We start from the raw sequence: 72,089 nt of genomic DNA, 5'->3' as shown, positions 1-72,089 counted from the left end.
GTTAAGGATGTTTCGTTGTGTGTGCGTTTGTGTGTATTTGTTTGATTGTTTGTTTGTGTGTACAGAATGTTGTTTACATTAGTGGAAGTTCCAACTGGCTATCTAATGGATTTTTATGAATTTGCAATGGGGTGGGGAGTTTTATCGCCCTAGGTTCTCAAAAACAATATTAATGGTATAGTCTATTTCAATGTCATTGACTTGCCTCGAAAAATGGGTACCCTCGTTCTGAAAAAAAAGTCACTAAACAGTTTTATAATCCTTAAAAACTGTTGCTTTTCACGCTCACCATAATGAACTATCATCACGCGTCTCTTAGTGCCTCGTAATCAAGGACTTTCCTGAATAAAACATAATAAAAAAGAGCATAAACGATCTCGTTGAGAGAGGTAATGAGGGGGTAAGATACTATCAGACACGGCGTTTACTCTTTCGCGAAATTTTAATGGCTCCTGTTCGAACGTGTTTCATCGGTGTCTCCCCATGAATCATATCAACGAGAAATCTGCAACGTCGACTCAAATCAGTTTACAAATTTCCTTTTCTTCTCTCTCATGAGGATCAAGTTCAGACTACCCCACCCTCTTCACTCCACCCCTCCACCACCAACACTAATGGTTCTCGATTTGTATTCACCGCTATCCATATTAACAGCGAGTCTTTGGGAAACGATTGGGGTTAATACGTCCTACCCGCCAAAATAAACGATATGTTACGAATTTATTGGGGATACTCGTTATTCCGAAGGTTCGTTAATCGAGAAATAAAATAACGTTTGTTAATCCGTACATTAAGGTACGTTGTGATGCTGTTCCGGAGGTTCGTTATTCCGAAGGTTCGTACTCCGAAAATAAACAAGGTTCGTTATTCGAAATTGAAAAAAGGGTACGTACTCCCACGAACCTTCGAAATTACGAACCTTTTTCCACTTTCGAATCATGTAACCGTCGGATTAACATACTACCTCCGGAATTACGAACCTTCGGATGAACCTTAGGAATAATAAACTGTAATCGAATTTATTTGAAGCTAGCCAGTGGTGGGGGAAGGACCGAGGAAATGATGAACTATAAGCGAGCTGTGTCAACCGACTAAAGCCTCTTATAGATGGTTCGCTCCTCGTCAAGACAAGAGGGATTAATCTCAGAATTTTAAAGTTTCATGCATTTCTTTCGATCCCTGATATCGGTCATACATTATGTAGGCCCTATACCCTTATATTTAGAAGAGGGATTTGTTTTAGAATTGAGATAAATTACAGACGAGGACTTTAAAAGGTGAGTATGTTCGCTGAATTACTGACAGATACAGTGATTTTTCTTCTATTTTATGTACAGACCAATCAGAGAGTCTGGTTTGATAATGTGAATTTGAACAAAATCACTGTCTGACGAAAACATCAACAATCCACGATTTGTGATTTTTCAAATCTTTCTCTGTATGCTGTTTGTTTGAATTTACTCTATTATGTAAGGAAATAATATGTTCATTAGGTATATCATTATCATTATTCATTATTAGGTCAAACCTCTTCGCAATGGCAAAACCTCGACCACGGTGCCTGGTCAAAAGGCTAGTAGTCAGCGTGATGTGTCGCCTGCTCGTGTCTTGCGAACAGCCACACGGAAACGCCACAGAGGTGAAAAGTTTGCGATCGCCAGTTTCCCGTAATATCGATTACATCGATTCACGCATTGCACGCGTGGCACACCGTAATCGAAGCAGGGCAGATTTACTGCGCGTACTTGACAAGGAATTATGTGCTCCAATATACTCGTAGTAGTGGGTAAATGGGGTTTCATGATCTGCTGCAGAACTGCAAATTTTCGTGTGTTTTTTTTTTTTTTCGCCAGAGCCGTAGCATACAAGGAGAAAAAGAAATAACAAAACAGATACATTCAAACTGAAGCCTCTGCTTGGCGTAACTTCGACTTTTATAGGTATATAGTGGAATTGCTCACAGAGAATAGATGGTGAATTAAATAACGTGGAAAAATGAGAGGAACCTAATAGGATATACTCACCGAATAAAAGAAGTTCAAATACCAGTAAGCAATCTAATGTTTTACTTTAAGTGAACCTCAAACAGTCGACTGGCCGGGGGAAATACTGTTTTAACAATTGTCGCTACATAACTAAGGGTCAATATCTAATAGAGACCTGTTTAAGTGATGTCATTATCATACAGATTGTAATTCTGTATATGAATTTCATACATATGTGGTGTATTAGTTTTGGTATTAGTGTTAGTATTAGTATTAGTATTAGTATTAGTATTAGTATTAGTATTAGTATTAGTATTAGTATTAGTATTAGTATTAGTATTAGTATTAGTATTAGTATTAGTATTAGTATTAGTATTAGTAGCAGTATTAGTATTAGTATTAAGAGTATTAGTATTAGTATTAGTATTAGTATAAAAAGTAGTAGTAGTAGTAGTAGTAGTAGTGGTAGTAGTATAGAGCAGTAGTAGTAGTAGTAGTAGTAGTCGTCGTCGTCGTAGTAGAAGTAGTATAGTAGTAGTAGTTAGTACTAGTTGTGAGGGAGTTCAGTTTATTGGATTACACTTTTTTCTTGGATTAATTTTTCTTTCTCTTATTTGTCAGTCTGTTTGAGACATGAAAATCTGCGAAGGGAACAAATCTTCCCGTATTTGTTGTATTATCATGATTATTGTTTGTTCGCAGGATCAAATATGTTTATACAAAACTGTGTGAGTCTGTAATGAGTATGCATTAGAAAGAGCAGTTCATAATTCCTCTCTCCGATTCGATTTAATCATTTTGTTTGCAATAAAATGATTCAGTAAAGAAATCCCTGTAAACATCTTTATCTTCATTTGACTAAAGATCATGAGGAATGCGGTATGTTGTTTACTGTTACTTCTAGATTTGCCATTGTCACGTTGTTCATCGTAACCTGTCGTTTTGACCGTGCTCCATTGTTTACTGTGATATTTTTGTTTTGACAATGTTAGAGTTTTCTCTCTTCTCATCTGTTTAATCCAAGATGTGCCTGCGCTGACACACCCGCGGTTGTAGAAGGCGGTTTTGTTTAATCTTCGCGGTGCAGTAGGCATATTATCAAGTGAAAGCATACTGGTAGAAGTGGATTGTCGTCTGCTATTTACCTGCTGCTAACGTGAGTCCGTTACATGTGTATTGTTGTGGTAAATTCGTCTATAATTATCTTTCTATCTCAAAATGACATTCCTCGACATTTAATCTCATTTAGTCCTGGGAGAGAAAAAACAAACTTTTTTATCACTAAAGTGGCAACTCTGGATTTCACTGTATATCGTTTGAATGAGAAAGCTTTCATAGAATTGTAAAATATTAAATGTGCCAAGAACCAGACACATGGCTATAAAAATCTGCCAATTTGAGAGATAACAGGAATTTTAGCCTTTTCAATAATTGTCATGATTGTACTTCTTAATTCCTAAAGGGGTGAACTTTAGCATGTTTAGCCTTTTCCGTTGTCATGACTTCCTTTTTGACATGAAACATTATTCAAACATGACATGATATCATTCTTAGTGCATTTTTTTACATTCCTGTAATGATGACTTCTGGTTACCAATTAAAGAAAGAAATCGATTTCATGCTATGTGTGTGCTCAAACCATTTTGAGATTTGTCATTATCTTGGTGTTTATGATTATGACGAATATCACTACCTCCCCGAAAGTGTGTCTAATCTCCATTATTTCTCTTTCTTTATGAAAATTATTTTGTTTACTTGACCTTATTATTTCCCCATATAGGCACAGTAAGAAAAAGATATAAAGTATACAAAGAAAGTAGAAGATACAAAATAATTGTCACTTCAGTGCCCAAGGCCAACACTGTTCCTTGTAAAATCGCTGTCAGAGCTACTCGACTTTGACAGCTGTCCCAATGATTCGGAAAACAAAACCTCAAAGGGAATTTACCCGTACATTTATATTACTATTCCGTAAATGATGATTAAGAGTAAGGCGAAAGATTGTGCGAAACGAACACTGAACTAGGGCTTTCTATAGCTCAGTCGGTAGAGCACCGGGCTAGCAATCCGGAGATCTCGGGTTCCAGCCCCGATGGAATCCCATTTTCTTTGCTCAATTTTCCACTAAGATGAAGTCTTGTTAAAGTGTTTGTTGCTATGTGCTGGTAAATTGATACTGGCATGCATGTCTTATATCAATATAATATATCTTTTAAAGTTGAAGAGTGACAAACACCTATCGCGAGATACTTCAGAGTTGTCTTCACAAATAGTTTGATTTATTTCAAGTTAAGTTTATATGTTGCCATTTTATATACATATCTATCATCATAATGTTATAATGCTATCTTCTGAAGATGTTGGCTTATCACGTACAACAGGTGATGCATATAGGCCTACTTTAATGTCTTTATTTCAATATATATATTATATATATATATATATATATATATATATATATATATATATATATATATATACACACATATATATATATGCTTGCTCTCATTAAGTGCTGCTTTCATATACCACTTTCTTAAGTGTTCAGTACGCGAGTTGGTATCGCCTTTTCAGTTGCAGGGTATTTAAGAGAAGATCGATCAACCGTGGGTGAATTAAGACTCGAGGATCCAGCCTAAGGGGTACACGTAACACTCCGCCTTCGTCACTCCAACCACGAATCAAACCGCAAGCTAGTCAAGTGAGGTTAAAATTCTCGCCATACTGCCTAGGCTGACGCTGGAATGACTGCGGTGAGAGATTCCAGACCAAAATGAAATGAGTAAGAAAGAAGTGAAATGATGTATAAATGCTACAAAAAAGTTTTTTTCAAATCTGCAAGTACACCGTGGGAGCTCTGGTCATATTGATCTCCGTAAAGGCGATAGATAAGGTCCAACATGATTTATTTCACATTTCATTTTCTTTGATGATGATTCGTAAGAGCTTCGAAACCGGGAGACAGAAAGAAAATAATATATAGATATAATATGACTCTCGTAGATACATTGAATTATCTATTATTATTATCTCACATAATAGCAGTTTATATAATCCATAATTACACATGTATTTATATATCTACGACACACAAACTTCAACTGATCGCTGATAGGATAAATAATTGCCTCAATAAATAAAATGATAAATAATATGCCTGAATAAGCCTCATACACATTGTAAGTGGCATTACAGGTGGATTACTTTTAATTACATACGGATTAGTTCGCCTTTGGGGATGAAAAATAGAAAACGTGTCTGGGTATGAAAAAAGAAAGGTCTACCTAACGGCCCGATGTCAGTATTCTGAAACTGCGTGGTGTATGTTTCCTCGTATCTCTCAGACATCAAGCAGATCGTCGAACAGTGGTTTATCTGGCCGACATACTATATCAGTGGTATCTCAGCTCCAGGGAAGAGTGTATGTATAGTCAAGCATTGCATTAGGTCGCTTCCTCTGTGATGGTGAATGTCTGTCGGCAGTACGTCAGCTACATGAGATAGTTTCCAACATAAACAGAAACCCGTCAGATGGAGCTAACAGGTGCCGGCTTTTATTTGCACACAATACTGCCTACTTATTCTGTTTCTTTTTTCTGTTTCTTTCTTTCTTTCTTTCTTTCTTTCGTTCTTTCTTTCTTTCTTTCTTCTTCTTCTTCTTCTTCTTCTTCTTCTTCTTCTTCTTCTTCGTCTTCTTCTTCTTCGGGTGGGGTGGGGGGGGGGGTTGCTTCTGGATTGCTGGTTGTTGCTGTTGTCTTTTTTATTGCAAACCTATAAAGCGCTATGTCCAAGGGACAACACCAAACATTGCAACACAGTGCGTACTCTTTTTTCTTTTTTTTTCTTTTTTTTTCTTTTTTTTTGCACCTACATTATGTTCAATTTTACCCCCTCTTTTTAGTTATGCACCGACAGGAAATTCCCGACAGTCAGTGACATCACACAAAGATCATTCCCGAGCGCGTTCCCGGTTCTCCATTCGCAGCATGAGGGAAACTCACTCACCCCTCTAGTCGATATTCAGCTTCGCCCAGAGAGCATCGAGATTTGTGCGAGCAAAATAACTGCTGCTGCCCTGTGTGTGTAAAATAATTGTGTCGATGTTTAAGCCGTCTATACAATACCTTCTCGGATTTAGCAGAACAAGAAACAAAACAAAACAAGCCAATCAAACACAGCTAATTGTCATAATATAATGGTTCGAAAGAGCTAGCAGACACTTACAAAAAAATTAATGTGCGTGTCGATGATCCAGATAAAACTTGTTAAAAACGTGACTTATTTTCGGGATAGCCTGTACACGCTACAATGCACAGCGAGTGTAGATATTTTTGGCATATTTTTCTCTTTTCTAGTCCTCTTGTTCTCTATTTTCTCCTTCTACAAAATCTTCGTGAAATGGTGTTCTTTATGGTTTATGGGCATTTGTCTCAAAATCATATGATGGCTTTAGTGAATGTAGTCGCATACTACAGGTAGAACACATAGTGAAGTTTGAAGAAAATGGGAAAATCCGCTCAAAAGCTATGCATTCTCAAACTTTTGGGCCACCATCGCTGGATAAGAAGAATACATAAGTTCATGAACCATGGCAGTGGGACGATTATGATAAAGAAATAGAGAATTCCGCAAAACTTTATTTTTCTAGCACAATGAAAAAGTACTTGACTTTAATATCTCATTCATAATGAAGGCATGTGGAGGAATTCTTACATTACTCTGAACATAAACCAGTGTTAAGTCAACGAAACGTGTTCTTGTCATGAAAACCAAACTTTTGTGGACTTCTCTATATTTTCTTTACACCGTTCAACTCCTGTGACATCGCGAATTGCTGTGGCCTTCTTTTTCAGAGATGACAACACATGGACTTAATCGAAATTTTGCAAATAAATAACTTTTGCTTGGATTGTCTGAATTTCTTGAAACTTCACTGATTTATGATCTTATACTATTTCTGCATTCACTGAATCCACGTTTGCGGGTGACTTTCCCTTTAATTAGGTAAACTCCTGGACATTTCACAACGCGTGTTTTGGGTCTTCGACGTGTCCATTGATATTCGTATCTGTCGGTGAGGTAAAAACTTGTATACCACGACGGTGGGAAAAGTACCCGTCCTCCTGGTATATGTGTGTGCTCTTTAATGAATGAAGTCGGTCATACAATGGCAAATTTAAAAGGTTTTCGTCGGGTACTTAGCACTAGCAGGCTGAAAACGGAAACTCAAGAATTTCTTACAGCGGTTGAAGAGATTAATGTTGTCAATCAAAAGTATTACTCGAGTGTTATGGGACATAAAACGAGTGTCACTCACGTAGTGTAGCTTGTGTGTTGTGAATATGAGATGTTATGTATGTATAAGTTATACCCATATATATCCATATAGTCATGTTAAATATTTCACACCTCAAACCGACTTCTTTCTCTTCCTTTACATAAAGACATGTGCTTATTTTTGTTTATCAAACACACACGCACACACACACACACACACACACACACACATATATATATATATATATATATATATATATATATATATCCATATATATATGGTCATGATACTTCACTTCTGCCCATGATCAGACGTGTTTTCATGTCTGTTTCAGAAACGGGTTTGATTAAGATCTTTTGTCACACCATGGGCACTGATGAAGAGTGTGACCTTGCCTTTCAGTATTTGAGAGCTATGCTCCGTTTTTAAGATCTTCATGATCTAGGATTTATTATTATTTTTTACGGCGTTCTTTTTCTACTGATTCGTTTACTTATATATATATATATACATATATATATATACACTGTATATATATATATATATATATATATATATATATGCACATACACACACACACACACACATACACACACACACACTGCACTGATATGGTTACTCAATGATACTAGCATGACAAACCAGGGTAGAGACGTTTGTATTATGTACATACTATTTCATTATGCAAATGTCATTTTTATTTAACTATAGTTACATAAACAAGGGTTGACAAACGCCTTACATTATTTTCTTCTTCTTCTTCTTTTTTTTCTTTTCTATCGTTTCACTCACATGAGCTGGGGCTCAGTTTCTGAGTTCCCAGCGTGTTGTATAGTTGTCACACGTTACGACACAGTTAGTCACTACAAGGCACCAATGGACAATGCAATAAGAATGAAAAAACTGGGGAACCATGTCTACACTATGTACTCAACACCTCCCTGGGTCAGGGGTCACGTGCCAAGGGTCCTTGGGTCAAGGGTCATGATACTTCACTGCAGCATTACATTGACTGAAGCTTGCAACTACTGGATACATGGTGCAGTGTACATCACAAGCCTACCTGCAGAGTAAAACATGGTAGTGATAATCTATTTACTTGTCTTTACGGGGTTGTCTAACTTTTGCTAAACAGGCATCCTCCGGTGCTTTTTCATTCACTCTTATCCCTGAGGTGCCTCAAATACACAGTTTAATTAACGCAGAACATTTTAATAGATTCTCCTTTCCCATGTTCTTTTTTTTTTTCTAATATGATACATTGTAGTACCCCCTGCCTTGCAGCTCCCAAAGCACTATACAGAATGTATCATCATACAGGTGAATGGAATCAAACTCATACATGCAGTGTTCTTACTCCTCTACGTGGAGAGCATTCCAGCCAGGCATTCATAATACAGTATTCAGCTTCCCATCCCATTTGGCCCAGTACTCTTCCACACTGCAGAGTTGAGAGGTACGTGGATACAGCATGTCACTCAAGAACATAAATTGCTGTAAATGTGCTTGAACCCTGAACCTCCTCATGCAAATATGCCTACGTGCAATCCACTAGACGGAAGGGCTGAAAAGGAGTATGATGTAGGATCTCTACCGAGTGAAACAGAACAAGCTTTGCGAATACAACCAGCAGGAAAGAAGCCTCCTCTATTGTTTGTGTCATCTCTCTCTGGAGTCTCATGCTACTCCCAGATTGACGATCTTTACCTCAGCACTAGCTGAATGGCTATATGTGAATCCACTATATTGAGTGAGTGAAATAACCATTGGCATAACTTGCATTTACAAGGGGTATAGTACAGAAACAAAATAGAACAAAACACAATGTGTGCAATAACATTTCAGACAACTCCTGACCGTACCTTACACAGTTTGACAGTTCATAATGGGATATGGTGCAAGCAAAAGAAAAACAATGAAAATCTGCATACCACTTACTTTGACCTATACACACTTCTGATATAGCACGTCATGAAAGCATTGAAATATGCATGTACATGTCTTGTTTACGTATAATGTTCCCTGCATCGTATGTAGCATCTCTAGTTTACATAGAGTCTACCTATGTGTAATAACTTCACATGCACAATTTAATGCAGCCTTTATGTTTGCACGGGGACATTTCACGCCCTTTCAAAACAAAACAGCCTTTGTAACACAGAAGCAAGCAAGCGTGTAAATCTATGATTGCATCCCAGCTAAAGTAGGTCACAAGAGTAACCTAAGGCAGGGGTGGGCAATGATGCCTGATGGGACATATTATGACCTTTAAACACACAAGTATAGACCTTAGTTTGATTTCATTATGGAGCTACATCATACAAGGAACAACGCAACCAAGGTGGCCTAATGTCAACACTGCCCTCTAGTGCCTGCAGCCATCTTATTTCAGCTAAAGTGACTACCCAGGAAAGTGTGTAGCATAAGTGTCATTGTTCTTGCAGCAGAGTTACAGCTGAATTACCAGCCTTATGATCCACATTGAAGACATCTTCAACAAGCATGCTAAGTGGCCTACAATACCCTCATGTCAGAGATAATGGATCACTTCTTGCATGAAATGTCTCTTGCATTCCACGGTGACAAGGATACAAAAGTCTATCAACACTTGGGTTCAACAACATCTAGATTTACATATGAAAAGACAGGCACAAAAGTGCATACATGCAACACAAAAATGTGCAAGAGTGTACAATGAAAATGTAGCAAAGTTTAATGAAAAGTGAGATATGCATGCATACTGGATCTAGTTACTTTCATGGGCACTCTGGAACAATTCTCATCACCAAGTTTGAGCTCAAAACTTTATGAAATGTTCTAGCTGGACTTGCATTGTACAGTGGTAAATCTGTCTTGACTTTGAAATATTTTACACACAGTAATGAAGCAAACATAGGTTAACACAAAAATATCCAAGTCCTGTTACTGTACAAGTAAACGGGAATGCACTGAGATCTTAGAGAGGCAGATACTAAGTGGGTCTGTACTTGTAGGCCTAATAATCAACACAGTTATCAATGCCACATCCCAATGTGTACCATTTCACACGAGTTACAATTTATCTTTATTTTAATACTATTTTGGTCTTTTCTACATTTATTCATTCTTTTCCCATTCTCAAGTTTCATGTCATGTGATACCATCACCTGACAGTTTGGTGTGCTCAAAGTAACCTAATCAGCATAGAGACATTGTGAGCATTTTACACAAGAATAATTCATCTCATCTGCAGGGACAACTGGCAGCTGGTGGGCATGACTGCACTAACATACAAAGAAAGATTGCATTTCAAAAACAAACACCTACAGGTGTACACTTAAAAAGGTAAAACTATTAGACAAGTACCTTGTAAATCTAATGTAAACTTCAGTATAGTGGCATGAACCAAACACTGAGTAACATCAAGTTTCCATCACTGTATGTCCAACCCGTAAGCATTCCATACAAGCTAAACAAGCACATCACAAAATGCTGTATAAAGCAGGTACAACATGAAAATACCTCACAAATTAATACTGTCTCCAGTTTTTGACCCCCCCCCCCCCCCTGCATGGGGTAGTGTCTCACAATAATCATGACCATGATATAATTGGTCACAGGTATTTTTGGTGCTATGGGATGGGTAAGATCTAATCTCAACCCAAACATTGGGTTTGTGGACCAACCCCATAAGTAAAAAAAAAAAGAGAGAAAAAAAAAACAAACTCTCAAACAGATCACAAACCGAGAAACATATCTTTCAATGTAGTTCTGATACTTTATGACAGATCGATTCAGTCAGCCACTATTTCAATCAAATTTCATTTCCTTTAATCTATTCATTTGATTCTTTCCAACCGCATCATGAGAAAACAGTTGGACTGCAATGTACAGTATAAAACGATCATCAAAGGCCATATAATATATCACTCAATAGTAGTGGTAACATATTTCAACAAGAGGAAAATACAGGATTCTCATGCACATTACAATGATTCTGACAATATTTCATGTAAAATATAATCTTAAACCATTTGTTCATAAATACTGATGCAAATTGTATCCTGTCACAAATACAGAGCAGCCAAAACAAAATAAAAAGCCAAATATTTTCTGTAGCAAGTAGATAATCAAGACATCTTGATAATTTCATTGGAAATATACAAACACAACAGCAATCAGCATGCATAGGTTTGTAATGTGTGGACTGCACCCTCCACTGATACGAATATTCAGGCCTAGAACATGAACTCCTACAGCCCCCTCCCTTTTGTTTTAAGAAATACATATGTCTCTCTCAATCAATTGCAGACTATTGTATTAAGTGATGAATAGGAGAAAAAACTATTATTTATTAAAATGATTTTGTTTTTGTTTTGTTTTTTTCATTGGGCAGCACAGTATAATATGGTTGTAAGCACATTATGACACTGAACTTCTGTGTATGCCAGGTGTTAGAGATTTGGCATGCTTGGTATACCTTAAACTGCTGCAGTAAGAATATACACACCAGGAGGGTAAAACATTTCAGAGAAATAAGCATGTATTCAAATAGAGCAGCAACAGCAATGAGCAGAGTAACGATGAACCATCTCTGAACAAGATTTTTTAAAAAGAGGAAGAGAACAAAAATATGATGAATACTATCCACAATACCTTCAAGATATATCTATGCAGATGATGAGCAAAGGTGTCCCTTTTGAGCTATGACATTGTTTTAAGTGAACAAAACATACACCTACAATGCTTCAAGGCAGTAGTTATACTCACAGTGATTTACAAACATAATGCTACATAGCTGGTGCTACAGAGCAGTCAACATTCACTGGATGTTTACTACTAACAGCTTGAGTCATATGTTATGCTGACCCTACCACCTGGGATGAATAATAAAACACTATGCATAGCTCCCTGGGAATTTGATATGAATGTCACAACAAAAACAAAAAGCAAAATAACAACAAAACCCACCCTGAATTTGAGAGACAATCCCTCCTCAAAAGTAGCTGTCCAAAATTTGAATTTTTAATAAAAATTGGTTACTCCACAAAACAGAATTGTCCACATCATCACCCAAGCCCCATTAATAATAATAATGAGAAGATTATATCACAATGTTGGATTATCTTCCTGACAGTCATCTATCTACAGTCTGGAGCTCTGTTGCTTACTCTGTACTTGGGATGCTTTTAACTGAAAACATTTTCACCTGATACACAGCTGAGCAGACAGGCTTTCCCCCAATGACCATGTATTCTCAATCTGAGCTGTACGAGGCATGATGCAACAGCCAGCCAAGGAGAGGAGTGGGAGTTGTTTTGGCACATCTTCAGACACTGAAACAAGACATACTATTTTTTCCACATACAACCGATGAGTAAGGAATGAGTCAGGTAAGGTTAGAGCTGCACCAAGAAAATAAAAATAAAGGAGGGAGGAGGGGTTACTGTTTATTTTTTCATGCCAAGGACATATGAAGTCATATACTGATAACATCTTCACACATGAAAACTGGAGACCACGTGTAGATAAGAGATATACTTATACAGGTGTTGTGACTAATGTTTCAACTTAAAATGTAACTGGAATAAGGTTGCATTGCATTGGCAAACGATGGAGCGTAACATTCCAAACTCGTGACATCTGACAAGTTTCTTGGTGATTAGCAGGGCAAGCTCATCCTTCACTACTTCTCTAAGTTACTAATACATCAGTCTAAGCGAGTCTTGGTCTCGGACATCACAATGTTGTATTACACAATCAGCTCTTTCTCAATATCACATCTTGGTGCAGGCTGGTTGCGATTGTTGGAGCATAGAGTTATAATACAAGTGAGAATCAATGTAACATCCCACAGATTTTTAAACCTCTCACTCCTTGAGAATAAAGAGCAATGACCAGTGGATGTGGAGGCTCACTTTCAGCTATTAAACACTCTTTAAGGTTGCTTGAATGAAGGTACCATTGCTGTCAACTGTGCCTGCCTGTGTAATCGACAGCGTTAAACTCACTTTAACTATCTTTCTGCTGCTTAAATCACATTCTAGCCTCTTTGAATCAGATGAATTACTGTCATACATACTGACATAGGCTGGCTCAAGCACAATGACATTCCTTCCCTTGACGGGGCCTTTCTACCATAGTAAGGATGCCATATTCACATAAACTTTACAGATCAATCCTAGCATTTAAAGGGTAGTAGCCATAAAACGAGGGGCTCCTTGAATCGGAACAAGGAACTCAGCAGCAACACTGGTAGCCCCTGTAACCAACTCTAGCCAATTTGAAGAAATATGCGTTGTCCATTTTGGTGTTTGATTCACAAAACACACACACACACATACACACACATTTCTCTGGTTTCTATACAAGATGTCCTAGCTATCCAAGGAGCTCCCTCATTTTCGCAGGTCGAGAACAAACACCTGTGAGGAAAAAACAAAACAAAAACAGAGAGCATAAGGTTGCAGTAAGAGATGTGAACATCATGGTGTACTCAAAATAGTAATAATTCTGAATTCGTATAAAATGTACACTAATAATATGGTGTTTAACACCCAGGTGCACATAAACCCAAACAAATGGAAATACAGTTCTATGCTAGCGAAGCGATACCATCCAGGGCAGTGAGATTGCAAAGGTCTGTTTTGGACTTTTAAAGCATATACAAAAGAAGCATTTCAAAGCAAATACTGTTGTGTTTACAATACAGGACTACATAGTTCTGAAATGCACATTGGATGTCACATGTAACAACAGTGACCTCTTGGGTAGAAATAAAACAAATGATGAGCACTTGTATGTCATATTTCCCCCTCAGCTTTCTAAAGATCTGCACTGAATGTTAGAACACTGAAGAAGTCTCGGGATTACATGCCTCATGATTCCTATATTTTGAATATGATGTCATTTAACCACAGAATGATATCATGAGCAATAAGCAAACAGAGCTTTAAAACTAATATAGACTACTGCAAAAATACTACAGTCCATGTTTGAGGATATTTTCACAGACTCTACAGAGTAACCCTGGTATGAAATGTATAACTGGCTGAAAAACTCACTGATCCATCTGATGCGCTAGCTCCAACCTTGTCTCCCGTGTGATTCCAGCACACTTCAAAGATGCCGCCTGTACCTCGATAACTGTGCACAAGACTCCCAGTCTGAAGTGGAAGGTATGACAATATAATGATGACTATAATTGCAAGATATTATTGATAACATTTGGGATGGCCAACCTCTGCACAAACAAAAACAAAACACCATAAGGATGCACACTTAACATATTCTGATGACAACAATAAATACCAGGCACATATTTTGTCTCAAATATCATGGGAAAACTGAACTGAATACATGCACCTTATCAAATTTCATATATACAAAAGACATACTTTTCATTCCAATATCATGTTTTCTTATTTTGGAAGAAGTAGAACAGAGCCTGATATGTTCATTATATTTCTTGCCTATACCTATGACTTTTTCTGTCATGCTAACAAAAAGATCTAATCAATTCCTTAAAAAAAAACAAGGACACAGAAGAGAGGAGCAAATTTGTAGAAAATGAAAATCATTTTACTCAACTGAACATGAAAACAAGCATTAGCGCCATCCATCTTAATAAAGTGCACTGTAAACAACACGAGGATCAGTCTCATTTCACCTGTCCCTGTAATTCAATCAATTCAAGCTCGTAGAAACCTCCAAATGAAGTGCTGTGTATAGCTTACTTTTCAATACCAGTAATGACTATCATCACATGGACTCACCTGCGTCGACCATATATGGACACATTTGTCGAAGGAGCCACTGGCAAGGTACTTTCCTGAGGGGCTGAAGGCCACGCTGTAGACCGGCTCTTGGTGCTTTGTCAGCGTGTGGATACAGATGCCTCTCTCAACATCCCAGAGGCGCACCGTTGAGTCAAAAGATGCACTGAGGGGGGAGAGGGATTTTAAAAGGAAGGGGAGTAGAGAGATAGAATTAGGATCAGCCCTCACTATTATCAAACTGCTATAGGAAACTGTTGCATGTACATGTAAACAAAATAAAGCTTAGGAGTGGAGAGTGAGGAATTTTCTGTTTGAGGCAAAGTTTAAAAGTAAAGAAATTTGGGGCAAGGAAAAACTTATCTTTCATATAAGCTTAAATGTTGAATACTGCCACTACGCTGACATTTGAATATGATCACTGAAATGACACTTGTCAAAACTGTCCGCTCATAATCTATGTTATCTATGAATGAAATATCTGTGAATAAACCCAAATGATGTCTTCAGCTTTTAAGAAAATCTTTACTAAGATATTCATGCCAAGAGACATTATCCCATGCAATTTTTATTGCTGCTTATTTCTTCAACTAAAAACCTGACCATTCTCAATATATCTTGCACTTTTGGGACAAGTATCTTTGTATCATTTGACTTTATGCAAAGAAGGAAGTAACTCTTGAAAAGAATCTCAAACAATCCACAAAAGTTTGGGAGGGATAGTGAGATAAACTTCACTGATGCACACTGAGAGTTGGAAGGTTGGACCATTATTCTCTCTCCTTACCTTGCCAGCATGAGGGGTGTGTTGACATTCTTTGGACTCCACTTGATGGTGTAAATCTCTTTGCTATGGGCTTGGAGGTCATGCACACACGTGTCTTGCTTCATGGACCAGATCTACAAGAAAACAAGTCATGTGATGTGATTTAACAATCTCTGGACAACACAAGCAACCCTGCTGTTGCTGGCACTAAGGAGGGCAGCAGGACACCATTCAGTCCATGCAACAACGACAACATCCACTTACACCAGTAGCTGCAGCAACATTTATACTCATGCCTAAAAATGCACACAATATTTGTCAAGACAAGATGACTGGATATTAAACCCGTATTCAGTTCAGCTGCACCTCAACTTTTGACTTTCACTCCTATCATTCTACGACCATTTCATGCATATCATTGTCTATTTATTTCTACTATTCTCACCATCTGACTTGAGGTATGTCAAGTTCCCTGAAAACTGTCATACAAAAGCCTTTCAAAATCAATTCTATGAGAAAATGAAAATGAGTTGCTAAATTATGTACCATTTGTATCTTACTCCTTATACAGAAGCTCTATCACACAAAGCTATTGATACCAAGAAATAAGAAAAGAAACAGGTGATGGGTGGAATCAGAGGGGCCTGTAATACTAACCTTGAGGGTCATATCATCTGAACATGAGGCAAGCATCTCCCCTGATGGGTCCCACTTGATGGCATTCACCTCATTCTGGTAAGAAAGGCAAGGGACAATGACTCTGACATGATATGTGACACCCATGGCAGTTTATGATCACCAAACTCTCTGCTTTATTCACACAGAATTCTGCAGTTTCCATACAGGCAGCTCTGGCTTTCAAACTTTGAAACATGCTACGACTCAGCATTATATTCATCACATTCCCCTAGCCTTTATCTCTACAATAGGGCTGGTGACCTCTGAAAATCTTGAAATATTCTGATGCACAGCAAAAAACATAATGCTAATTATATGATCATTTGGTTCAAAAGTGGGGGAAAAAAACTGCCAATTACAGTGTACTCCCGATAGGTATAGAAGTCTTCGGGACTGGTGGTTTTCTATCGTTATATCAAAATTTGTAGTAACCTAACAGTCAAGTGTATAAAGATATATAGATGATAATTTTGGGACCTGGGCCCCGTTTCATAAAAAGTTGATATGATAGCAACTCTTGCTAGAATGGCAATTGTCATGGTAACGATGAGTATCCAGCTTCCTGATTGGCTGTAGCTATTGGAAGTTGCCATTCCAGCAAGAGTTGCCATCCTAACATCTTTTATGAAACGGGGCCCTGAAGTTTGATTTCTTTGTAATGAGAATTTCAGTATATAAGTATGTTCCTTAGAACAGGAGTGCACTGTACTATACATGCTAAATCAAATTTCACAAAATAGAAATCAATTAAAAGAATTACATTTTCTTGCAATAAATGATGAAGAAACAATTTACTATTTTTAACATTTTAAAAGCATAGTAGCGGACAACACTCCTTGTCATGTCCTTGAAACCATCTCTCACTGCTTCTTGCATAGACACATCACAAGAGCACATCAGGCAGTCATTCATCATCATACTACATCTCACACGATTGGAAGGTATATTGGTTTTACATGTCCAGCTTCTTCAGTCAGCCAAACACACATAGGCCCTATGATTTCATATCAACACCAACAGAATAGCATGCACATTATTCTAAACATGCATGCATATCAGCTTAAGTGCCTCTTGTCATACAAAACAAAAACCAAAAAAAAATGTGTAGGATCTTAAAAATAATAACGACTTCAGAGAGGTCAACAAAATTGTGTTCGACAATCGTACTAACCTTCTCCCCCACCCAGATTTACAAACCCCCTCCCTATCCAGCCTTACCAACCGCAACCCAGCTTTACCCTTCCCCACTCTGCCTTACAAACCCCCTTCCCACCAAGCCTTAGAAACACAAACACACACTCGCTGTATTACGGGTTATTACCCTGAACTCATCTCACAATCATGCCTCACACAGAAATATGACTGGCTTGCATGAATTAAGTGGCTTATAATCTAAAGACAATAAGTGGCTTACCGAGTGTCCTTGGAATGTCTTGATGGGCTTGTCACTGCCAAGCTTGCTTACATGTATACTCTGGTCTGTTGAACACGAAGCAAATGTAGTGTTCGTTTGCCAGTCAACGTCTAGTGCTGGGGCTGGGGTAAAAAAGGCAAAACAAAACAAATCCAACGTTCACTCATGGCTAATGAAACGAGCAAATACATTAAGAATTAAAAGTACGGTCATAGTTCAAACAGACTATATGGTGCTGCCAACTGAGGCACCAACTGACCAAGGTTAACCTAAGCACATCATTATAAGCACCTCAAGTGGTCAATCAGAAGAAAAGACCCATGGAGAAAGTCAAATGGCTTAAAAAGAGATCAGGGAATAAGCTTTTATCTTCCCCAATTTCAATTACCACAGGCTTTCATTATTTGCATTCAACCAGAACTACTGGGAATGAGAGAAGGGAGTTAGATTTCATTAAAGATATTTCTGATTTTCATGACAGATTACAGTCAAATGACCTTTCTCTGCATTCACACTTGTCTCAGAAGAGGAAGTCAGCAGCTAGGTGTGTTTTGTTTTCTTTGTTGTTAATGGCTGATTGTTCCAACCATTGCAAAACAGAACTGTATTGAAGGCATGAACTATACCAATATTACTTCACTAATTCAGACTTGTTCATCTCTCCCAACAAAGTATGGTGGGACAGTTCAGGCTGAAAGAGGAGATCAACAGGTCATCATGGGGTGATTGATTCAATATAAAACAATGGGCTGGGGAGAAGTGAACTTCCCTCCATATTGTATGCATGCACATACAGTATGTGATGTTTATCAGCATAACCATACAGGCACGTAGCTATGCCCTCAAAGCCATCAGAAAAAACATATCTTGGGGGGAGGCTTTCGTTTCAAGCACTAAAAAACAACAACAACAAAAAACAAGATATTGGAGGACATACGTAATCATTGCAATGTTTTTTCCTACACTCAGAGACAAGCGTGAACTAGGGGATATTTCCCTTACTACTCAGATAGCACAGTATACTACCACTAGCTAGAGAAGGGTATGGTCAACTTACCAACATGGAAGGGAAATTGCTGCTTGCATTCGCCTGTCTGTGCATCCCAGATGATGGTGGTCTTGTCTACCCCTGCACTAAGAATGTAGTTGCCGTCTTTGTTCCACTTGAGCGCAAAGATGGGACCCTTGTGCTGGCCTAGTGTGCTGACAAGTCGACCATCTGTTGACCATATCCTTGCATAGCCATCGTAGGAGCCAGTAGCTAAGAGACTTCCACCACACTACATAACACAAGTAACATCAGATAAATTTCATAGCTTCCAATGAATATGTGGTATTCAGTCACTGAGGCATATTCATTAAAGTGGATTTATACATCTCATAGTTATCTTATCCTGGGCAGTACTAGTGAGAAAGACAATTATGATCACCGTCACATTTTATGAAAAGGTTTAAAATGATAGTAGTAGTAGGAAAAGTATTTCAAGTAGTTAGTTGTAGTAGCAGAAGTGACAATTTGTTATTGTTGTTGTAAGTAGTAGTAGATGTACATCCATGCCTTTAATGACTTCATGATTATGAAGCGAATTTACCCCTCTACGCAATAAGCTGCAATATGTGTCAACAGTATGGGCAGGGTAATAAGAAAACTTGATGAACCATTCTACACCATGTTCACATTAGCTTAAATAGAGTCATGAGTATGGTAGCGGTTTCACTCAGATTTGGACCTAAAATAAGAAGTTACATATTACTATGTTTGCATAAAACAGTGATATTAGTAGAAAGTGACCACATGAATTAGAGGTGACAATGTCATGTTCTCATGAGTCTCTCATTGATCTACACATGAATCTTCATTAAATCTCCCATTGCGGAAGGCTTTTTATTGTGTTTAGTTCTTGTTTTTACTTTAATTTTTTTTTTTTTTGGGGGGGGGGAGGGGGAGGTTAAATGAAGTGACAAAGAAAAGTTCTCTTCAAACTCTCTTCAAACTCTTCAAAAATTTTCCCTTCAAATTTTTTTTTCAAACCTTTTTCACAAAATTTTGGGAATGACTTGGCCATGATAGCTAATATAACTGCATCTACCAAAGTAAACCCTAACATGGAGTGGAAATGCACTTTTGTATTGGATTTTGCTTTTCAGGATTTCACAAGGAAAATATGGCCAACTCAATATCCTGGCACTCACATTCCAATCTAGCGATGTGACATCCTTGTTGCTAGGGACATCTTGGCCACCTTCCCTGATACAATGTCTGAGGATAAGTTGATTCTGTGATGATGTCTGCTGCTCTCCAAGATTCCATATCCTAGCTGTAGAATCACCTGACCTGTAAGGAGGCCATAGTTGGCAAGCAAAGTACACTCAGTATTACAATTAGTGCTCAGAGGGATATGCCATTCTGAAAACTGAGAAGCAGCTTCAATTCACTAATTTGGGTTCACAGCTGATGTACTTAGAATAGACAAGTTTACTGAAACAATTCGATTTTATACCACCTACACAATAAATGTTGTTTATAAAAAAAACAAAAAAACAAAAAACAGAAGCTTGTCAAAGGTTTGCTTGATATTCCAAAAGCTAATGCAGGGTAAATTAAGTTAATGACAAGTACTGCCAGGTGTTGAGTACTGTTGTAGCAGCAAGTGACATGAGCAGCTTTATAGGTCTTCGGCAGGAAAAAAACTAGAAATGTCGCTACAGCGACTGGTTATACCCCCGCCAAACAACATTTCATAAGCTTTGGTCAAAACAACATTTCATAAGCTTTGGTCAAAAAACTGAGGAAGTAGTTAAATCCGCAAGATCTTTCCTTGATCTTCTGCCATTAATATGCCGTTACCATGGCAACGTACTTTCGGGTACTGTCGAAAAATGCGTCTTGCACATCTACAACCAAAGGCACACATCTGTACCAAGTTTCATGGAAATTGGGCAAAAACTGAGAAAGTAGTTTGCAACACAAAATTTTCCATCATTTTGGCTCATAATATGTGAGCTGTTACCATGGCAACATACTTTTTGTCACTGTCAAGAAATGTGTCATGCTGACCTATATCCTAAGACAAACATTCATTAGAATTCCATGAGAATTGGAAGAACACTGATGAAGCAGTTTTGCCATGAAGCATTTTGCCCTATATTTTACCAATAACATGCCGTTACCATGGCAACGCACTTTTTGCCACTGCGGAAATATGTGTCTTACACATTAACATATTCAGATGAACATCTGTACCTAATTTCATAAAAATTGATCAAAAACTGTGGGAGGAGTTCGCGACGCAAGATTTGTACCCATTTTTGCCCATAATATGCCGTTACCATGGCAACGTACTTTTGGGTACTGTCAAAAAATACGTCTTGCACATCTACAACCCAAGGCACACATCTGTGCCAAGTTTTATGGGAATCGGTTGAAAACTGAGGAAGTAGTTCGCGACGCAAGATTTGCAACGGACCGACCGCCCGACCGCCCGACCGACCGCCCGACCGCCCGACCGCCCGCTGATTCCTATATACCCCATTCAAGCTTCGTTTGGCGGGGGTATAAAAAAGTAAAAAAGAAAGGAAAGGAGAACCCTAATCTTTGAGCTTTTAACCCTAACTAGGCTGGGGGGGCCCTCCGAGGCCTCCCCCCTCGACGTTTCGCATGATGTATCGCTATCGCGAGGAGCTATCGCCGCGACATTTCATGACTTTTTTCTTTCGAGTTTTCCGCATCTTTTGACACCAAATTTGCAATGCCCGGGCGCGCAATTCCGAAGTTGCGCATAGATATGCACGTACATGTCAGACCAAAAATTGCTCAAAAACATGAATTCGTGTACAATTTCAATGCAAACTGTGTTTACAGGCAAATTTCATAAAAGCATGATTATTTTGGGGTTTTATTGATTAAAATCAATTAATAACATATTTTCTTGTTCGGAACAATGTGGCGGACAAATTTCATCGAAAAAACAATGAAAAACATGAAGTCGAAAAAACAAAGAAATACGTAAGAAATTAAAAAAACAATAAAATACTTACGAAATTTTTTCTGATTGCGCAATTTTTTTTCTCTTACATTTGCCAAGGACACTGAAAAGACTATTTATACAACTAGATATATCGCTACGGCTGCTGATATGCCTCCGCCATAATGCATGGTTCTCCTAATAGGTCTATAGTACAATGTCTTGACAATGTGTGATGACAGTTTCACACAATTGGCAAAATATCAAAATGACAGGTTTGACACAAATGTGCTGAATGTTCACTTTTCCTAGAACTAGGTTCAGTTGGATGAATGATTAAAATGTCAGAGTGCAGGTATTTGGGGAACTGATGATTTTTACTTGACTTTTGACCCTTTTATAAGTTTATGCATTGAGTAATTTTCAAGGTATTGAGAAAAAGTATAATTTCAGTATCAAATGGGAAAATAGCATTATCTAAACCTGGCCTTTGACCTTTGACCTTTGACCTCACAGTTCCAAAGAGAATCACTGTTAGGTTGAACATGCATAAATATGTAAGTTTCATGATGATACCTTGAGTTACTTTCGAGATATGGAGGAAAAAGTGCAATTTAGCACTTTCACTTGACCTTTTACCTTTTGACCTTTGTCCTTTTGGCAAGAAACTTCCCCAAAAATATATATTGGGTAATACATGCCATACATCAAGTTTAAAAAAAAAAAACCTTCAGGCATATATTGCATTTTAAGGAAAGTAGTGATATTTTGAGGAGTTGACCTTGACCTTTGACCCCCTGACCTTTGACCCATGACCCCCAACTTCCCTAGATAATCACTGCCCATCGGTACAAGCATATATACTTAGTTCCATGAAGATACCTCGAACCATTTGTGAGATATGGAGAAAAACATGAAATTTCAAAATTTTTTTCACAAAAATAACCTGTGACCTTTGACCCTGTGACCCTATAATCCACACAAAGTATTATCCCCCAAGGATATACCCTCATACCAAGTTTGATGTAAAACCACCACACGGTTCTTGAGATATCGACAAAAACAAAACGGGACGGACGGACGTACGGACGTACGTACGGACGGACGGACGGACGGACGGACGGACGGACGGACGGACGGACGGACGGACGACCCGAAAACATAATGCCTCCGGCCACTTCGTTGCGGAGGCATAAAAATGTGCCTGTTTTGAGCTTTATTTAGGGATTTATACCAAATTGTTTGATTTCATGTATCATTATGCAAAAATTAGCATAATTTAGTGGAAATGATAATATTTGAAAAAATTAACTTCATGGTACTTTAGATTACATCATAGGCAATGTGTGTGCCAATTTTCGTCGCAGTCGCGCGGACGACGGCCGAGATCTGGAGGGGGGGCCTGGGAGTAGTCTTAAATGACTACTGAGTGCCTACCCTGATGCTAGTAGATCTGATCGGGGATTCCAGGCACAGCTGAAGACTTCAGACTCATGCCCTCGTAGGATGGTTGCCTTGTTTGGAGGGATTTCGATTCCTCCATCAATCTCCATAGACTCAGAATGCATTGCTATTTGGGAAAAACAAAAAATGAAGACTCACTAAAAGTTAATTCTTGCACTGGCTGACATCGCTGCAGTCCATGTGATGAATGTGAATAGACAGCCCTGCACAAAAACAACTGAATCAAAACACTGATTCATTCTACACAGACCTGGAAATTCAAAATTCACTGTAGGATTTCAATTCCAGACACACGATTCATTAAATATGGGTATTGAAACATAGCACAAATTTCACTGGAAAGCAAAAATTCTTATGATGCAACCAAATTCATTCCATTACTTGCATTTTTAAATGTTCCTGAAAGGTATGCATCAATTTTGGCAGCTTTGAGATTTTCAGCTTTAAATATCAGCAGGCCTAGAGATTTTATATGTATCAAATAAAAGTCAACTATATTACCTTTATCATCATATCCTTGACCATTTTGCAGGGAGAAAAGAAAAAAGACAAAAAACACGAAAGTCACAGAACATCTTAACAATCTATGGTAGACTTGATTTTTCTGTCACTTACCACACCCTTCAGAGCATATCACATTACTGTATTTACCTTGAATTAACGTTACTGCAGGATCATCCCCATTACTCCCTTCCACCTTGCCATTGTTCTGTCCGTTGGCTGCTACCTGCCTCAATTCAGATTTCCTTGTGGAAATAACATCAGGCATGACAGCATCAATAAGGGACAGCGAATCCAGCGCCCTGCTATCTACTACTGTGCCATCCTGCAAGTACCGGAAAAAACAGTCACATTAGTGTCATTAGAAGATTAATGGTAGAAAGTACAACACATAAATCAGTCTTTCTTTGTGAGACAGTCAACCTGTCTGGCACATTAACCCCAGACCATTTGCTCTTTTCAGGCTGTGCATCATCAGCAAATTGCAAAACAAAAACAAACAAACAAACAAAAACAAAACATGCATTTACTTTGCTGAGAAGAAAACCAGAAACAAATCAAATAGTTCTTATGAAATATAGATACAGATACAATGAATATCAAATGACTCAATCACTAAGGATGCGTTCGAGCGCTCTCCTAAAGCGAACCGTACCGTACCGTATCCGCGCCAGAGGAGCGCTCGAACGCTCCTAAAGTGTACCGTACTGTACTGAGCCAAAAGAGGGCCACTTCCCGATGTGCTCCAAAAGCGTACCAAAAGTTTGCTGTAAAGCATGCACGTATCATGCACATGTAACATCACAACGCAAAGACATCATTCTCTTCGTTCGGGATGGCTGTAAGTAGTTCAAGTGCCAGGTGAATGATATTCTTGCTACGAAAATGTGTGACCCTTTCTAAAAATAACTTGTGAGGTATGCTTTCTTGACAGAGCGCTCGAACGCTTCAAATCTGGCACAGTTCGGTGAGGTACACTTTGGTTCGCTTTAGAGCACTCGAAGGCACCCTTTAACAGCGCCAACAGTTAATAATCATGCCTACCACACATATGAACCCCAAAACCACGTCCTACAATCTATTAGTATCTCACCTTCAAAGGAGAAACCTTCCAATAACATATATTTGATACATGTTTTGCTAGAATACCAAATAAAGTCATACTATTGTATTCTTTCTGTCTGTCACATTTACAGTTGTCATTATTCACCACAAAACTGAAGTATTTCACCATATCCTTTCACTTGGCATGTTGCTCTTCATTCACCTACTGTAGCATAGGTCACAAAAATGTGTATCTCACCTCCGCAGCAAATTCATTTGGTTTTCTAAGTTTATGTTATATAGCATAGCAACTGTCTGCATTTGACTATTTGCAATCTTTTATGCATGTAGGATAAGCAACATCGACATACCATGACACACTCTTATCAGTTATCAAGACACAAAACAATATACCGGTACATGATTTACATATAACGTACGAAGACATGGCATCATCTGACGGACCCACAGTGATTCCTACCTCATTGATACTGACTTCTGCCTCCACATACTGTAGACCTTTCTGTATGATAGAAATTAGGGCTGCTGGTGGAACTAATGCCCCATTGATGTTAGACTGGCTTATGTGACTCTCAATCCCAAATGTGAATGCTGAATGGGAAAAACCTGCAGGGAAAAAAAAAGGAAGAAATCGATGAATAATAACATCAGTACTTTCTCCTAAAGATATGGGAATCTATCTAAAGTGGAAAAGTCATATGATCATACCATTCTAAATAAGTACATGCACTAAATTGTAGCTCAGAAAATGACTGAACAACAAGAAACCATTGCAACTGATTAATAACAAGTAATCAAATGAGCTACTTGTACATACTCCCTACGGAGAGAAGGTGATGAATGAAAGATGCAAACCTTAGAAGTAAAATACAACAGAAGTGAGTGGATAAAATGTAATCAGCTTTTAAAAATGTATAAATGCAATAAAGTCAAGAACTTTGTTAAACTAGCAAAACTACAATGAGCTACTAAAATCAAAATACCCCAAAATTGTTTTTTGTTTTCCTTCAATTCATACACTATAATTGCACAAATGCTGAGTGTGGAAAACAATTACAAGCTCAATATTTCAGTGTCTCTTTTTTTCATTAAACCAACAACAACAACAACAACAACAAATTTTCAGGCCAGACAAACCCTCTTGTGCAATACCATATCAACTCAACCTGTATTATGAGTAGAATACAATGTGTCAAACCAACTACAGGAACCACTCACAGAGCAAACAACATGCTGTAATGGCAGGAATTAGTGTCTTCCTTTTGTTTTGAAATCAAACACTTATTGTACATTGTATGATGTATCTACTGTAGGAAGTTACAACGGCTAGATGTGAAAAAGCCATAAACTGTGACTACATGTATCAGTCAGCATGTTACAGCAGTCATCCTGACAAGGTGTCTGGGGTGCAGCTTATAATCATTCTCAATATAACCCCTCCATTTCGTATCTCCACATGACATGTTCTTTCAAGATTTCCTCCAAGGACATTTTTTTTCTTCAGAAATCAACTCGAGATGAATCAGCTCAGAAGATATTACTCAAAATGTGTAAAGCCACTTTATGATTTATGTCAATGTCGCTATCAGAAAATCTCACAGATGAAATGGTACATTGTAGCAATAATGCATCAAAATCTTGTTAGAAAGAACTAAAGGAATTTTCAAGTTTCACCTCTTTTTATTACAAAGATTCTGTAGATGATGTCCAAACCTCACAAGTAGTCCCTGCTAAATCATATCTGAGATGCTCCCTCTTTATCAAAAAAAATAAATAAATCACTAGTAACATAGTAAAAAAAAAGTAAAAAAATATCCATCGCATCCACAGTAGTTTAGCAGTGACTTCTTTGGTAGATGGGACTGCAATGTACTCTCATACTCCTTTCATCATCATAATGTGGACAATGACTATCCAACTGAGTTAATGTCATCATCTTTAGCACTTGTATCATCCACTTCTACAATAATTATCTAAAAAGGGGTTACATTTGAAGATGGAGTACCAGTAGTCTTTTTTGGCAGACTCACCTGATTCTTGCAGGTATCTGTACACCAGAAAGTTGACTTCATCACTGCTTATGCTCATAATGGCATATCAAGTATTGCCAGCTGGGTGCAGTTGGGACTTTCAGGATTTGTGCTAGGGAGCGAGGCACTCAATGAGTAAACGAGGACTCTACCCGATGGAGATCACTGACATGAAAAACAAAGAGATTGCTATCAGTCAATGGAATGAGATTTGTGTGCTTCAACTTAACACACACATCATTACCACGTGTGTTATTCTCTACCTGAGATGTGAAAATGACATCATATAACTTCACAATCATCTTGCAAGTACCTAAGTTTATTTCATGAGTTCTAAATAGCAAAAAAGGGCAACATGATCATAAAGTTTCCACTGCAAACTTTCCAACACAGCATATCGGTAATCATCATACATCATCCATTCTCCGCCTTGTTATCTTTAATCCTAATCATCAATGTTTCACAAATAAACACTCACATATTAGAATTAAAAGGTTGCAATAATACGTTTCAGCAGAAAAAAAAAGAAGACAAATCAAAACCTTCACCTACACCTGTATTCCTTACAATAATATACGTGTTGAAAACTTGTGGGGTACGGGGAAAGCCTTCATACAATAAATACATAGTATTAGAAGGTATAAACTATTTGCTGTGTGTACATGCATATATGATCACTGATCACCGCAGAGAACCAGTAAATTAGAAGGTAAAAGGGCCAAGGGAGGGCCACTATCAAATTCACATAAATTTTGAACAGTTGGGAATTTTACTAAAACATCTAAATTAGAGCAAAGTGATCTCATTGTAGATATGTTTATTGAAGTGATGCCTGGCGGAGGTGCATGTTCTACTGCAATTAGCCAACGTTCCACAGCAAATGTAATGAATTATCAGGGTATATCAGAGGCCCAGTTGTTAGAAACTTGACAATTATTGTATTGCAATGACCCACATTTGTAGAGTTTCACATCAAACAAAAGTACAGTATCGCCTGCACAGAGCAACTTTGCATTCGAGCAGAATAAAACGTATTATGCTGCATTTTATTCATGAATACCGTACTGCTTTTGATAATGATAGTTGCAATCAAAATCAAATGCAAGTCCTTTCAGTAATGGACTTGCGTTCGATTTTGCAGATTCTTGTTTGATTTTTCAAGTTGCATTTAAATGCAGTTTCTGAAGTCGGAGCGCAGGAAAGTTAGTTGTGTGCACTGCCAGCTTTCCATCAGAGTGGCTGGATAATTTTTTGCAATTGCAAAATCTGCAATTTTTGTAATGTCATAGGCATAACATTAGGCATATGGAAAAATTTATCAGAGATGCCAAGTTCAATAAAAAATTATGAGTGAGATTTTTATGACTCGGCGTCTCGGCGCTCGCGCGCATGCCCACGCGACAAGGGGGGTGTCCCCCTCCCATGGTAGGGAGCTTTTTTAAATTATTAGCTCTTAATGATGCGATCTGGTGCATACTTAAGTGACTATTTTTTACTAATTTTGAAAGGCAAAAGGGAAATATAACTTCAATTGCAACTATCACTTTAATCCTTTGAGCTATGCTCCTTATTTTTGGCCCAAATTGCAGACTTCACCAGATGCGTGAGAAAAATGGTTGCCATGCGTGAGATCGTGAGACAGACCCTAAATGCTTGAGTCTCACGCAGAATGCGTGAGACTTGGTAGCTCTGATTTATGGCAATATTTTCTTATTGATGGCCAAAGTTTGTTCACAACATTATATTGTTGAGAAGCTGAAAAATGTCAGAATACATTTCTGTAACTTCAAATATCAATGAGTCTCGCTGCAAGGTCATAACAGTGCATGGCCCCTTAACCCCAGCCCAGGGAGGTGTTTCACAAAGAATTTAAATCGAACTTAAAATTTAAGATTGACTAAAAATTATGGTAGGTACAACGTGTACCTACCAGGTACATTCCATGTGTCTTTCCAATGTTGCTCAACTTTCTAATGAAAATCAAGATTTTGCAGACTTTTTCATGTAACGTTATGCCCTAGTCGTTGATAATACAAGATAATAAATAACAGAATTATTCTGTAAACAGACTATATTTATAGTCTACTCGATTTGAAGTGGATGGTGATCGAGTAGCTAATGAAATTGAACAGGGAAGCCAGTGCAGTGGCTATTGAAAACTGCGATCAGCAGCCCCAAACGCTTAGCATATGGGGGGTGTTTATGCTACGCGTTTGGGGCTGCTGGTCGTAGTTGCAAAGCAGTGGCATACCATAATTTTTAGTCAATCTTAAATTAAGTTCTACTTCGTGAAACACCCCCTTGTTGGATTGCCTAGTATTAGTAGGGGGGGGGGGGGGTTAGCAGATTGATTGATTATTGATTGTTATCTTCTAACGTTAGCAGATTCTTCACTGTCTTTAGAGTGACTTACGTACCAAATGCTAGTTAATTAGAATGTCTAACCTTACTTGGTTATCGCTTGAAATGGAACTTCCTAGTGGAAGGGGAAGTGGAATACAATTAGAATTACAAATTTCACTCCTTTCAGTTTCAGATTAATTTTCCATTCTCAAACGTGCCAATGCCAATGAGAGCTATTTTCCCATTATCTTGCATGTGCAATCCAATGAGATATTGTAATCACAAGTGACCTCCTTCATTGTTGATTATACTCATCCATGATTTATTACACCTCCATCCATTGAGAGTTAATATTCGGGAAAGGCTTTCGACGAAGACTACGCACGTGTTCACATTGGCTACGTTCAATTTCCGAGAAAGATGCAATCGCGAACACGCACACACGAAAAACACACATGAATCGATTACCAACTTTCCTCAGTGTGAACAAAGCACACTCCCGGATTCACTCTGAGCCGCGACAACGCTTCCATACACTCATCAAAAACACGAAGAAACGTACGCCTCTACGAGTACGGAACAGAGCAGCGCGGGCTAGAACACACGCACCGATACGCTGCAGCGCAACACAGACGTGGTGCGTTGCGAAAGAAATGATACTCACAAATTATAACTCGATGAACCAGCTCAAATTTTGATGAATTTGCAAATTTTCCACTCCAGTTTATTCTTGAATATATGAAAAATCATATGGCACGGTATACCGCTCTCAAATATGCCATGTTATCACGCAATTTCGATGCAATTTACTTCTATTCTGCCACTTTCAAACCACACAAAATGGCGCCTCAGATCGTAATAGCAGGACAGGCTATAAACAATATAGTCCCCGATATACAATATTTTACCTTTGCACGACTGAACTTTCCATGAGATGAATTCTACATCATTTGACCATTATGTAATCGAAAACTACTGAATTCCTGCTTTAATGGGGTACTTTTTGATGGAATTCACTTCGGTTGAAATGTTTGACGCGGAGTAATCTGGCTAGCTGGGCCTAAAGTGCCAGCATAGAGTGAATTAATCACGTGACTAGCGATCTAGCTGCAGAAAAAAAAAAAAGGTCTTTGACCCTATTCACATTCAGTGCACACGGTCATAGTCTTCTGTTACGGACGCTTAAATGTATTGTATGTACAGTATGTACTTCTTTTGATAAATATCAAATCCGTGCTATTTCCATCGACAGGGGCAATTATATGATATCACTATCACATAAAAGTAAAATGGGTCTTGTGATTAAAGGGATCGTACAGTTTTGGTTGAGTCCTAATTTCGGGTTTCTGACATTTTTTGGTCAAATAATGAGAAACCTCTTATGAAATATGAAAGAGCACGTGATTCTGTGAGGAATTCAACGTTTATTTGATGAAGATTGATTTTGAAATGGCTGAGATATCCAAAAAAGAGTGATTCTAATAAAGTGTTGGACCCACACTTTATTACGATCACTTTGTTTTACTTTGTTGTTGGATGTTTCAATCATTCCAAGCCCGATTTTCATCAAATAAACTTTGAATTCCTCTTAAAATGGTATGCTCTGTACTATATCACAAGTGTTTTCTTGGTATCTTGCAAAAAGTTAAAAGCCCAATTCTCATCTCCACCAATACTGTACTATCCCTTTAATCTCTATAAGGCTTCCTATATGTAGGCCTATCTTATTTTCCTTTACGCACAGGGTAGCTCCGACAAGGTGGGGGGGGGGGGTGATACATTTATCTTTGATCCACCCCCCCCCCCAAAAAAAAAATAATACTAAAAAATAAATAAAAACAATAATAGTAATAATAATTAATTAATCAAAAAAAAATTAAGAAAAATTATCAAAATGTCCTGCAGCCCCATAGAGTTAGCATACATACAAATCATCGTTTAATGAGCAATTCTCTTAGTACACCCACTACCCCTCCCCTCTTTTTTTTCTTTTACTGGTATTCATTTATGTGACGCCACCCCCTGCCATATGACACACACCTTTGAAGAATTGGTTGCAAGTCTTAGAGCTTCATGGTATTGTGTGTTTGTATTCTAAGAGCCAAAATGTTGGGGTTAGCTTAGCTTGAAAGGAATTGTGGCCATTGGATATATAAGGGCGTACATATATTTAGCGCCTCAATATGCCAAATAGATCACACTAGTGAACTTTACAGGGAGACCTTAGGTATATGATCGGAAATGTTTGACATCGTTGAGCCTGAAATTGCATACAGTTTGTATCAAATTGTGTGATCAACACATTCTGTTCTTTCCCATGCACCAGCCAGACAAGGGACCGACAAGTGGGTCTAGCACTTGTGACACTCCATCACACATTCATCTTCCATGCATGTTTTTGCTTCATTTGTGTGTGTACATATATATGATACACAGTGTATGTGTGTATTCCAATATATATATATATATATATATATATATATATATATATATATATATATATGTATATATATATATATGTATATATATATATATATATATATATATATATATATCTGCTGGGTATCAGTCCAGAATATATACTACAGTAGTAGTTTGTCGGGATTGATGAAAAGTACTCAATCACCACAGCATGAAACCGCCGGTAGCAGACCGTAGATGCCAATTAAAGCTCAGGTACACCTCTGTGTGTGTGTGTGTGTGTGTGTGTGTGTGTGTGTGTGTGTGTGTGTGTGTGTATATATATATATATATATATATATATATATATATATGTATATATATATATATATATATATATGTATATATATATATATATATATATGTATATATACAATATATATGCATTAAGTCACCCCTTACCTAATCTGCATAACACAACGTGCGGTGTCTTTTATTTGGTTGATTCAACTCTAGGAATATTCTTTGAAGAAAACTTGAACACGGAGTGGACCAACACTGTGAACAATTAACCACGAACTACAAGTACATGTACGGGTATAGGCCTACAGTGACAGGTGTATACCTAATATACGGTGGAATTTCCTCTAGCCCTTTAAAACTCAGAATAAATAAAATATACCACACAAACTGCTTGTTGGGACCAGAGAAATTACTTTGGAAAACAATGTATCAACATTTAGTTAGATTAGGGATAGAAAAGCAATTTAATACCTACTTGAATGAGGAAGTTTTCATGACGCAAGAGAGATCTATGTGATTGTAGTGTCAGCTTCTTATTGTATCAGTGTTGTCTTTGTGTGAGCATCCTAAGATAAAGCTGTTTCTATAGTGTAACACTAAAGTTGTACATTGTATACACTGTATGTTGTTTCTGCAACACTTAATGAAGAGACAAAAGATGCCTTGCTAAGCTTAGAAAGGAGTTATCAAGGAGGGCGCTCTGATGTGTTTGAGATCATCTGGACAGCCAGTGCTGTCTTCAGTCATATAATACAATGTATGTGTTTCTGTGTGTATGTCAGCAGTCAGCATGCATGCACAGACAGAAATGCAAACACCCGCGCACATTAACACAAACACACACGGACAAGTATCCAATCAGTTAAATGACAAATCTATGGAAACGCAGTACACTAAAACAAAATATAAACATGATGTGATGCTGCTTCATCAACAGCAACGGTACCACTCATTGTAGAGTATGTACACTTCATATGAATGATTACAGTTATATATTATTTCATTCTCATCTAACACAGAAGTATGGGAAAGAGAGATACATGTACATATAATATTGCAAGGCTTTGAGATGTATGGGATCCCTCCCTGACTGCATGAGGGTCTGAATAAATAAAAGTTATAGATGCAATACTGTACAGAGAGTTACAACACACAGGACACTCATAGTGCTTCATAATGATTGAAAAAACCTAATTAGCATTATTTCATATTCCTTTAATTAGATAGAAAAAATACAAATACAGGTGTAGTTTTCTATTCTTAAAGCTGTACCAGATATGCATCTGTAGTCAAACATCGCCCTTGTAATAAATAACAACGTACACATGTTCAACAGTTATCTCAATGATTTTAATTTCTCTTTCCTCACTGATTACCAACCGTGACATTTTGAAGAAAATGTTTTGGAAGAAGAAATTTCTTGTCACAAGCCTACGGAATTGGACAGCCCCAGAACAGGAAAGATAGAGCTCTATCGACAAGCACCAAGTTTTTTGAACATATTACGACAGTACTTTCATGTCAGCAGCTGATGACTATTGCAGCAGCTCAGACAAATGCATGCATTATTTCTGAATCACTGCTTTTCGGATACACATCATCACAGCTAGGACTAGGAGTGCACATTACTTAAAATGTGAAGCAGGCATAGAAGTATGCTCTCTAAACATCTTGCCATCATACAGTATCCATGTGCAAAAGCAAAGATTTTAATGCCACAAAAAGGGGAGCAAGGCCCGAAACAAGAACCTACCTCATGCAGTAAATCACCAGGTCCCAACTATCCTTTATGTGTTGACCAAAGGGAAATCAAAGTTTCTTTCATTGTGACATATATTTTGGGCAAAAAAAAAAAGAAAAAAAGGAAAGAAAGAGGGAAAAAAAATGAAATCTAAGAAAAATCTACAAGAATGTGAATAAACAAGAAAAATGTTTTATCCTGAACCAAACAAGGGTAAAATTGCTCATCGTGTCAAGACCAGCAAACTATTGTTGAATAATCACTCTCTACACTTGTCTTCCTTACCTCTGTCTGTTTACAGTCAAAGAGACTACCCCAAATGATGAGCACCACCTGTATGTGTGTACTAGATGCTACTTATCATTTCTGAGCTGCAATTGGCTTCGTGGATAAAATCTTTAATGACAGGCAGGTCCTATCTGTGACATGATTATTGTGAAATCTAAAACATTTGACAATATGCATTGAGAATAGATTTTTTTTTTTTCAATACTCTTACAGTTTTAGCACTCTCCTGTCACATTCCATCATTTCCTTTTTATCAATACTGCATCATACCCATCCCAGCAAAACATGTCCATGCAGTGTATAGTTGGGGTTGTTTCAAGTGTACAGAATTGATGAGGGTCCAGATATAAAGAGATAGATCAGCTGTACCTGACAACCTTGTTATAACAGGATCCCCCTGTAATGTAAGGACACCTCACTGACCATAAGTGAGAAACCAAGTAACAATGACTGCTTGAGGTTTGTATCTCAACTATTGTTGCAATCCTCAACTATCGTTGCTATCTTCCAAGCTAAGCTTTATTTTAGTTGAAAATTTGACGAGTCTGGTGGTAAGTATGAGAGCAGCAAAACAGAATGCACAATTAAGATTCTAATTTACAATGCTTGGAGTACAAAATGTTTTAGTTTTGTTTGTATGACTCACATGCATTCTTTTAGCAAGGCAGCAAAACAGTACTTGCAGACAAGGCAGTTCCTCTCCTTGCCACAGAAACAAAAAAGCAACAATGCTGAAATGTTCTGGAACAAAATTACACAACAGTAGAATTCCAATACTGGCATTATCTTTCTTCAATAAGTTTGGAAGCTACACGTAAAGATTTCATGGCAGCTAACCTCAGCCTTTCTTCTTCTTTCTCATCGTCATCCTCATTGGTTACAACACTGCCATCTTTACCACTAGCAAGAATTGTCTCCACAGGTGCAACCTCCGGCTGATTGGATACAGGGTCATCATCAGCCACAGTCATTTGATTCTTCTGACGTTGTTTTATTCTCTCTCTAAGTTCCAGCTCCTTTTGAATCATTTCAGCAGCATCAACTGACTTTTTCTCTCTTTCCTCATCTGACTGCAAACTCTCATTCTCTGAGCATATAAATTCTTGCCTCCTCCTTTTCCTTTCCCAAGGATCATGTCGTCTTTTTGAGCGTGAGCTTTTCTTACTCTTTCTTTTCTCTTTCTCCTTCTTAGATGGTCTCAAAGTTTTGGGATCCTTGGCTTCATCATGATTGCTTTTGCTTCTCTTCAGACACTCTTGCTGGTTTTTCACATTGTTACTTGGGCTCTCAATATGGAATTCCAATTCTTTGTTAGATGAAAATTTTGGGGAACGCACAGTAAGTTTATCCTGTGATGTCTCTTTCACTTGAAGACCATCTCCAGAAGATATCTCATCCTTCTCTTCCTCCTCATCATCATCATGGTAACTGTTGCCATGGTGAAGATATTTTTTCTTCTTGTACATCACCTCCCATTCTCCCTCACATCTCCTCAACTTTCCATTTATCTCCTTTTCATTTGTCTCTGGGCTGCTACTTCCTGATCTCACTTCATGCCGATATTGTTTTTGTTTGTACTCTCTGGTACTATGTCCAATACTATTTAGGCTTCTATCTGGCTCTTGCTCCACGCTCCTGCTTCGAGACCTATCCCTTCTTGTCTCCTTAACCCTGTCTTTTTCCTTAGTGTAGTCCTTACTTTGAGGTCTCCTTTCCCTACTCCTACTTCTACTCCTGCCATGATTGTCTTTGTACTCTTTGCCATGACTCTGTCGATGACTCGATTCTCTATCTCTACTCCTACTCCTGCTGGTTCTCTCCTTCCTGCTCCTGCTCCCCTTGTGAGGCTGGACTCTCCTGCTACCACTTTTACCTTTCCTTTCCCTACTCTTACTTCTACTTCTACTTTTACTTCTACTTCTACTCCTGCTACTGCTTCTGTTGCCTCGCCTCTCAACACTTCTGCTCCTCCTAGAATGTCTTCTCACGCTTCTATCTTGACTCCTGCTCCTCGACCGCCTCCCTCTTGATCTACTCCTTGACCGCCTTTCTCTTGACCTACTCCTTGACCGTCTTCCTCTTGACCTACTCCTTGAGCGGCTCCTCCTGCGACTACTTCTTCTCCACCTGTCATATCGACTTCTGCTCCTGCTTCGTGATCGTCTCCTGCGGGTGTAGCTATTGAGTTCTCTCCACTTATCATTACCATGGCGATGGGGCGTCCTGGGTGGGTAGTCCTGATCCGCTCCTGAGAACTCTCTGTTGGGATTCTGGAAGACATGGAGGAAGTTGCAGTGTTTCCCCTTTGGACAACGATTGCGATGGAACAGACCTGGAATTGAAGCAACAGTGACATCAAAATGAATACCATATTGATGTAATTCATTCCAAAAGGACAGTATGACTGCCGCCTTGAAATCTCTCATTAAACTGAGCTGTATGTTGTAGAAGTGTGTGCCTAACACATTTAAAAAGTCACATGTGTAAAGTATTGTTTGGGTTAGGGATGTCAACAAGCCTACTTGTAATTTACAGATGTACTGATATATGCAAACTCTTCAACAGTTCACAAGGTCTTCCTTACATATGGAAATAGCAGTGTCTCATTGACATTTTCATTAGGAAGGGGACCTTCCAACTATTAAAACACAAAATATCAGAAAGACATGTAATGATAAAGGAGAAGGTGGTACCACAAATTGCTGGCTTCCACTTGGTGACAGCGCAGTACTGTGGAGCAAGCTGCTGACCACCATAGAAGCGTCCATTGAACATCTCCACTGCCCGTGATGCCTCCTCCTCTTTGCTGAACTGAACATACACATTTCCCCTCAAATGTGGCTCCCAATTACGGCACACCTGTGACAGGGTATGGTAAAAAAAGTTTTCAAAAATGTACTCAGTATCTTTTTCCATTTTCTAAAGGAAACTGAAATCTGTCTCGATACTTGCACTGTATCAAAGGTGATCAACATCTAAGAAGTCAGTCACCGACAAACTAAGCACATTTCCTGCAAACAAACTAGCTTCTGATGACGATCAAAGTGGTGGCAAAAACTGTTACAAATGTCAAATACCATACTTTTGAGCGAATGATGCCAAGTTAGTGTGTGACAGAACAAAAAAAATTGCTTGGAAAACATAATGCACTGCTGTTATTCCAATTGATTTTATCAGTAATATTATATAAGAGATGGATAATGGTAGACAAACACAAAGTCTTGGGTCACTGTCAAATTTGTAACCTATCTAAATCTTACATACAGATACAGGGGAAACTCGGTATAACGAACACTGCTATAACGAGATATCGGTTATAACGAGGAAATTTTCCCGGTCCCAAATTTCCTTCCACACAAGTCTATGTAAAAAGCTACTCTTATAGCGAGATCGGCTATAACGAAATAACTGCTATAACGAGATAAATTTTGTGACTTCCAAACAAAGAAAAACATAGTCAATCAAACCTGCTATAGCGAGGTAAAGCAAAATGCCCTCGGTAAAGCTTTACTTCGCCTGTGCTATCATCTTCCGAGATTGTAAAGCTTGATGCGCCAAAAACTGTCTTGTATACACATAATCATTTTCTTCAGTGCACTCGAGCAAGCACTGCATGTTGTACGTGTAAGTGTGTGTGTGTGCGCACACTGATACATGCAGAAAATGTGGTGGGACGGCCATATGTATACATGACATCATCATGACGTTTAGCAGGTGTGAGGCAATCTGATGCTGTGATTGGCCTTCTACGTAGGGAATTCCCCATCTTCACACACACGCAGTCATAATGCATACAGAATGTGTCATAATATACACACACAGCATTGTGCAGATCTTATTCAAGCTTTCCACACACACCCATACGATAACCACATACCAATCCACATCTTGATACAATCGCAAGCTACATGTATATAAATTTACAAATTCAAACATCTACAATTCATAAACACATTCTTGATATTGGATTTCCTTGGTGAAAAACATTTTCTTACCCATAAAGGTGAGTAATTCCCTCACACACAATATCAAGTTATCACAGTATTGATTGAAATGTGATGGGTAGTCCCACATGTGCAAATTAATGTCTTTATGTTTTGCCCTCTTTTATGCCTACTGATATAACGAGATATCGGCTATAACGAGGAAAATGACTCGGTCCCGACCATCTCGTTATATCGAGTTTCCACTGTACTGTAAAAGTGAGAGTTTCAGCGCGAGTAATTTTTTGCCCTCAGCCAGGTGAGATGAATTTAGTATGTGTTTTAAATGTTGCAGAATAAAAATATAAGCAGTAATACATATAACAAGCAAAAAAATTTGCATGCTTTTATTTTTGCACCAGCTTTTATATGTTGTGCCAAATGCACAAAATGCACAAGATTTTGCTTGGTCTTGCCATATGTTTGTTTGTTTATTCAGCTTTTCTTTTTTATTGGTCCTGTGAAGATTAACAATGTGATGAAATGTGTGCTTGCTTACCTTGAGTTGCACAACGTTCCCACACTCCCTGAATTCTGGCAGAACATCATCATAGAACTCCCTGAAGTTGACGTACGCTGATTCCTCGTCACACTCCAGTCCAACATCTGCATCGTATTCATCCCGGAAGTCAGACCCAAGGCCAAAGTTTGTGTACATTCCAAAAAACACCAGAGTTGGGCTGCTCTCAGTGGGTGGATGTGTCCGAGAACATCTGACATTTGGGAAATGAAAAAAAAAAAGTGAGCGCTAGAAAGTGATGAATCTTAGAGTCTCTGAAAGTCTCTCTGTCCCTCTTTTTGTCTGTCTGTCTCTCTCACTCTATTCTCCCTCTTAATACACTTGTACTACTTGAATTCTGTGCACCACCTTTGCTGGGGTTTTTTCCTTCCCCTCACAGTTGTAAGACTTCTTCTTGGAAACTGATACACTACTCAAAATTAAGTTCAGTGCATACTTGCACATAATTTTGTGCAAATGTCATTCTTTCTAGTGCTTTGCCAGAAAACAAACAGGCAAATAATCAGAGACAATAAAAAAAAAGTGTTTTTAATATCCAGATCTACTTGTCGATTAAAAATTGATGAAGATGGTTTAGCCACTTCAATGAAATTGTCCATAGCTGCATGAAGTCATCCCATTCCTCCAACACAGAAGCAAAGTATGTGTAACATTGCTTCGATATGACTGGCAGCTACTTTTATGTGTGGTACTAACCTGTCTCTGAATCGGCAAGCACCAGTCTTTGCAAAGAAAGAACAGACCTCATTCCGCTTCTCTGGCTTGTTTGCCTGGCCATGGGCAGGGTTTGGCTGGCTAGATGGGGCGTCTGGGTTGCGCCACTCTTGCGGGGAACCCTGCTGATTTGGCACAAGAAAGTTCACTTCAATATTATATTTAAAGGGGAACTCCAAAGAGCTCATGTGAAATCATGTTTACGATTTATGATTTTAGCCACAACAAACCTTTCTTCCAAAAATTCAGCATCACGAGGTCATTCACTGAAAAAAAAAATACAAGCTTTTCTTTTTGATTCCATCTGTCACTCATCCAATATGCAAATGTGGTTGTGACTAATATAATAATTTCATGAAAAGATGTGAAACTCCAAAATTCTAAACTTTCTTTTTTACATATGATATGTCAGAGCTTGATTAAACTTCTACAATTCTCTTTGTTTAATATTACTCATTTATTACAGTAAACTTGAACTGGGAGTGCTTATGTCCTTTACAAGATATATAGGAGAAGATTAAACCAAAGTTGTTGGAATGGATTTTAATTTCTGCAATTATTCTCACCTTTTCATTGCCTAGTTCCACATCAAGCTGTTTCAAGACACTCTAGATTTGGAGAAGACGGATGAGATGGTCACATGACGAGGATGACAATCTACACAGAGCTCTGTTAAGTTCACAAACCTTCACTTCATGCTACCCTCAAAACCAGGATCAATGACAAGTTTGATGAAAAAGCAATCCCAATACTGTACTTCAAAATCATAAAACAAGTCTTATATTGCCTACATAATAAAAACAAGCAAACACAACATTATGACAATGACATCACAAACATTGTTGAATTTGGTTTAGATAAATGTACCATCTGAACTTTTTCCTGGCTTAGCAAAAGAACCGACCAAACAGTGGTCATAAGTTCAAAAGCATGTTCTACCTTGTCATAAACTCAATAAACTTCCCTTTGAATTAGTACTTCACCATTTCAAGAGAACAAACATACAAAATTACTGAGCACTGACGTTACTTGTGTTGTACAGTTATACATCATCTTCAATGTAATCAGAGAACATCTTGTGGTCCTGTGTCATGATTACACTGTTCAGTATCAACAAAGCAAACCCAGGACATGTTCTATTGTACCAGGTAAAAAAGATACGCAAATATGCCGTGGATGAGAGAAAATGACAGCTGATTTCCCAATCCTGTAGCTGAGCGGTATCAAGGTTAAGGAAAGGCAAGCACACACACAAACAAATCTTAAATACCTAATATATGCAATGCTAAATGCAAGGAACAGAACAATTATGTAGTTTAGGATATTTTCATGTACAGATGTACAATGTACTTCTTTTCTGAACCCAAAGTCCAAGAAACTCATTTAAAACCATAATATTGAAAATGACACCCATGTAGCAACAAGCACAATCAATAAAATGCCAGAAAAGAAATGCATGGGAAACATTCTTGGGGCAATCAGCTTTGGGATAGAGTACTCATCTATTAGTAAATTATAATCAGTTATGCAACAGTGTATCAAAATGTGATGAGTTTGGTGTTTGGTGTACTCAGTATGTTATGGCTTAACACAGTCAAATTTAGTCAAGAGCTTATTCACTAGCTTAAACTATAATAGCAAAGATGTTTCAAACTATGTAACCCTTACTTCATAGTAAGTCACTAGCTGCTATTCATTTTGTTAAGTGTTGTGTAACGAACCAATCTCATGGTGGGTTGATCGTAATTTTTCCTATTTGTTGTTGCTAGATTTTCCCCCATAGCTTTCCTGCATTCAGTCATAAAGATGCTCCAAGTATCAATAGTAGTGATGCTTTACTGATTGTGGATATGAGAGCTGGAAGGCAGTGCAAGCCAAGCGGTGACATCACCCAACAGAGGCAGGGTACTCAGTCATCACCTCAAGTTCCTGGTCCTTCTTTTCTCTCTCCTTCTCTTCCTGTTCTCGTTCCCTCTTCTGTCGCTCCTCCCATTCATCCTGTATTCGCTTCTGCAAAAGACATAGAGCCATGGTGGTAGAGCAAATATTGAATAAAGCATGCATGTCTGTTGTGTGTCTCTGTTTGTGTGTGTGTGTGTGTGTGTGTGTGTGTGTGTGTGTGTGTGTGTGTGTGTGTGTGTTTGCGTGAGGTTGTAAATCCAATAATATTTAATAATAGGAGTGTACGTATAGCAGGTAGGATGTTTTTTCATAGAGATTTATTTGATGCAGGAATAATTACAATACAAGATATATTAGATAACGGTCATTTGAGATCTCAGTCACATTTTCAAAGCTTGGGTCTTGGTTTTAAGGTAGAAGAATTGCTTAAACTGAATGATATATTTAATGCTATACCCCAGAAATGGAAGGATTCTATGAGAGCAGGTACACTTCAGCAAGTTGATTCCACAAACTTTGACTTAAAATTGATTTTTTCTGGTCAGAGAGTAAATTTGCAAGTTTTAAAATCGAGAAAAATATATGAGGCTATGGTGGAAGATTTACAGTCATCTTATGTTTTACAAATCAAAGATGACCACAGTAGCTATGATTATACAAACAAAGAAATAAAAGATCTTTTTATTAAACCGAGTAAGTGTACATTGATAAGAAAATATAGAGAATTTCAATTTATGATGTTACATGGCGTAGTTTACACTAAGGAGCGTTTAATGAAGTTTGGTTTTGTAACAGACAGCCTTTGTTCCTTCTGCCAACATGAGCCTGAAACTTATCTGCATTTATTTTTACACTGTGTTAAAGTGAAACCGTTATGGGAATTCATAATTAATTATTTTGATATAAATGAGTTAAGGAATATGAATTGGAGAGATATATTTGGGGGAATCTCTGGTTATTCAAATAGATCAAAATGTGTAAATACTTTGATTATCTTAACAAAATACATCATTTTTAAATCTAGAACGGGAAATAAGTTACCCACTGGAGAAAAGATGCAAAAGATTATTGTTGAATTAATAAATGAGGAAAAAATCCTTGCGACCAAGGCTGGGAAGCTACATGTACATTTACAAAAATGGGAATATTTTGAGATTTCGTTGAATAAACCAGTCTGAAGCTACGTGCAACGTCTGTGACTTTTATGAAAATAGTAATGTTTCCATAGTATTCCACTCTTTCTTTTCTTCATTTTTTTCCCTTTCCTTCATTCCTCCTCCTCCTCTTCTTCTTCTTTTTTTTTTCTCTTGTGTTGTTTTGTATTTTCTCCCCCTCCTTTCCCATGCGTTCCTGTCAGCCTGTTGGCGGGCTGATTATATAACTATATTTACTATATTGTGATGTGTAGGCAAGAGCAGTTAACCAAATTAGGTGCATGTGTATGTGTGTGTGTATGGGTGTGTTTGTGTGTGTTTGTGTGTTGCATGTGTACAGATAGGGGTGGGGGAGGAAACAGGAAGGGAGGGAACTGGTGGGGGTGGTCATAGGGACTCAGTAAGGGATATGAGTTCCATTATTTATTACTGTATAATTTTGCTGCATAATTCATTTGGATGATTATTAAGATTAATGCTAGAAGAATTGAATTATCACTGTTAAATTTAAGCAATTTTTTTTGAGAGCATAGGGGAAGTGACTGTATGTAAATTGATAATTGTTCATGAAAATGTAAATTTTGTTAAGTCACTATGTACAGCAATAGCAAATTTGCTATTATGATCACAAATGTATATTTTCGTCATTTCAATTGTAGCAAATGAAAATTGTTATTTTTTTTCTATTACTTTGAATGGAACAGAATAAACATCGTTGAAAAAAAAAAAGTGTTTGCGTGTGTGTTAATTTTGATGTCTGTCTGCTTGTATGTTTGTACAATGTTTGTGTATAATGCAGTTTGTCTTTGTATACTGTTTTGTTTTTGTTTCTGTGAACGTGAATTTTGTGATATGAAATTGAATGAAATTTGGATAAAGAATTATTTTTTAAAAATCATATGTTGCTGTCTTTGGAGATATATATTTATATGTCTTCAGTCGTTGATCACTTACCACTCTAAAAAGTCATAAATGCTTAATAAAGACAAACACTGCTAAAGTCTGCCTTCATATTTGCTTGACAGGAACAACACACTTTGATCATGTCAATGCATCTTAAATGGATACATGCTGGTATAGTGGTGTGTAAAGCAGCCTAATGCTTGAATACACATATTTGAGGACTCTTAAGAAAATGAGTAGTAACTTGTGTTATCTCATTTTTACTTCTTTTTCTAACAAAATACATAACCACATAACGCACTATCTCTGTTGTTTGGTTTTCAGGTATTTGGTTTATCTTTGTATCACAAGATTTTGATGTGTAACACACATTGGAAATTTGTATCATTTCTTGTATCAATTTTTTTTAGTTTGGATGAAGAAAATAAAGCAAATGCAAAAGAAACACATTAGTTTGCAGCTTCTCATGAGTGTTTGTGTTTTCATCAATCAGTCTGAGTGACTCACTCTTTCAGCTAGCTCCTTTTCCTTCTTGGCTTCTTCTGTCTGACGTTTTTCAGCAAATTCCATCTGAGCATGGTTCTCTCTCTCTAGCCATGCAGCATGGGCCTCTAACCTATCAGGGATATATGCATTCAAATTATTCAATCACACGTTTGCCATCAACCATTTTTTTCCATTGCTTTTTCTTTTACCAGTTTATGCATTAGACCATCTCTTTATTGAAACAATAGTGTAAACGGTGGCATTAGTCACAACAACAGCAATCACACTAGAAATTAGGGTCCACATTAGTGGTAACCAGAACTTAAATATTCAAAATATTCTGAATAACGTAAAGGGCGAGGTTGGATTGCAAGGAACATACATTTCAAGTCCACCCATGTTAAGGTGTAAATCTGCTTAGAGAAAACTAATACAATGTGCTCAGATAACTTCAGCAATTTTCCACACTGTGTTTCGAACATGGGGCTGTCATCAACACTATTTCATTAGAAGAGGCTAACTTATGAGAAAAGAAATTACCTGGCTTGTTCAGTTTGAATACTGCCATCCCCCTCAACACCTGACATTCCTTGTTCTTCTTCTGTTTCATCTAAAGACAATGTGACAAACAATGTAAGCAATTGATGAGAAGGATAGATGATATATTCTATGAAGTACGTATCTCTTACAGTCAAAAGACTGAATAGAATGTATACTTGTAATGGCGTTGTAAAAGAAACAGGATAGATGCATAAAAGAAACTGATAATGTATCCTTACAAAGCAAACACTGATTTTGCAATGGGAGTGATACACACAAACACATTTAAGAGCAATATCCAATCACATTCATTCATAGTGGGACACAGAAGAACATCCCTCCACATTAACGCTAAATTTGCAGTGCAGTAAAAAATATTTTGCTCATTATCTTTTTTAAAAGGGAAAAATATGGGCACATTACAACAAACATTATGAACACTGTAATTATACTCTTCTCTAAAGTCAGATTTGACACTCTACGACCTTACAAACAGTTATCAAAAAAGAAGAGGAAAATAACTCTCCACTAGCTATCATTTAAACTAGAAGACTTTAACAAAAAAATGAAAAAAAAAGCTGAAACCTAAATGCATACTATTAATTTGTGGCACGTAAAACATTCCTTGCTGTGCAGAGGCAGACAAATTGTCATTTCAGTTGGCTTATTGGTATTATTTATAGCAAATGAACTTGCCAGCAATTTTGTCCCCTTTATCGGCATCTCTCATCTGGGCAGCTGCCTGTCGTCTCTTTTTTCTCTTCTCTTTCCGCACTTGAGCCCGGAACAGCTTCCGCCTGTGGAGGGCAGGGCAGATGAATATCTATTTGAGGAAAATCTACTTGTAGATTGCAATATGAGTTCTGATCCCATTTAAAACACCAATGTTTACAACTGCAGACAAATATATATATTATACATATATTATGCATATCAATAGAGTAATATGAGATATCTAGAGAGTTCCATCTTGCAGAGTATCTCATGAGCTATTATGTTTCATTTTGTGTAAAATGTACCCAGTAGGTGTGGAATAGTAATTTGGAATATACAATGTATGCACAAGATCAGGTTAGTACCGATTTTATTTTTCTCGTTACGAATTTTTGTAAAAAGATGTCAGACTTCAGCTTCATGAGGCTGATTTGTGCCCGGAGAGGTGAGAGCCGCAGAAAAAAGCACCGAAAATATATAGTTTGATCAGGCCGCTAGGTACGGCAGCCTTGCATTGAGCGAACCTGCTGGTGCCCGTGTTTCGATGGGTCGCTGTGCATCGGTTGATTAAAACTCGATTGTTGTAAAAGAAAAACAGACAGAATTTTTTCTTTTTTTCATCATGGTCGGATAGTGGACATGGGTGTGTAACGAATAATCACAGTGAAAAGTTGCGACAAGTTATATGTCAAATGTGAGAGGAATAAAAAGTGAACAGGGAGCTTCACGAGTCTCTCTCCCCGGCTCTCCGGAGGCCTCGTGAGGCGGAGGAGTGCTCGTACGAGGGAGCAGGCCTCATGAGTGGGTTTCCCTGACTGAGCTACACCCGAACAGATGCCATGTGCGACTTATCGACGTGACAGCAGAAAGGTCGTTCTCTTCCAACTCCCTGGTGACCGTGGTGACCGTGGTGACAGCGACAGGGCTGTTTCACCCACAGGTTTTCAGTGGTACCCTAGTATAAGAATTAGGCCTAAACTAGTATAAGTAGTAACCGCACCACCGGAGCGGTGGCGGGCTGCCCGAACGCTTCGGCTCGGGCCACTAGGGTAACATCCCCAGTATTCGGCCACTTATGCTTTTTTGCAATATTTTTCAAACTAAAATAATACATACATGTACATCATATCCACAGCAATGTAAGTGAAATATATCAAATTTCTTTAATCTCAATTTTCATTTTGTTAAATATCACACAGAATTTCACAAAATCGCAAAATATAGACCTATCACCTTGAAAATTCCCCAGTATACGGTCACAGCAACCAGTATTCGGTCACGCGATATGCGTGTTCAAAGTCCATGCGTGTTAAAGGCAGCTGAAAAATGCACGCGCGCTACCTTGTTGGCGCAAAATTGCATCGGGGACGTTGTGGTGCCCGTTGGTGACCGAATACTGGGGACTCGGCACTTGCATTCAACCTTTGTACATTGTCATTGAAACACTGTATCGGCACGTACAGAAATTTGTTTTTCTTTTGCGTTTTTGAGGATACCATCACAGACACTCCAAGCTTGCGATAAGCAAAAAATCCCGCAAGAGAACGGCCTATTTCTCGATTTTTAGTGCTCTTTTGGCGACCCGTACTCTTATTAAGTGGGCCTTGTCCACGCGCGCTATTGGAAAGTAGCGCCGATTCTGCACTGAGTTTTGACAGTAAAATTTGGGATTTTGGATGGATTTTTGGAGGGGGCTAAGGGAGTTTCCTAGGCAAAATCGTGAAATAGGCCCCACCGCAGTGCGCGTGCACCCGTGCGTTAGCAAGCAAGGGTAGGTCCTAGGGTTAGGGTTAGGGTTTAGGGTTAGGTAGGGTTGTATTTATGGTTAAATTGGCCGTTAAATCAGTCGAGGGACATTAGGGAGTTCTTTTGAGAAGAAAGGGAGGACGAAAGATGCTATGCTGTGGAAATCGGCCCCATCGGGTGCACCGCTGTATCAATTTCGCGTAAGCGCTGTTTGGTGGGGCCGCATTCACGAGTATTATACTGTGGAAGGAAGCTCCACCGCCGTACTTACCTACCGATGAACGCCACACGGTGGGGCTGAATTCACAAGTATAATTATAAATAGGCGAGCCGCCAATAGTATTACTAACAGCTACAGTCTGACTAGTAGTAGTAGTGGTACGGACACGCAGTGGTGGGGCCTATTTCACGAGTATGCCGTTTCCTGTTGTGAATGAGTGTGCAAGTATGTGAATAAATGTGATTTGCGTGTGTTGTGACAGTTGAACTTACTGGCTGGTGACTAGAGTAACTGCGGCAGTATGCGGCCGTGCAGCCGTTCGCGGCAGGTACAACATACACGGTAATATACCGCTAAACACAGCACTGCACTGTTACACGCACACTACACATATACTAACACACTAGCAATCAACAAAAACCAACCGATAAAATGGGCACGATCTCTGACGAAAGTGAAATTTTCTCACCTAAATGACAACATATCGCATCCAAAAAAAAATTTTCGGTACTTCTTAGCATAACAGTTAAGAAACAATGGTCCAAGAAACTGGATTTTTTGTCGTTTTCTCGATGTTCATGGATTTTGAAAACATATCCTCACGTAAAATAGAACTTTCGCGAGCCGATGTGGGCCGCCATTTTGTTCGGAAAGTGGATGTTACCATGGAAAAAAATGTGAAAAACACGAGAAAGACATCAACAACACCGCCAGAATTGCGATCTTGTTTGCTGCCAATGCATGTGCGCCCGCTATTTTCACGTGCTTTCGCAATGGGAATTGGCGCTTACACAATGTCCGCGAGACATGTGAAGGCGTTCAGCTAAAGATCGCGGAGCACGCGTGTATTGCATAGGGATTGTACATCGTGCCGCAAGCAGAAATACTACGTCGCATATCACCTTTATCGGCGAAAATTGTGCCGGGTTTTGCCCTGGTAAATCATGAAAACTGCGTTGGTCAATGGTAAATTTCTTTCATGAAAACAACTGCGTTAATAAATAATCTTGTCTATGATATATGAAATGGTTGAAAATAATTTGCCTGATTTGTTTACAAGTTGGAAAAACCCTTAACAATGCTTAAACTGCCGTAAATGGGATATTTTACTCTAGTGATAAGTGACCGAATGCCTGTAGCTGACCGAATACTGGTGCTCTTCCCCTTATACTAGCTACGCCACGGCCTCACGGAGCGTTTGAGCCAGTTAAAGGACAAGTTCACCTTCATAAACATAAGGATTGAGAGAATGCAACAATATTAGTAGAACACATCAGTGAAAGTTTGAGGAAAATTGGACAATCGATGCAAAAGTTATGAATTTTTAAAATTTTTGTGTTGGAACCACTGGATGAGGAGACTACTACAGCTTGTGAGTCATATGCGTACAACAGTATAAAGAAAATGTAAAGAAAATTCAACATATTTTCACTTTTTTCGCATTATAAAAGAGCACTTGACTTGCCTCTTTCTAAAGGCAGGGGGAATAATATTACCCATAACATTTTGTCGGTAACGAGTCGGGGGAATGCCTTCTTTTTTTCAAAAAATGAAATTTTGTGAAATTCTCTTTATATTTTCCTTATATCAGTTCGGGAAACCCACTCACAAGGGGGGCCCCTCCTTATAAGTAACCCGTCCCCCTTATAAGTAACCCCGTCCCCCTTATAAGTAACCCCCGGGGCACTTCTTATAAGGAGTCTCCACGCTTTTTTGCAATGCAACGCGAAAATGAAAGGACTGCGGCAATTCGCTTGATTATGTCCATAAAGCTTCACAAGTTTCCTTGTTACGGAGACTTTCGTTCATTCAGGTGGCTAAGTCGCCATGTCTGCACTCAAGCATTGCCACGCCGCCGCGCCTGGCGACACTCACGCCAGTAATCGCTCGCATTTCAGCATTCGCATGGGTCGTTTGACATCGCATTTAAATCCATGATTTTAGATATGATGCCTCAAACCGATTTTGCTCAAATTTCGTGAGTAACTAGGAAACTTGTGAAGCTTTATGGACATAATCAAGCGAATTGCCGCAGTCCTTTCATTTTCGCGTTGCATTGCAAAAAAGCGTGGAGACTCCTTATAAGGGGTGCCCCGGGGGTTACTTATAAGGGGGACGGGGTTACTTATAAGGGGGACGGGTTACTTATAAGGAGGGGCCCCCCTTGGTGCTTGTGAGTGGGTTTCCCGAACTGATATTGTTGTACGCATGTGACATCTAAGTTATTCACACACTGCAGTAGTCTTCTCATCCAGCGGTTACTGCACAAAAACTTCAAAAATTCATAACTTTTGAACGGATTGTCCGATTTCCCTCAAACTTTCAATGATGTGTTCTACTAATATTGCTATATTCTCTCAATCCTTATGTTTATGAAGGTGGACTTGTCCTTTAAGACCGTGTGTGTACCACCTTGTACCCATAAAACCCATGGCTAGGGCCTACACGCGTCGGTTACTAACTTGGTCGCTCTCCACTGAACCGATTCCACAGGTCACAAAATACATCACAGCCCATTTCCGTAAGAACCAACACACACCATACACTCAACCGGTAATAATATCGTTTGTCATGTTATTAAAAAGCACACTAGAGGTCTAATTTGTTAATGATAGGGCATGCAGTTACACTTACGTGATGTGAGCAGTGCAGGCTGCCATTTTGGTGTCCTTCTGACAAAACTGAACTGATAGCGTAGAGGGGGCGCTCTTCAACATCTTCTGAACGGCTGCACTGTGTGTGCTGCAGCTGAGCTTGAATGTGAGCAGAGGATTCGAAAAGACCATGCCCGTCCGTTTTATAAAAGTCATCAAACATAAATCTCAGAATGGTCCTATAGTCGCTTAATTTTGTAATCACATGAGACTTTCAATACCATTTCGTGAAGTCTCTCATAAGTGTGTCTTATGAGCGAAAAGTCTCTTATACTCATTTATGAAATGCATTTTAATTATCTTTAAAAGTCTAATGTGGGGGAATATACCAGTACAAAATCCATTAACTTTTTATGACGTCTCTCAAAAGTGTGTCTTCAATTCATTGAGCGAAGACCTACATCTCTTATAAGACTTTATGAAACGGACCATGGGGCCTATTTCATAAAGATTGAGCATATTCGCTGCAATCAGTCGCAAACTGCATTCAGTGGCGGATCCAGAGGGGGACACACGTTACCGGACGCGCGCCACCCAAGCATGGCGCCACCTCTTCATTTGTTTTTTCAAAAGCACGTGAGCCCCGGCAATTTTGTTAGGGCGCCTCCCCTTTATGGTATTGCTGGATCCGCCCCTGGCATTTCATAAACAGCTATGCGAATGATCGCAAGTTAAATATAGCGCTCTTGAAATCGAGTGTAAGTGCCTTCATGAAACAGGCCTTTACTCTCAATCCTATCGAATAGTACACTCGATTCAAGGAGTTAAACACTCAATAAATCGAGCCTAAGATCAATCGCAACTCTTTATGAAACAGGCTAAAGGACGCGGTGATATAATTCGTGTACTGCTCGTCAGCTCAAAAATTAATAAGGCAGTCTGTAAATCTTTCACTGTGGAACTTGTGTTGGGCCTTCTATTAGGTCATATAACTTTCACCCTGGGACGACAATAAGTTTCAACCGAATTAGATTCAGTGGGAACCAAAATGTTCCACTCATCGGAGTTTGATTGCAGTAACCATGCAGAAGAAGATAGGGGCCTACATCATCAAGGCCTTCATTGGTTAGGTTCCTATTTGACGACAAAAAAAAAATATGTCTGACACCGGCAAAGAGTATGTATATTCCGGATCGACATCACAAAGAGAAAATCAATGTATAGGGCCTATCCATAACCCGTTTCACGAAATCCTTCAATTCCCATACACTATAAATACAAAAGACTCAATCCTTCAATTCCGGGTTCCCATGGGGAATGGGTTAAAAAACGGCATTGCAAACATGAAGTCACATATTAGTTAAAATCGAAGAAACTTTAACTTCTAGTATATAGGCTAGCATTGTCAGTTTTGCAATGGTTGGTGCACACTTCATGTGAGTCCTGCAGAAAACCACTCCATCAACAAACATCTATAGACGTCTGTTGGAAAAAAGCCAGCGGCCGCCAGTAAACAAACAAAAACAACAACAACAACAAGTTCAACAACAACAACAACAACAACTGCAACAATAACATAGTGACGGTAACAACAACGACAGCAACAAAAGGTCTTCACAATTTCATCCGCCAGTCCTCTATCGTTAAATCAGTGACCAAAAAAAAACCCCCAAAACCCAAAAACATACATTTTGGGGCTCACACATTTCTCCTCAAATCGATTGATAAAAATAACAAACTCAGACCCTGATAATGATCGATTACCTTAAAAAAAAGAGAGAGAGAAAAAAAGAGTGTGTGTGTTTGGGGGGGGGGGGGGGGGGCGCAATCCCCCTCCCACACTTCCGTTGCACCGGCCCTGCAGAACACCGACTGCTTATTGATATGCTGTTTTCGTTACCTGTATGCCATGCATGGAAGTTGGGGTGATATTTAGTATTTATATCATCACGTGATACCCAGCCAACATTTAGACGTTTTCTCGACGTTCTTGATACGTTTCAAGTTCGTTATTTGGACGTTTTGCCAATACGTTTTCAGAACGTCTTGTAGAAAGTTTTCGACCTATATAAAACGTTTCAAATGGACGTCCTCGTCTTTCAAACGTTTAAAAACCAATAAAAAAAAAACTTTCCGAATTTTTAAGGACCTGCAGAAAACCTTTTTGGACGTAAAAAAAAATAGACGTCAGTAAAACCTTTCGAGAATATCGAAAACGTTCTGTGGACGTTCTGCGGATGTCCAGAAAACCAGCTTTGAAAACCGTCTAGAACGTTCAAAAAAAACGTGTCAAGAATGTCTACAATGTCTTATGACCCGTTCCAGAACGCCAAAAAAACCTTTTAAGTAAGTCTACAATGTTTATTTTTTATTGGGCACCTGGAAAAAAAAGTATACTAGTAGTTATAAGATTAGTATACGCACATTTTGGGATTAATGTTTATACCATAATCCCAATCCTATATAATCCTATCCTAACCTGTTTCTATAATGTCCTACCATCTAAACTATACTACATCCTATTCCCAATTGCTGAATCTGTATCAGCAATTCTTTTGTATACCAGCAAAATGTTGTAATGCATGAAGACATGGTTACTAAAATCACACACACTTGATTAGGTCTATATATTAACATTCTGAATTATACCTCTTCATAACACAATTTGATATTGTGAATAACTGAACAATAACATATACACAATTTTTAACGCAGAAAGTTTGAACCCAGCATAAATCTATAGATTTCAATGTCTAGTTTTCAAATCTTACATTTTCTCATTTGAATATTCATAGTAGGCACTGTGATGAATATTCATGATAAAAAAAACCAATGACGAACACGTAGCGGACCAAATAAAAACGTTTGTGGACGTTTATAAAGGACGAAGACGTAGCAGACATAATGAAAACGTTTTGTATCGTCCATTGACGTTTTTAAAACGTTTCCAAAAAACCTGTGCTTTGCGGTTAATGCTAAGTCCCAACTTTGACGTTGTATGTACGTTTTAAAAACGTCCATTTTATACGAAGACGTACGGAACCTAAAAAAAAAAAGAAAAAAAGTTTAAGAAACGTTCTGAAAACGGTATTTGTTTGCTGGGTAGGCCCCTATACTGTATAGTGATCCACGTTTTGACAATATACATGCTTTCTATTTTTTTTCAACCTTCCGAAGTGTACATTGCACTTGGTGGGTATTTATACGAAATTGCATATACGTATATCTCAATGTATGGGGTACTCTATGATATCAGTACGTCTATGCATTCTTACACAAATGATAAACAATTGTTGTGTAATGTATGCTTTGTAAACTTGACAAAGTTGAGCATGCTTTTACGATCATATATATTTATATAAAAATAAATGAAATGAAATGCAAAAAAAAAATCTCATTTAATCTCATTTAATGAGATTCATTTAATCTCATTTAATTTTCAATTTTCAATCTGTTTGCTTTGATGTACAATTGTAAAGCGCCTTGAGCATTTAATCAAAGTGGAGAACGGCGCTATAGAAATTGTATGTATGTATTATTATTATTATTATTTAAATCATTCCATATAGGGCCTATTTATTCCTGCGCAGCGTATTGATTTCAATGCTTGAGTCATATGTACTATTCATTTTATGTAACAATATTTTCTGGCTTGCATGAGTATGAAGAGATGAGTAGTATTGTAGGAAGTTACTACCATTACAGTTACCATGGCAACAATGATCGAAGATTGCTTGCTGCGCTATTATGCATGCTCTTGTCAATGCCAACACAAGTGATGGCACGGTGAAATTGCAGTTAGGTTCTTTTGGGCATGTAGTCCCCACTATAAAGAAAGATCAAAACGTACCAGACTTTGCCAACAGTCTCCAGCACTGTTTTCTTTTCTTTCTTTTTTTTTTAAAATTTGTATCACTGTTATTCTTGTTACAGATTGTATGTCATGGTTCATCATTTTTCATTTACAGGACGAAGAGGCAAGACGCCAGTGAAAATTCCCCCTTTCCGGCGATCACGTGCAGCGATCATGCCAACCCAGTCGACCGGGGAAAATCCCCAGCCAATCGCAGTTCGTCGTGTTCTACACATGTATGCTAAGCATGTGTGACCCATCATTCTGCAGCTGCAGCTGCTGCCCTCCCGTCACACAACGCTGCAACGCGACGGTCGTCGTTATCTCTCCAAATTAGGCTCTTACGAAAATATATCACTTATACAGGCTATCGTGCATTATATTGCTCGTTAATGGTAAAGGCGGTAGCTTCCATACTCTTTGGTTAAAACTAGGCAGTAATCACTTAAAATACTACTAGTAGTTGTTAGTATATCACTACTGCTTTTCTTTGGTGTTTTTTAATAGAGAGTATTAAAACTGGTATTAAAGGGAGCAAAACTTGCTAGAACCTAATTCCGCAATTTTACTTCAATGCCGTGCTGCAGCGCACCGTCTACGCACGTCGCGCGTCAACGATTTCTCTACGGAAACCATAATCTCAGTCAACTTGCACAGAACACAGCTAGCTCATGAACCGTCGCGTTTCACCGGCCGGTCCGGAGGAATCATCATGTAAGCGTAGAGTCTTGGTAGGATACGGTGCGGTCAGTACGGGACGTGATAAACTGCTCTTTGCACTGCGGAAGTTTCTCCTTGTTGATTAATGATCGGTGAGTAGATATAATCTAAAATCTAGAAGTTCAGATCTAACGTAAGTCCTAAATGTACCATTAGATGCGCAGATCCAGCATTTCTGTTGAAATGCCAGCTTTTCCACAATTTCAGGCAAGTGTGGGATGAGAGCTCTCTAACAAGCTAACGCAGTTCGGGAAACCCACTCACAAGGGGGGCCCCTCCTTATAAGTAACCCGTCCCCCTTATAAGTAACCCCGTCCCCCTTATAAGTAACCCCCGGGGCACCCCTTATAAGGAGTCTCCACGCTTTTTTGCAATGCAACGCGAAAATGAAAGGACTGCGGTAATTCGCTTGATTATGTCCATAAAGCTTCACAAGTTTCCTAGTTACTCACGAAATTTGAGCAAAATCGGTTTGAGGCATCATATCTAAAATCATGGATTTAAATGCGATGTCAAACGACCCATGCGGATGCTGAAATGCGAGCGATTACTGGCGTGAGTGTCGCCAGGCGCGGCGGCGCGGCAATGCTTGAGTGCAGACGTGGCGACTGAGTACGTACTCAGTCGCCACGTCTGCACTCAAGCATTGCCGCGCCGGCGCCCCTGGCGACACTCACGCCAGTAATCGCTCGCATTTCAGCATTCGCATGGGTCGTTTGACATCGCATTTAAATCCATGATTTTAGATATGATGCCTCAAACCGATTTTGCTCAAATTTCGTGAGTAACTAGGAAACTTGTGAAGCTTTATGGACATAATCAAGCGAATTGCCGCAGTCCTTTCATTTTCGCGTTGCATTGCAAAAAAGCGTGGAGACTCCTTATAAGGGGTGCCCCGGGGGTTACTTATAAGGGGGACGGGGTTACTTATAAGGGGGACGGGTTACTTATAAGGAGGGGCCCCCCTTGTGAGTGGGTTTCCCGAACTGAACGTTACGCTTCAAAATGACACGAGAGTCAGTGGTCACTGCACTGTCTGTGCTGTGCATGTGCAGTGCATGCAGAAGCCTGTAGAGACAGTAGTGTAATGCCATTGGACATGGTGTGGTGTGTGACTGTGGTGAGATCGGCTATCCTGCTCCCTGCAACCCTCGACCCTGGCCCAGCCTGCATGGCTGCAGCTTTTCCACAATTTCAGGCAAGTGTGGGATGAGAGCTCTCTAACGTTACGCTTCAAAATGACACGAGAGTCAGTGGTCACTGCACTGTCTGTGCTGTGCAGTGCATGCAGAAGCCTGTAGAGTGTAGTGTGTGTAATGCCATGGGACATGGTGTGGTGTGTGACTGTCCTGTGGTGAGAGCTGCATGGCTGGCAGGCTGGCCTGGACTGGTGCAGTGTGCAGGCCAGTGCAGCTTGGTAGTTTGTAAAGTTTAAGTAAAAATCTCCAAATGAAGTTATTTACTGTAGACAGCTACTAGATACTCTAGCACTTTTAATATTTATCATTGTAACTTGGTGATAACATTGTCATTGACCTAACCCCGGGACGCTCCGTATACAGTTACACACTGTGGGAGCGTCCTGAGTCAATAGAGTGCTATATCGGTAAGCTTGAAAAACATACACAGTCTGTCACAGATTTTCGCACCTCCGTAAGTTTCGAATATCACGAGGAAAAAACGTACTTTTATAGTATACATAAGATTCTTATCTAATTAATACCCTTCGTTCACCTTGTTCTTGTTCACACTGGTCCAATGATCTTGAAAAAACGTTTTTTTCACGGCCATATACGGGTCCGTAGTCCTAGCTCCCCATCCCATTCACCATTTTCGAAATCAGTATGCAGTACACTGCGCACGTAAATATTCATGTGCTGGCGGAGTCGCAATGCGTTTAGCCTTCTGACAAGGCCTGCGCGCGCGCACCCACCCAGAAAGCAACGCAATATACAGCGAGAGGGTTTGCCAATAGTATGATAAGGCCTTGCCACAAAGCTACACGACTTGACGGCCAGCGCATGCGCACAAATCTCAAATCCATTGACTGTATAAGATGTAGTTCTCCCGAGTTCCTCTCGACCGAGTCGCATTTAACTCATCAAACCGAGCAGAAAGGGACTATTGCCAGAACCAAAAGTTGAACGCAGTCAGTCTTCAACATTACATCTTCACCTGTAAGTCTTCATATTGCAGAATTTTTGCGATTTCATATTGATTTTTAGGCGCTATACTTCGCCTGTCATGATCATGTCTGCTACAATGCGCAGCCCCAACACTGCGTGTTGGGGCTGGTCGCAGTTATCATTGACCCTGTTAAAGTGTCTGAACATTTTTTTTTTAATATCTTGGTTTTTTTACTGTATCAAGCTTGTTCCTCTTGCATTTGCAATTCTCCAAACGTGCAAGAGCGTTCAATCCCCCCAAACATGCCAAAAACGAGATTCTTTTTGCTTGTCGACAAAGAACAGACAGGTTGGTGATCCACCTGTGCGAAAGCAGTCAAGTGGTATGATGGGTTGTGTTTCCGGACACTTGAGTTCACGTGTGAAAACTTACCTATTTTACTTAGAATATGCACCCTTTACCTCAAAGACTTGATATAGACTCCTCATATACTTCTACTAGACAACATACTCTGAAAACGGCATGAGAATTAACCTGCTAAATCGTTTGATTTCCCCTTCAAAGTGACTCCATGTACAATGTACGTGTCTGGTCCCACAACGCTTGGTCATACATGTATGATGTATTCCCTTTCCATGGTCAAAACACTTTAAGTAAATTACATGTGCCATTGTCATACAGGGGTTGGACAATGAAAATATCTGTCAGTCAGGCGCGAGGTACTATGAGCCAATGATTACAATAGACGTCTAGATGTGCTGAACCGGATAGTCTCACAAAGTCATTCATTTCTGAATACACAAGAGGCACCTGAACGGGGTCAGTGAAAGTCATAATCTGCTGAGCTCAGCCTTGGTCGCTATGTAGAACAAAGCACACACTTAACTGGGAAAAAGGCAAATGCAATGTACATGTCTACTGTGATACACGCAGTTTTCATAGAGGTGTCTACCTGTAGAAAGAAAACAGATAATTGAGATACTGGTATTGATAGAAGAAACTCAAATCCCTCTACAACTGTATCAAAGCCATTTTCTTGGCAGCATGTGAAAACATAAATAAACATGAGTTTAGACCACAATAGCCCGACCAGATGCTGTGCGAAGCACAGCGTCAGACAAACGGGGCCTCGCCATCAAAGTGGGGAACCACAATACAACTACAAAACTTGTAACAATTTATACATTACTTTAGACCTTTGTACGTTACGTAAAGTGCATTCTTATATTACAAAAGGTACATAAGTACAAAGAGAGCCCTCACGATAAGTCCATTGAACAAAAAAATGGCACTTTTTAGCGCAATCCCCGACCATGGGGGTTCATCGTTGGAGAATTCAAAATGGCGCGTTGACCACTCAGCAAATTATGCGTGCGCGTGTGCCTGGCTGGAAGTGCAGCGATCTACTGTGTGCGTGCACTCTTTGGTAGCAGCACGGTCGACAGCGTGACCTTTAAAAGTGCATTCAGATCAGTGTGAACTCCCGATTTATCAGATGTACCGTTCGCACATGCTACATATAATCTTCTTTTTCGGTAAGTTGTGAAATGTGTACATATGTCAATATCGATAACATAGATATGTAGCGTCATTAATGAAGATTACATTTAATGAGTTTGAGGTGACAAAAAATGATGTCAAGTATCAAAACTCAAAGCGATTATAAAGCGATCGCTGAGCTCTCCTTGTGTTGTGGGCCGTTCCGGTACAGCCCTGTCGCTATACAGTGACTGGGCTGTGTATAGCTACTGTAAGACCACAAATACAGGCACTCTAACTCTTGTTGGAACCTGGTATGTTTACCAGGTTCCTGTATATCAGTGTATGAGTTATTGCCACAGGAACATGGTATACCTGGTACCTTCTGTGCCAGTTTCCTGTGAAGGAACAGGTTAATGTCTTACTCAAGCAGTTGCTGGATGACATTCTCTACGTATGTGCGAAACTTCCTACAGCTTTATTGTTTAGGATAGATGACAGCATTGTCCATGTGTAGAATCGACATTTTAGATTGTCGTGACTTCAGTTTATAGTCATCCAGGTTTAGGAAAACTATTGCTTGCAATGTAAATGCAATGGACTCCCATTATAACAAAATCCTCAGGACCAGCAGTTTTCTTTCATTATAAATTAAACAAAAAATCATTATAACCAAACAGATAAACGATAAAAACACATAGAACACATGATATTCGATCAAGTGACACAATTTGTTTTGAGGCTGCCATTGATTAATATTAACATCATGTATGATTATTTGCATACTCTGGCTTAGAATTCAATTTATCTAGGGACACTTTCCACGCTTTTGAAATAAACAAGTGTGTATAATTCATAATGTTGAGTGCTTTTATTCCTGTTTGTTTGGATGTGACAAATATAGTTATTTACTTGTATGTAATTTGTATTGTTTTACCATGTACACTGGTCATTGTATTCTTTGTGTACGTGGACCCCTTTCAAAATCAATCTTGTCCTGAAAGGGCTATCCACCCTGTGAATGGAAATAAATAAATAAAAAAGAGAGCAGATAATGTTTTGACCTGAATTGTTACTTCGTTGTAACTGGAATTTCATAGTACCCACATTCGTTATAACGGGAGTGCACTGTGTACTACAGCATGGCTATGATTTCTGTGAACAACAACAAGAAAAAAAATAATAAAAAAAGATAAAGATGCAGTCAACGAAATTTAAATTATCAAGTAATTCTGTTTGTGACTTTTGTTTGTTTTACGTTCAGTGCTGAAATCAGGTCCATAGTATCAACCACTTTCACATCAGGGTTTAAGTGTTGCAGGCATGACTTTTGCACACAAAACAGTGACAGAAACTGCGAATTCATACACAAATCCAGTAGGGAACACCGCTTACTGTAATAGTAAATCACCGCATGAAAATCAAGCTATATGTGAGAGGAACAAAAGCGCGAGAAACGCTTTCATTGTACAGTGGCATTTAATGATTTCTCGATCGGTTTTGGTAGGTTTGTGCGTTTCAGCAGAATTTGCAAAGTTGGCACACCGTCGACTGAGTCGGATGTGTCCGAACGTGGCACATAAAGAGTTAAAGAGTACTGTATGCATGATGTGATGATGATACAAGATTTTTCATGAGGTGAAAGATAGAGGCGCTCTATTTAGTGAGGTTGTACAGCGGCATTTAATGATTTATCGATCGGTTTGGGTAGGTTTGTGCGTTTCAGCAGAATTTGCAAAGTTTGCACGCCATCGACTGAGTCGGATGTCCGAACGTGGCACATAAAGAGTGCAAACTAGAAATACATGTTTATAATATTGAATTCTTTCCTACACTGTAATCAATTCGAGTATTTCATTTAAAATTTTACGGGAAATAAAGCTTGTAATTCAACGAAAGGTGAAATGCGTTCTTCGTCTCCGAACTTCGCCTTGCAACTAGAGCGGTGCAGAGCATGACATTGTAACGCTTTGAACCAAAACACGTGTTTGCATGTATTATGAAGAGTTGTCTCTCCTTTTCTAACACCTCCCTGGTATGAGTAAAGACCATATTTGTTCTATACAGCACCTCAGACTTCAAGGGATATGGTGCACCGATTCTTGAATACAATGTACTGTAGTACAAAATTTCATGAAAGGGAATCTATTGTTTTGTAGCTCAGTGCCAAATCATAGGCAAAAGTGAAAGGTTCAAATTGTTGACGGTGTAAATATGAGTGACTAATTATGCACAAGTTGTGACTGATTGAGTGCATGTTGCAAAGGTGTACATCCTGACATCAGGGGTGTGCAATGGTTCAAAAACTACATGTACATGAGTTATGATATAATCCTCATACAGAAATATACATGTAGGTGACAATAGCCATGCAATTTCCAAATTCCTCGCAACAAAAATTACATGGCTCAACAGCGACACTTGCTATGGTACTTTTAACTGCATGTTGCATGATAAGCAATTGAACAATTGGATAGCTAGAATCTTTTTAGGCACTGTATAACCCGCAAGCGTGTTGCTGTTTACATATGTGCCAAATTGCAGCCAAAGTACTGTTTGGGATATTCTTCCCTGGTACTTTGTGTCGTCTTGATTTGTTGTTCAAACTTTTTCTGCCAAGTACATGCATTCATTATCTTCTCTCTTTCTGATTTCCTGTTATAGGTTATGTGATTCCTCAGTGGACTACACAAATCTCAGCCTGACAGAGACTGATATTTTGAGGCGTGGACAATCTTCTTGACACGTCGTCACAGGGGTGTGGTGACTGATTTCAAGCACCCATGGATGCCATGCCTCTTCTATGATGGATATCATCATTTCTCGACTCCACCTGACCAGATGCAATTATAATCGGCAGGTGATCCTTGGAAGTGAACGGAAAAAGCACAAGGAGATGAGACTTGGGGATATTTGAGGGAGAAAACAAGCCAATGGGTTTATGTTTCATGAGCAAACATTAAATACCCATTCACTGTCATAACAAGCCAGAAATAACGTGACTTTACGCTAAAGAACTTTCCTATTAACCTGCTAGCAAACAGGTAAAATTATTATTTGTGTTCAGTGGCCTGAGCACTCGAAGTATCCTAGGACTACTGATACATGTGTGTGACATTACCATGGCAACAAATTGGAAACCATTTGTTTATGGTGGAACTGCTTCTGTTGTGGCAGAATGTGGTAAGTGAATGCAATCAATGTATTGTATGGTGTCAGGTTAGGGTTGTCAAACACAACACTGTGTGGCAAGAGATTGAAAGCGACACTCCTGCTAGCTGTTTTATGATGCAATCAATTTTATGGCAGAAATTCTTAAGCCATCATCAATTTAAAGTGTGGTGTGATAGCTTGAGAATGACAAGTAATAAGTCAATAAAGTTTTGCGTGCAATGTAGCATGTACGTAATTGGCGTTAAAGATGTATGGCACAACAGGCCAAAATTTACATTAGGAGATGAATTGGGAGATAGTGGACTGAATTCAGGAAAGCAAAGTGCAAAATAAAGTTTATATGAGAGCACTATAAACTCACCTATCAGACTAAAGACAAACACAAATGTTTTGTGTTTGTTATGCATGCAAAGTGCAATTTGATATTACAAATGTCCTTAGCTAAAGGCAATACATTGATTGGAGGAGTTCTTGTACGTGTATGTACAGTAAAAGTTCCATGTAGTTTCTGTTGAAGCAGTCATTTCTCAATAATGGAAAGGAAGAAGCAGTACTCCAATGTATTGTAAAAGCTATTATTTTTGTTTACAGATTTTAACGAATGAGGAGGTCACAGACATTTTTCCTAGACTTTGTTTTTGCGATTTAAAACTGGGCTATCGCACAAAGTGCAGTGAATTCCATGCCAGACCGTTCACTCTGCCATTTAACCCTAATCAGGCTGGGGGGGGGGGGGGGCGGAATCCGCCTCCCCCCCTCGACGTTTCGCGCAACATCTTCGCAGCGCGATAAGCTCCCGCCGCGATGTTTCATGGCTTTTTTCTTTCAAGTATCGCGCAACTTTTGAGACCAAAATTGTTGCGCCCGCGCGTACCGTTTTGACGCGACACCCGTTTGAAAAAAATTTGTCAACCCCAAAATTGCTCCAAAACGTGATTTTGTGTACAAATCCAATGCAAATTGTGTTTTTTCAATTAATTCACATAAAAATTCATATCTTGACTTAGAATGGACGATATTAATTTATTTTAGCATAATAAAGCTTCGAAAAATGTCTGTGACAAATTTTGGCCAAAAAACAAACAAAAACAAAAGGTCGAAAAACAACGAATTACATAAGAAATTCAAAAAACAATCAAATACATAAGAAATGAATTTCGATACAGATTTTTTTTTATCCTATGTCTCAGGAGAATGATACAAGAAACATTTTAAAAAGAAATTAGCTTAATTAGAGCATTAATAAGTGATTTAGAGCCCAAAACTGATTTTATGCATAAATTACAATAATTAATTAATATACAATATAAGAAAAAATTTTCGGAGAAAGCAACCATACATTTTGATAGTATACGTCGCGGGCGTCGCATGTGCCGATTTTCGGCTAGATCACGCGTTCCATAGGCGAGATCTGAAGGGGGGGGCGGAATCCCCCCCCCAGATATATATAGCATAGCCAAAAAAGCCCAGCCTGATTAGGGTTAATGTAATCTATACAATGTAGATCACGTGCCATGATTTCGTATATTACAATGTATTGCAAATTTTTTACCCAGTAGTGATTCACGAAATTCGCTACAATTATGATTCTGCTTTTACAGAATTACATTGTAATAGCAGCACTGGTTGCGTACAATGTCATTTACTCTAGTAGCCATGTGCTGAGAAAGAGGTATAAAGATAAATTATGTGAGGTAGGTCAAACTGGAAAACAGAGAATGGCCAAGTGGACATTTTAATCAAGAGTAGGTATAGGCATGTTCTTTCTTGTTTTTGATAGCGAGTCCTCTCATACTATCACGGTATGCAATATGAAATATTAAAAGAAAGCAAGAGATTAAAGCAGAGGGGTGAAAGTTGAGGTATGAGTTTTCTTCAGTTTGTCTCCCTCTTTAAATGAAATTTGTATGATCGCAACTGCTGATCTGTAATTTGACAAACATGTCTGGAAAAAAAGAAAGGAACCTGTGGGTATTTGTTCCAAGTTCCGTGTCACTGCCGACAACCAGGGATAGCCCGGTGGTAGTGTCGCTGTCTGGAAAGCAGTAGATGACAGGTTTGAATCTCATTGGTTTCTTTTTTCCGACATGTTTGTTAGATTATAGATCAGCAGTTGCAATCTTACAAATTTCATTTGAAGTTCAAGGAAACAAATTGAAGAAAGCTTACACCTCGATATGAAATATTGTCAGTAAATTCTGTGTGAGTTGTAATAGTATACAACTTACACCTGTAATCCTGCTGTATGAAAATGGAAAACAAACTGTATTTGGTACAACTGTATATTGTGGTGTATAATACCATCATGGCCAGAGTTTGTCTAGAGGTTTTTTTTTTGTTTCTTTTTGCCTTGAATCTTTCCTGCCTGTAGGCACCTTTCCTCTTGATCTGACTAAAACAAGACTTCAAGTGCAGGGACAGAGGCTAGAGGCAAACTTCCGAGACCTGAAGTATCGTGGCATGTTCCATGCTCTCAGAAGAATTGCCAAAGAAGAGGGGGTGCATGCTCTTTACTCAGGGTAAGTAATGCTTGTTTTGTTTGACTTGTTTTTACCCCTATATGCCTGTGCTTTGAGATACACTGTAAGTCTACGAGGCCAAAGCAGTCTGATGTGTGATTAATTCTGTCATCCATGTCAGAAATGTAAGATCTACAATTTGGAAGAATTGTGATACTCTCGGACCTTCACTGTAAAATGACAGTCATTATTATGACCTATTTCCATTCTTTGTGATTTGGCAGTTACATTTCATTGTGGAAGGGGCTATTGTTGATCAAATTTTACTTTGTCCACTTTCAGTGCAGTGTCAAGCCCTTTGATATCTTTCTTGATGAAACCTTCATACACTTAATATTTCTTTACATGAAATAACTGACCTCAGCAACATACAATTTGAACTAAAGAAGCTTCATGATTACTGTAACTTTGAGACATAAAATGGAGGGAAATGGAACCTTTTTTAAATGAGGTGCTTGTAACTGGATGGTTTTCAGCAATGCCGCATTCTCAGCACACTGGCGTACCTTTCACGCTCGACAACCACACGATGACACTTTGAAGAACTTCAAAGCAGACAGTGATGTACAATATGTACAAAGATGGTCATTTATTGTCTTGTAGGTGAAGTTCACAAGTCTTCCGGTGCGGTATAAGAGAGTGGGTTTCTCCCACTCAATGAGTGACCGATGAATACATGAATGCTCGAATCAACTACTGTACCTTCAAAGAACAAAATCTTTCTATTTATAATGATTCTGAGGGTGCAGCACATGGTGCTATGGAAAATTTTGTCTAGCACCACCTAGCAACACCTAGCAACAACATAATGAATATAATAGCATTTACATGCTCCACCCCTTAATAATTTAGGCGCACCTGGTAAACTAGGGACGGCGAGCGACGCGGTGCGACGCTTCTGTAAATTTCTTTCAATTTCCGACGTCAAAGGACACCCAGCGACGGTTAGCGACGGCGTACAATCACTAGTTTAGACTGCGTGTCGGCGGGCGCCGCCGAGCGTCGCAAAGCGTCGGCTAACTCCCAAGTATACTTGTGAAAGACGAGCCCTCACAAATGGACCGTTGCATGTACGAAAAGGAGCTTACCTGGTGGCCGTCTCGCTGCGTCCGCGAAATAAGCTCCTTCCCTCTACCCTCCCGATGCGTCCCGATGCGTCTCGAGGCGTCCCTCGTTGAATGGCGACTATTGTTTCGTAATGAATAGAAAACTAAAGTGCTACTACTAGTGCTAAGCGGAGAAGCCATCGGCAATCCAGGATTTGGGGCCAAGCACTGTTTTGACATGAAAATTACACTTACTGATACATGTGCAAAATAATTAATGTATTTTAGGTTACAGAAATGAATTGTGACATGATTCAACTCCTCAGCAATGCAATTGCGAACCAAATTCGGCAATTAGTATTAAGGAGGAAATGCCATAAATATACTATTGCTTGATGCTTAAAAAATCGTGAGTTTACCGTTTAATTCGCGCTACTCGCTCGCTAATCATACGAATCCCCGATACGCGTGCGTGTACGTAGTCCAGCGTCCGAGTATACTTGGGCACACAATCTGCGCCCTGGGCTTGAGATGAAATTTTATGAAGCACAGCTGTGACTTGTGAAAGCTAAAACATCAAATGCAAGTCCCCGCACCGTACGTAAATTTTCATTTAAACGCAAGGAAGTTCATTGCTAAAAGGAAGCGTGATTCCGTAGGCAAATATCGAACGCAACCTTCACTAATCAAATGGAATAGAAAGTGCTACATATTACTAGCAGATGAAGCGGAGAAGCCAGTGTTTGGGGCTACGCACTGTTTTGACCTGAAAATTACACTTACTGATTTTCTAGGTTACAGAAATGAATTCTAACATGATTCAGCTCCTCAGCAGTGCAGTTTCGAACCAAATTCGGCATTAAGTATGAAGGTAGAATTGCTGCCCGATGCTTACAAAAATCGCGAATTTACCGTTTCGCGCTACTCGTTCGCTACAACTCCCGATATCGTTCCGAAAATCCCCGATACGCATAAAGTATTACTGTATGTGTTACTAAGTATACTTATAGCGTGTGGTATAGTGCACATAATCTAAGCACTGAAGCTTGGGAAATTTCAGTAGTTGTGAGAGGTAAAGGCAAAGCATCAACACATGCAAGTTCCCGCCCGAGAGCGACAAGCAAGTTCATTGCTAAGCGGACGCTCGATTTCGTAGGGAAAATATCGAACGCAACCTTGACTAATCCAATGCCAATTTGCGTTTGTTTCTAATTCAACGCAAAGTTTCAGGCAAAACTGTATTACTTATTTGCAGTTGCAAGTCAAATCTCTCACAGGGCCAGCGAGCCCTGGTCCCAACAACTTTTGTTACTGTCATTTTAAGGCACGACGGACATCCACTCGTTGGTATTCCAGAATGCGTTCGGAATACACTTTGTACCTTTTATCTCAGTGGCATGCACTCGAGAATGCGCGCATTCTATACTCAGTACCCATTCCGGCCGTCGCCTGGGAATGCTCAGCTTACAACAGGGCCTAGAAATAAGCCGGGCATTCCAGAATGAAACTGAGAATGCATCAACAATAAGGGTGACTTTGTCTAATCTCTCTATTGTCTGATAAAACCTAACGGTAACACTACCAACAGGATTAATTTGCCAGGGTTCACAGCCTTTGTCTTCTAGAACGCATTCGATCAGCCCCACGCTTTCACCAATGAGGTGCATTAAGTATACGTACAGCCGCTAAGTACTAGCTCACCGTTTTGCTTCCTTCGCTAGCTCTCAACGATCGAACATGTGGCTGGATCTCTAGCTGGCCTGGTATTGGGAAGGTACCAAGGTAGTCTTTATACAGGCATGCTAGATTTCGAATTTTCTATCAAAGGACATTTAATTCAGTTTTCGCCTAGAAGGAATAAATCAATCCTTTTGCATGGCTACGTGAACATTTATGATACCAGGGAGGTGAGGTCTGTTCGCTATATGCTTTTTTTTAGGCGAAAAGAAAGACAAAACAGTATCATATGACGTTTACAGGAACTCAAAAGGGGCTTTTACTCAAGACTAGTGCTAGAGACATGTCCCTGGCTCACTCCCACTCCCAGGCCAGACTGTCTAATTGATATCTACACGTGGTTTACAACACGGGTGGGGTGTGAAGGAATGCATACGCGCATTCCTTTGCTGGCAGGCAACACTAACTTATTGATTGATCCACTCTGCTTTCATGGAAATTTCCACAAGCTTTGCCTGGCTGGGGCATAGGTATCATTCCCATTTATTCAGCTAGCACATGTTCCTTTGTTTGTTTGTTTTAGTTTTAGTTTTGTTTTGTTTTTGTTTTTGTATTGTACCGAACTTCTTCTTTGTCGGGTGGGCTGGGGAGAGGAAAGATCAAAGTGAGCTGAGAGGGAATGAGACAGGGAGAGGGGAATCAAAAGGAGGAATCGTCTGCTGAGCATGTTGTCTCCTATACTTTTTTACAGTTCCATTATTATTGTCATCAAATGCCGATCATGTGAAATTAACCGGATTTGGATCAAACAGAATTGAACTGATATGAATAATAATATGAAAATCAGTGCTGTTGCTACAATACAAACGCATTCTACGTCACTACGAATGATTACAAGTTACTTATCTTATACTGCAGGACCTATAATGCATTACAAAGCGTTTTTAAAGTGACAGGGCTGTTATGAAATTACAGACCAGCGTGGCTAACGAGCTACCCTCACAACCATGAAGCAAACGGGCAAATTACAGATAGGAAAATTATTCGACATGTATTCTAGCATGTTCCGGAGCTGCATGTTATTGCTATTTACTTTCGAACGTAAAAGCAAACATGTGACATTTATTTTATCATCGTACGGAGTTGAATATTTTAATTTCCGAAAGTTAAAGGAAATATTCCACATTTATTTTAGCATCTTCCGGGGCCGAATGTTATTGCTATTTACTTTCGAACATAAAAGCAAACATCCGGCATTTATTTTACCATCGTCCGGAGTGGAATATCATTATTATTCATTTCCCAACGTCAAAGCAAACGTGCGATATTTATTTCAGCATCTTCCACAGCCGAATGATATCCTTATTCATTTCCCAACGCAAAATCAAATACTCGACATTAATTTTAGCACCGTACGGAGCTGAATCTTACCGTTATTCATTTCCAAAAGTATAAGAAAACATCCGACATTCATTTTAGTATCATACAAAGTCAAATATTACCGTTATTCATTTCCAAAAGTATAAGAAAACATCCGACATTCATTTTAGTATCATACAAAGTCAAATATTACCGTTATTCATATCCCAAAGTTAAAAACAAATATCCGACATCTATTTTAGCATCTTTCGGCGGTAAATGTTATTGCTACAGATTCGAACATAAAAGCAAACATCAGACATTTATTTCATCGTCGTACGGAGTTGAATTTTATTGTTATTCATTTCCGAACGTCAAAGGGATCATTCGACATTTATTTTAGCATCTTCCGGAGCTGACTGTTATTGCTATTTACTTTCGAACGTAAAAGCAAACATGCGACATTTATTTCAGCATCTACCAGAGCCGAATGTTATCTTTATTAATTTCCGAACGCAAAATCAGATATCTGACATAAATTTTAGCACCTTAGGAAGCTAAATCTTACTGTAGTCATTTCCAAAAGTATAAGCAAACACCCGATATTAATTTTAGTATCATAAAGTCGAATATTACCGTTATTCATTTCTCGAAAATAAAAACAAATATCCGACATTTATTTTAGCATCTTATGGAGTCGATTGTTAGCGCTGTTCATTTCCAAAAGTACACTGCAAAAAGTCCGGTGTTAAATAGTGAACACCGAGCTGGTGTTAAATTTTCGGTGCTCATTTATGGTGTTAAATTAACACCTCCGGGTGTCATTTCCAAATTTTAAACTGTTTTTTTGAAGAGTTTCTTAGTAACTGCACTTCTTGTTGATTTTTAATTAAAACAAGACGATCAAGAATTTTACATTAAAATACTAGATTTTTGAAAAAATGTGAAAATAAATTTACACCAAAGTAACACCAGCTGGTGTGGTCTCTTATTGAAGCTGGACGGGTGTTAAACCATTGATATTAACACCAACAAATATCAAATCAACACCATGTGGTGTCATTTTTGAATTAACACCAGTACAGTGTCAAAATAACATCAGGTACAGTGTCAAATTAACACCACGAAGTGTCAGGTGAATACTTTTCAACACCATCACAGTGCATTTTCAACACCTGTGGGTGTGGTCCTTTATTGAAGTTTGATCGGTGTTAGATTTAACACCCGTGGTGTTAAATCTAACACCGATGTTTTTACAGTGTATAAAGGCAAACATCCGACTTTTCTTGTTGGCCCGATCGGTCCACCAAAATCTTCATATATGAAATTTTGGTGCCCGACGTGCGTTTTTTGATGGCCCCGGGCCACCGCTAGTTTCGAGACCTGACGGTATACCTGGTAGGTACCTCCTAGCAACAGGGTTGGCGTCTCAATCTGGCAAGAAAAAATACGAATGTATATCGAACTGCGGTACGAAACGCAACTTTAGGCGACGAGTATTATATCGTAAAAAAAACAAACTAACCAACATACCAGTACAGAAAATCGAACAAAAACAAAATCTCTGTGTTAGAAATCAGTTTCCAGACACACTTTTACTCATTTTTTTTTTTTCACACTGAAACACAACGTGTATAATATGGCGCGACTTTTCGTTCTCACAACGCAACAGGGCGGCGTGTGATGTTCTTTTGAAGGTCAAAGACAATATTATTATAGAGGTGCACGAGGCCGCTATCATTCTTCGTGAATGAATGGTTTCAGTAACGCGTCTGCATTGTCGGACGCATTCCGGACGCCTTGAATAGAGGATTTTATAATCCCCATTCTTAGTCCATGGGCCAGGCCAGATATTGGTACCATCTGAGGTGGCAAAACCTTTTTGGTGTCATTTTGTTTGTCGGGCATAGATATGCTTATCAAGCTATGATAGCATTTCCAAATGAGTAGCTTAGTCATAGTAAATGAATTTTTAACCAATTTGGTCTCGTATTTATATCCCTTTACTTCTGAATCGAAACTAACCGCCATACAAAGAAGAGCACTGTCTTCTGTATGTTCCATAGAGCTGTAAAATGCAGCTCTATGGTATGTTCACAGGTGTTCTGTTGTAAACGCGGTGCGCTTAGTCTTTATTCAAGGCAGCGAAGGGAATATCCAAAGGTTATGATGTCCACAGCGCTTAGTCTTTATTCTAGACGGTGAAGGGAATATCCAAAGCGTATGATACAGTGTATATCCTTTTATCTAAAAACAACAACAACAACAACAACAAAAGCAATTCCTAGTGAATTTTACCGTATTTTTCAATCATTTATCATTTTCCGGTGAAAACGCTACGGTGAAAACGCTGATACCACGCCAATGTCGCTTTATTTCCCTCCAACAATATAAGATAATGCAAAAACAATGTAACGGTACACTACGATACATTATAATGAATGATATTGTAAATGAACAGAGTGATTTTTGTTTAAAACTGATGTATTTGTTGATAGGATAGTATAAAAACAGTATGGATAATCCCTTTTATGAGGAACTTTAGATATGATAACGGTACATTGGTCTAGATAAAGAACTAAGCGCACCGCGTGACAGCTGTGGACATCATAACCCTCTGGATATTCCCTTCGCTGCCTTGAATAAAGACTAAGCGCACCGCGTTTACAACAGAACACCTGTGGACATACAGTAGCCAGTGCTCTTCTTTGTATAGCGGTTTAGTTTCGATTCAGAAGTATAGGGATATAAATACGAGACCAAATTGGTTAAAAATTCATTTATTATGACTAAGCTACTCATTTGGAAATGCTATCATAGCTTGATAAGCATATCTATGCCCGACAAACAAACTGACACCAAAAAGGTTGTGCCACCTCAGATGGTACCAACAACCCATTTTTCGGGTCTTGGCCCATGGACTATCTCGGAATACGACGGAATGCCTCTATTCACAAGGCTGAGGGAAGTAACAATAGGGCATTCTCAGTGCAGGCAGAATGCGTGGACCGGGAATAAAGTAGAGAATGCCTGCATGCCGGACGCATTCTGGATGTCCGTCGCCACAGCATACAATTCATCACATTTTATTTTGCTTTCTGCTTGAATGTGCGTCATCATGCGTCCCGAGGAGTCCCTCTCTCAATGGCGACTGCTGTTTTTTAATGAATAGAAAGCGCTACACTGTACTGGCAAACAAAGAAGAGAAGATTAATCATTATCTTACAATGTCTTAATGAAGCGTAAAGTTACTCTAAACACTACGGATTTGGAAGTAAAACGTGATTCGTTTTCTTCTCTTAAAATGCGTTCTTTGAGACCTTCAGCAAATTGTGATAGTCCCTTATGTGCTACTAAGTAGGTTATAGCTCGTTATTCCGAAGGTTCGTTATTCCCGAATTTCATTTTCGGATTAACGAATCTCCGGAATAACGCCACGTTCGGATTAACGAACCTCTAGATATAGGGAATTTGCGTATTTCGGATCAACGAACCTTCGGAATAACGAACCTTCAGAATAGCGAACCTTCTGAATTTTGAATTGATTTGATTTGATTTATTTCATTCTCATTTTCATTTTTTTCTTTCATTCCACAAAACATAACACAAAGTAAATCTCAAATTCAATCATAAGCATAGTATACATTACAAAGTATAACAATCAATGGTAATCAACAAACTTGCAAAGATATGCACACATACTGGAATTACAAAGTTATGTTTGAAGGATTAAAAAAAATGAGAACTGAGGGGTCCACTAAAAAGCATTGCTTGTAGATTGTGGACCACTCTAAAATATCTTCAAAAATACTTATTATAATTACAAGTACATGTACATAATACAGAAAATAAGACAAAATGAAACAAAGAACAGAGGCACAACAACATGACATGACTAAACTGAGGGGGATACGATTGAAAGGAATACCCTTAGCAAAAAACACATTTAAGGGAAGAAGGGAAAGAAAGAGATAAAGAGAGTGCCTACACGCTGGACAGAGAAAAGGAAAAGGGGATTGTGGAAGTATTTCGGACAGCTGGTGACTGCACGCAGCTGTGGAAAAGTTAAGGATATAAGGGGGGGGGGGGGTCGACCGCATACAATCCGTTCGTGTTTTTCCCCTTATTTTTTTCGTTTGCTGGTAATGAACATTTAGTTTTAACTTAACGAAGGTGAGGTGTATGTATTTTTCCCATCATTCATGGGAAGAGAAGAAGAGTGAAAGAGGGAGAAATGAAATCAGACGGAGGACAAGTAGCTCAACAAGCTGTCTTTTACACCAGCATCAGTAATATCATTACCATCACTCAGATCATTTGGCCCTTTTCGTATCAAAATTAAGGAACACGACCACCATCATCACTCGAGATAACACCTAAGCAAACTAATCACAAAGTACCAACAACCTCTCAGACAACAACACAAACACTACAAAATATCACGCAGCACACCGAAGAGGCTGGGATCGAAGTTCCTTCGAAATATGCAGTACTACAGCAAATTGGAGAAATCGCCGTTACGAAAATGCATGTGCAGTAACCGAGGCGGGTGCTGTTCGTTATTCCGAAGGTTCGCTATTCCGAAGGCTCGTTATTCCGAAGGGTCGTTAATCAGACGCAAACACGCAAATTCCCTATACCTAGAGGTTCGTTAATCCGAAAATGAAAAAGGTTCGTTAATCCG

The 72,089-nt window shown here is 38.8% G+C and overlaps 2 protein-coding genes across 2 annotated transcripts; both read right to left on the bottom strand.

The window, feature by feature from the left end:
* Positions 1-13,465: 13,465 nt before the first annotated feature.
* Positions 13,466-27,012, bottom strand: LOC139728874 (F-box-like/WD repeat-containing protein TBL1XR1). The gene is made up of 12 exons (XM_071639812.1): positions 26,901-27,012; positions 25,331-25,476; positions 23,956-24,130; positions 23,278-23,410; positions 20,069-20,210; positions 18,933-19,155; positions 17,876-17,997; positions 16,441-16,515; positions 15,805-15,917; positions 15,018-15,183; positions 14,307-14,408; positions 13,466-13,667 (listed from the first exon to the last, which is right to left on the bottom strand). Exons 1-12 carry the CDS (start codon positions 26,956-26,958, stop codon positions 13,641-13,643), a joined length of 1,482 nt encoding a protein of 493 aa, XP_071495913.1. The 5' UTR covers positions 26,959-27,012; the 3' UTR covers positions 13,466-13,640.
* A 7,745-nt stretch (positions 27,013-34,757) lies between these two features.
* Positions 34,758-49,517, bottom strand: LOC139729445 (U2 small nuclear ribonucleoprotein auxiliary factor 35 kDa subunit-related protein 1-like). Its single transcript, XM_071640373.1, has 11 exons — positions 49,492-49,517; positions 44,874-44,974; positions 44,178-44,247; positions 43,659-43,767; positions 41,113-41,202; positions 39,759-39,800; positions 39,175-39,314; positions 38,458-38,671; positions 36,669-36,834; positions 35,445-36,307; positions 34,758-34,910 (listed from the first exon to the last, which is right to left on the bottom strand). Exons 1-11 carry the CDS (start codon positions 49,515-49,517, stop codon positions 34,758-34,760), a joined length of 1,974 nt encoding a protein of 657 aa, XP_071496474.1.
* Between the last annotated feature and the right edge of the window lie 22,572 nt (positions 49,518-72,089).

Source organism: Diadema antillarum, unplaced genomic scaffold, assembly GCF_040938485.1.
Source record: "Diadema antillarum isolate AM-2024a unplaced genomic scaffold, OU_Dant_1.0 scf00000020, whole genome shotgun sequence".
NCBI lineage: Eukaryota > Metazoa > Echinodermata > Echinoidea > Diadematoida > Diadematidae > Diadema > Diadema antillarum.
The sequence above is the reverse complement of the archived record's forward strand: the minus strand, read 5'-3'. Positions and strand labels throughout refer to the sequence as shown.

Bases quoted from the DNA above. Each gene is read 5' to 3' on its own strand.
- LOC139728874 (XM_071639812.1), bottom strand. From the start codon at position 26,958: ATGAGCATAAGCAGTGATGAAGTCAACTTTCTGGTGTACAGATACCTG. The intron at 24,131-25,330 runs GTAGGAATCACT...CGGTACTTGCAG, and splicing joins CAGAAGTCAGTATCAATGAG to GATGGCACAGTAGTAGATAG. The intron at 15,184-15,804 runs GTAAGGAGAGAG...CTCCCCCCTCAG, and splicing joins ACACCCCTCATGCTGGCAAG to TGCATCTTTTGACTCAACGG.
- LOC139729445 (XM_071640373.1), bottom strand. From the start codon at position 49,517: ATGGCAGCCTGCACTGCTCACATCAC. The intron at 39,801-41,112 runs GTGATGACTGAG...CTCCAAATCTAG, and splicing joins AGAAGGACCAGGAACTTGAG to AGTGTCTTGAAACAGCTTGA. The intron at 39,315-39,758 runs GTGAGAATAATT...CCAAATCAGCAG, and splicing joins TGGAACTAGGCAATGAAAAG to GGTTCCCCGCAAGAGTGGCG.